This window comes from Falco rusticolus, chromosome 1, assembly GCF_015220075.1.
Source record: "Falco rusticolus isolate bFalRus1 chromosome 1, bFalRus1.pri, whole genome shotgun sequence".
In the NCBI taxonomy this organism is placed as follows: domain Eukaryota; kingdom Metazoa; phylum Chordata; class Aves; order Falconiformes; family Falconidae; genus Falco; species Falco rusticolus.
Window position 1 is genome coordinate 117,997,665 of NC_051187.1, and position 72,089 is coordinate 118,069,753.

A 72,089-nucleotide genomic window follows, 5' to 3' on the forward strand; every position below is an offset into this window, starting at 1 on the left:
CGAGCATCAAAGTGTCACATAATTTTAAATCCCAGTGCTATGGTGAGATGTGTACTAATGGTTATGCAACTTCATATGGGCCACTTCTGAAAGTTGCTTGCAATGTGATGTCACATTCTGTAATAATACTTTTGTTTATGTGCCCAATAGTTTTTAGAAATAGCATCTCAGCGCCTGGGTCTTTCTATGAGTAATGACTATTGTCCAATTCTTCTGGTCACTCGTGTTATTTTTACCAAATAACTATTTTTGATCTCCAAGACTGCCCATTTTGTTGTGAGGCTCTAGGAAGAAGCTTCTTCTCATTGGTGTTGATCAAGAAGATGTGGTAAAGAAGTAGCACCTAGCTTCATGTAACCTCATAACTTTATAATAACTTATAAAACTAATAAAGGCTTGATGCCTTTGCCTTTTTAATTCTAAAACTTTATGAGGACTAGGGTTTTTAATTTTAGTTTGTGAGTGCAGTTGGTGAGGTCTTCTGGGAGGATTATCGAGCTAGAGATCAAAAATGTATTCTGTCACTTAAAATGGGGCCATATGATGCTTCTGAAAGGCAATCAGACCTGCTTTATCTGGTGTCCTATGAAAGACAGAGGATCCCTTCAGAGCTGCGTCTCTTTAGAGAGAAAATGCATTCTCCCTAGCTCTTGCATGCTTTGTTCTAGCTTTTGTGATCTTTACTTTCTGTGTTCCCTGAAAAATATCACTGTTTCTGTGATTTATAGATCAAAATGCATTCTCTGATGTAGCTGGAGCTTGATCCCTTAACCGCTTTGAAAATTCGAATCAAGGCTTTCAGCTGGTGTAAGAACATGACCAGATGCCAGTGGAAGGTTTCAGCATAAGCTTCATGTTCCTACTAAACCCAGAGCCCTGGAAGAAGGAGGGCAGACACACAGGCACCATCAGGGGCTGTAAGTAATTTTGACTTTCAGATTTACCTATGAATTACAAAGATAGAGCATAGAAATGCATGCATCAGTGTAGCTATGCCTTCATCCAGGAGAAACACATTTCTAAAAAGGTATAGATGATGAAAGATTTTTTTGGAAAACTTTACAATTCAAAGTATAACTTTGCATCACTTTAGTAAGTGGCAGATTTTGCCGTTGCTGGAGGAAAAGGTGGCTATCTTTTTGAATAATTTCTTCTTCCTAGCATCATTTTGGTCCTTTCTCAGTTCTGTGTTAGTTGTTCTTTCCTTCATATGCAGCTAAGTGGTCTTCTGATTTCAAGAATGTTTAACGATTGCCTCATCTGAATATGAGTGGTATATATTAGCATGTTATTGGAACACTGCTGACAGCTAAACCAGTCTGTCTCATGTCCTTTTCTCTCCCACAGGTCCACAAAGAAGAAGGTGAATTATGGGACCCATGGAACAAAATCCTTCAGAAAGGAAGAAGACGTTTAGGGAAAGTGATACCAAGTGCATGTCAGTGGTTCCTGTGCTCCTGCCGCGTACATGTGAGCACTGGCAGTTTGCTATGACTCTGCAGGAGACAGGCATGACTGGTCCTGTTGTCGCCCTTGCACTGGCAGCAACTGGCTTCCATCTACAAGGACGAGGAAGAAGAGGAAGCATACAGGCAGCTGGCCAGAGAGCAGACGTACCAGCCACACCACATTGGCAACGCAGAGGCAGCAGACATGTCGGGCTAGGAGTAAGGAAGGTGGGTTTCTCTTGTCCATAGAGACAAGGTTTTTCTTCTAAGTGTACCTAAATTGCTGCAGTTCTTTGGTTTGGGTTGTACTCCAAGACCTTTGGAGTGCTTTTTAAAAAATTGGTGTTCCCACTTTTTACTAATTTTGTCCAGGAACAGGAGACTGGAGTGTAATGTAAGAGCAGTATATAACTTTCTGTTTTGAGGCTTCTGATTTTCTGTTTTGTTTTTTGATGGAAATTTTGCTATCCAAGATGTTCTGTCTAATCTACTGAAACAATGTTTCTATGTGTAAACACATGAAAACATTTGTTTGATTGTAACCCATGCAGTTGTGGTTAGATTTCATTAGCAGAACCTGCTTACTTCCAGAAAAAGAGCTTAATCTTTGGATTTTAATGTAAACTTGATATCGAGATATTATATCACATTTATTATATAAGTTACTTCAGTGCACAACAAAAATTCTTATACCTTAAAGTGCACTAAAATCAGTGCAGTTCAGCTTAATTTTGTTTCTCCCCTTCCCACCCCCAACTATAATTGAAAACTGGAAAGGGATAAAGTGGGACAATTGCATTTTGTAGAAAATTATCTAGCTGATTCCATATTTACAGCCTTTATTAACCTGACAGGGAGGAGTGGAATAACCATCAAATCAAGCACAGGGTTGAAAATGTCAAAGTTGTGGAGCATAGTACCGTAATTACCAAAGTACATCAGGTAATATTAGAATTTTGATAGTTCCCTCTTATGACAAGTATAGTAATGAGAACAGAAAATATACAAAATTAATTTATTTTCGTGACAAAAATAGTAATGAGGTGAGATGATTACATCCAATTCACAGTCTCAAAGTTGTCATTTCCCAGTGGACTGGACGAGTAATCTTGGTAGCTTAATTAAATCAGTAATAATCATTCCTCCTCCCTTCCCTCATCTGCTCAGATGAGGGAAAATTTAATGGAAAGGCAAGAGGATTTCCACAATAAAAGTTGCCTTCAGGTTTGCACTCAAAACAGTGATTAAGCATTTTATTATATGCTTTTATCTATGCTCTTGAACACTACTGTTTCAGAGCTTGTGAGTTAATCTTTGGAACAGACCAAGAATTGTTACTGCGCTTCCCTTGAAGATGCATCACTTACATTGCATGGGAAAATTTTAAAACCTTGGTGTTTCTATAAACACTATACTGGAGTTTTATTTTCCTAGAATAACAGTAGGACAGTTTTCCTGTGTGCTCATATTTGAGGATGTGATTTAATAATAATGTTTGGCCTTAACATCTATTTATATTGTGAACTTATTGGTGCAGCATAACTGAAGGGGTTTTAAAGTAACTAGCATCCAATTAAAAATCATACTCATCAGCACTACACATAACTCCAGAAATTAAGATTTTAGTTAATCAATTAGTAGCACCCATATTTAGTTACATTTCTACCCCAGAATGTCCAGTAAAACTGAAGTATCTATTTATTTTATGCCACCAATAGCCATTAATTACAAATTAGGCCATCTCAGTGCTTTAGGCTTGGTATTCAGTGGTACCTTCTTAAACAAGAAGGGCAAAGGACTCAGGGGAAATTGAAAGTTGATCCAGCTTTCTTATAAAATATTGTAAAATAGCTACAGCGAATTTGTCTGCCTTTCTTGATTCTTCCTTTATGTCTTTGCCACCTCTTCTCCTCTTTCTTAGGAGCAAGGGCTACAAGAGAAGCCAATTTAATTCTGTCTCTGATTTTCTGAAACTGGTATGAAGCTATGTTCCTTACAAGTTAATGCCGTTAGCATCATCCCATCTGATTCTTGCTAATCAATTTAATTTTTTTCCCACTAAGTTCCTCTTATTAACATCAGCTTTCAAGTATAAAAATAATTAGCAAAGTCTCCTAGGTTTTCTATTAGCCATTTAAATATCCTAATTATTAGATAGATTCTTACATCTGAGTTTTTTCTCTTAGATTCAGCACCTCTTAGAAGCTGGACACAGGGTTAATAGAAACAACCTTAAAAAGACTAAGGTGCTCAGTCACACTGCTAAAGTAGTAGGTATCATCATCTGCCATGGATGTTTCTAATGAGAATAGTTACCAGCTTGTTCCAGTGCTGTTAGACACATCAGCAAAAAATCTGGATGAAAATATATGGACTTATTACTGAGAAAATTTACAAATGACAGTTAAGTTCATTGAACAGTAAATAATTACAAAGATAGCTCATATATATATAGTCTAATTTTCTTTCTAAGGTGTTTCTTTGGAAAAAAATACTCATTTTTAAAAATGGCCAAATGCAAGATTGCAAAGTTGAAGACAAAGAATGTAGGACATGCTTGCAACGTGTGAGAGGATATCTTGGAAATACACCAGTCAGAGAGGGTCCTGGGGTCATGGCCATAATGATAGTCAATAGCGTGCAAGTTGCCAGTTGTGTTATAGCTATGGGAAGATGCGTGATCCTTGAGTAAGGAATATCAACTAAGGGCTGACATATCTACTACAAAATGTTGAGGACCTTTCCAGCCAAAATCATTAGAACATCAAAAGTTGGATCATGGCATGCAGCTGCCAAATCCACCCAGCAAAGCAAACAGCCAAATCAGATCCCTTGGAATTTCTAACCGGCTGTGCAGAGGCAGGCATCTACAGAACAAGGTCTCTCCAGCTATGTGTTACTTCCTTGAGTGTTGAGGGAGAAGGGAAAATGTTATCGGCGGGGGGTAGTTGCTGATGCTGTCCAGACTGGGACAGGTGCTGGCAGGGGATCCCAGGGCTAGGGAAAGGGCACAGCACACACACACACACACACACACCCAGTTGTCCTTGCCATGGGGCAGCTGTGGCTGCTGTGGTCTGTGGGGGACAAGGGGCTGGGGTGTTGCCCAACTTTGGCTGTGGCAGTCAGGGACCATGCACTGCACCTGCCACAGGATTTACATGCCATGATCTCTCTTTTCCCCACTGGTCCTAGCTTGCTACATCTGTGCCTGAGTTTGGTGTTCTAATAGGTACCTAGGTAATCTTGGCAATGTTTGGTATTGCTGACCCAGTGCCATTGGCTTTGCAAAACTTGACTCCCCAGGAAACCCCAGCGTTCCCCTCCGAGTGCCTGTGAAGTGTGGTCATTCCTGCTGTACCTCCTCCTTAACCACCTGCAAAATCCCTCATCCCTCACGGTGCTGTCCCTATACCTGTTCTGCTTCTCTCCTGTGGAGTGATTTCTCACGTCACATCCTGCAGTTTTCCATGTCTGTCCTGTTCATTAAACCTCAGGCCAGGGATAGTCACTGGCCTGCTCATCTGCCTGCAGCCCTAACAGGAAAAAATATCACTATTTTAGAAATACTGAAGTTATGTAAGTGCTGGCTGCCTTACCACTTTTTTCTCATTTATGTAAACTTGGGTGTGGGCAGTGCTGTCGTTTGTCCCTTTTAATTGCTGCTAAAGAGCCTCCTGTCACACTACATTTATTACACTAGAGATTTTCATATGACATGCTACTTTCTATTTGCAAAAGCTCTACAGTAATTTGTGAATATTAGATATTGTCTGAATCCCATTGTGAAATCCAGTGTTTGGGCTGAGCTCTACCTTTTAATTTTTTACAACTTCAGATGATGATATAAATAAATACAACACAGGCTGTGAGAGTACATCAGGATTTTAATGAAAAACCAAGTAGAGCTTTCACTTATCTATTAACTTTCTATTTTCCTGGAAGAAATTGTTTCTGTCAATATTTTATTATGACAGGGATGAATGGGAGAAGGAGGTGAAGTCTAATCTAAGCAGATGGTTGTCAAAAACTGTACAGAGAAACTGAGAATATAGAAAGAAATAAAAAAGTTACTCCCATTTTGTTTTTATATCATGAATAGTGAATAAAAGATACATTATAGACAAATGAGAACTAGTAAAACCTAAGTAAAGCAGAAAATGAAAAAGAAAAAAGGCAAAGTTGCTGAAAAGTATTTTACAGAAAAAAATGTGACCTTTACTAGTCAATGAATGTTGATAGAACTGAGAACAATAAAAACAATGAAAAAAAATTTATTTATGCATTGATAATCTCATCTTTGAGAGATTATAAGGAAAATTAATTTTAAAAAGAATTAAATAATGTCTTTCAGACTGTTCTTTGGTTACTGACAAATCAACTGTCTCTTGGAAAGAAGGACAAGCTAAGCAGACTTGTAGGACAGAGAAAACTGCTTTCAGTTTTAAATCTGTATGAAAATCTAAACATTAACACAAACTTTTCTTTCTAATTAGAGACTATGTTAGACAGTCTACATGCTGATTCTTGATTTTTGCTGGAAAATCATACAAGCATTTAAGTTGAAAAAGACCTTTATGATTATCAAGTCCAACTGTTAACCCAGGACTGCCAAGTCCACCATTGAACGATGTCCCTAAACACCACATCTACACGGTTTTAGAACACTTCTAGGGATGGCGACTTCACCACCTCCCTGGGAGCCTGTTCCAATGCTTCGCCACCCTTTTGTTGCAGAAATTTGCCCTAATATCCAATCTAAACCTCCCCTGGCACAACATGATGCTCTTTTCTCTTGTCCTGTTGCTTGTTGCCTGGGAGGAGAGACCTACCCCCACCTGTCTACAACACCCTTTCAGGCAGTTGTAGAGAGCAATAAGGTCCCACCCAAGCCACCTCCTCTCCAGACTAAACACCCCCAGTTCCCTCAGCCGCTCCTCACAAGACTTGTTCTCCAGACCCTTCGCCAGCCTCGTTGCCTGTCCCTGGACACTCTCCAGCACCTCAACGTACCTCCTGAAGTGAGGGGCCCAAAACTGAACACGGTATTTGAGGTGCAACCTCACCAGTGCCGAGTACAGGGGGATGATCACTGCCCTTCTCCTGCTGGCCGTGCTGTTTCAGATACAGGTCAGGATGCTGTTGGCCTCCTTGGCCACCTGGGCCCACTGCTGGCTCATGTTCAGCTGGCCGTCAGCCAGCACCCCATGTCCTTTCCCACCAGGCAGCTTTCCAGCTTCTCTTCCCCAAGCCTGTAGTGTTGCCTGGGGTTGCTGTGACCCAAGTGCAGGGCCCGTTGCTTCTCCTTGTTGAACCTCATATGGTTGGCATCACCCCATGGGTCCAGCCTGTCTAGACCCCTCTGCAGAGCCTTCCTGCCCTCCAGCAGATCAACACTCCCCCAGCTGGGGGTCACCTGCAAACTTACTGAGGGTGCACTCAATGCCCTCATCCAGATCATCAGTAAAGACATTAAACAGGACTGGCCCCAACACTGAGCCCTGGGGAACGCCATGTGTGACCGGCCACCAGCTGGATGCAACTCCATTCACCAACACTCTTTGGGTGGGTCCAGCCAGGTTTTAACCCAGCGTAGAGTGCACCCGTCCAAGCCATGAGCAGCCAGTTTCTCCAGGAGAATGCTGTGGGAGATGGTGTCAAAGGCTTTACTAAGGCCCAGGTAGACACCATCCACAGCCTTTCCCTCCTCCACTAGGCAGGTTGTCTTGTAGGAGACCAGGTTAGTGAAGCAGGACCTGCCTCTCATAACCCCGTGCTGGCTGGGCCTGATCCCCGGTTGCCCTGCACGTGCCGCGTGATGGTGCTCAGGATGATCTGCTCCGTAACCTTCCCCGGCACCGAGGTCAGGCTGACAGGCCTGCAGTTCCCCGGATCCTCCTTCCCGCCCTCCCTGTAGATGGGCATCGCACCGGCTGACCTCCAGCCTGCTGGGGCCTCCCTGGTTTGGCGGGACTGTTGGTAAATGATGGAGAGCGGCTCAGCGAGCTCCTGCGCCAGCTCCCTCAGTGCCCTCGGGTGGATCCCAGCCGGCCCCACAGACTTGTGCGTGTCTAAGCGGAGCAGCAGTCACTGGCCGTGTCCTCCTGGGCTGTGGGGACTCTGTTCTGCTCCTCGTCCCTCTCTTCCAGCTCGGGGGGCTGAGTGCCCTGAGGGAGCTGGTCTTGCTGTTGAAGCTGGAGGCAAAGGAGGCATCGAGTACCTCAGCCTTCCCCTCACCCTTTGTGTCAGTGTTCCCTGCCGCACCCAGTAAAGGGCGCAGATTCTCCCTGGCCCTCCTCTTGTTTCTCACGTACTTGTAAAACCAGGTTTCGTTATCTTTTACAGCAGTGCCCAGCCTGAGCTCCAGCTGGGCTTTCGCCTCTCTAACCCCTGCACAGCCCCGCGACACCCTCACAGCCCTCCAGAGCTGCCTGCCCTTCCTCCAGAGGCGGTGACCTCTCCTTCCCTCCCCCAGCCCCAGCCCAGCTCTCTGCTCAGCCAGGCCGGTCTCCCCCGCCGGCTGGTCTGTGGGCACACGGGGACGGGCTGCTCCCGCACCTTCCACGTTTCCTTCCTGAAGAAGGTGCAGCCTGCCGGGAGCCCTCGGCCCCTCGGGACTGGCTCCCAAGGGACGCCGCCGGCCGGTCTCCTAAACAGGCCAACCTCAGCCCCTCCGGCAGCCCAAGGCAGCGGTTCTGCTGACCCCCCTCCTCACTTCTCTGAGAACAGAAAGTTCTAGCGTCTCATGGTGGCTGTGCCCAAGTTGTCCTGTGCCCACCACATCGCCCCCCAGCCCTTCCCTGTCTGTAACCATTCGGCCCAGTGGGGCATCTCCCCGTGCTGGCTCCCTGACCAGCTGTGCCAGTATCTTCCACACACTCCAGGCACCTCCCAGACTGTTCCCTCTCCACTGTGCTGTATTTCCAGCAGACACCTGGTAAATTGAAGTCCCCACGGAGAACAACGGGCTATTCATGATGAAACTTCTCCCAGCTGTTTGCAGAATGTTCCATCTGCCTCTTCATCCCAGTTGGGTAGTCTGTATTACAGATACCCACCAGGATATCTACTTTGTTGCCACTTTGCATGATCCTTACCCATAAACAGTCAAGTAATCATAGATTGGAACTGTCTTTTTGTGTTTAAAAGAGTTTCTAGATAAGAGACCTGGACTAATTAATGGCTATGTAGTTGGAAAGCACACAGCTGAAATAGAAAAATGAACTAATGGAAAAGTATGTATCTACAAGTCTTTTTAAAACAGTGTTTGAATGTTTTGCAGTCTTCATCTGTGCAAATGTGTATATATTGTATTTCAGTGCTCATACATGTGAGACTAATTCCTTAATGGAATTTTTTATGAACAGATTAGGACTACATAAGTGACTTGTGGTGTCACTGCAGAACGTGTTTGTGTGTTTGGTTTACAGGGTTACTTAACCTCGCACTGCAGCAGAATTTATTTAACTGATTCACAGAATAAAGAGGGGCTGCAACATGCATTTCAGGTTAAGTGTGTGCCTTTGAACTATGCTAAATTAAGGGTCTTCACTGACTCTAATAAATCATTACATATAATATTCATAATATTATTGTGTTATATATGTAGTATATGTAAAATACACATAATTTAATACTATAGTAATCATGATAATGCCAAAGTATGAACATTCTTTAAAAACAAAGGAAACTGATTTTTTTATTCCCCAGGTAATTTGTATCTGAATTTCATTTTGAAGGGCAGAATTCTTTCCTGATTCCTTCTGCTCTTCTGGAACAAGGACATTAAATCCACAATCTGTTCCCAAGTAGTATTTCAATTACTAATGCCTCCTACTCAAAAAGTAAAGAGGCTTCACTTTTTATACAAAAGTATTCCTGTTCTGAAGTCAGAGGTTAATTTGATATTGAAAATGTGTACATTGCTTTGGCAGCTTAACAGGTACTTTGAGCCCTTGTAAACTAATTTGTACTAGCAAGGATAAAAATTACAAGGGTTACTAATCTTCATGCTGAAATCATTAAGATAATTACCACCAACTGTTTTATTACCCAAATATATCAAGGGAAATGTAGTAGCATCCTGGAGCAATGAGTAAAAACTGAGGAGGTATGTACCAATCTGTGCTTTAAATGGCATGTTGAAAAATGCATACTGAAAACGGTGCATGTGCCTTGTAGCATTACACAACTTTCTCACTGGTAAACTTAAAAAGTGTGTGTATTAAGTGAAATATTTTGTCTGCAAGAAGATCCATTATTTCTCACAATATAACATCAGAAGTCCTTTTCTGGTGTTTTTCACTCGTTACAGTCCTCCCTCTGATTTGGTTTGCATCTCTTCCTTGTGTTAGATAAGGGTGTTATGTGTGATTATTTTCTTAAAGTCAAAACCCCAATACTTTCAAAGTCTATTTGTAACACTTTTAAAAAATCATTTCTAATGTGCATCTTCTAAGGAAAATGAATGAATCTTAGAGGATTCTCTCTTTTAATCAGTGATGCAAGTAGGTTTTTGCTTTCCTTCCCTTTGTGTTCAACACTAAAAATATTTCCTGTTCTCCCAACAGGAAAATGTAAATGCCTCTATGAAGTCTTATTAGGCTCCTGTAAAATTCAGAAAAGATACACAAGTCATTCTGAAGGATGAGTCCTTACTGCTATCATTCTCACCAAATCTGTGCCACCACCTCTCCCAGCACAACTTGAGCAAATAGGTTTACAACCACATATAGTTTCTAGACCTTTTTCTTTTGTAATAAATGAGAAAACAAAGCAACCTTAACTTCCCAAAACATTCTTTTCTAATTTTCTAATTCTGGTATCAGGAAATCCTTTCATGAATAACATAAGAGTTTCTTTTGGTAATGGGGTACAAGTTTTAATAGGCAGCCAACTTTTATTTTTCAGTTGTATTATTTCAATATTTTTATATTAAAAATAAGGCGGGAAGAAATCTGTCAGGTTACTTTTGCTATTTTCTACTCTGAAAAGTCATCCGGAATCTATGTAATAGGTATAGGCCGCAACAACCAGACTAGAAAGTGAGCATCGTGAGGAAATAAATCAGAAAAAAAGAGGCTGTATACTATATAAACTATATATTTAAGAAGTGTCTGTTGGATGTCAGGCCCTTGCTATTAGGGCATACGTTCTGCATGGATGGTGATTAGAGGAAGGAGTTCAGTAGTGAAAACAAATAATAATAAAGATGACTTTAAACTGTTTAGAATAATTGGAAAAGGGCTATTTTACTTGCCTGTTAATGCTCTCTGCTTACAGAGAAATGCTTTCCAAACTGGAAGGATTTATTGCACAAATGATCAGTAAACTTCTGTTTTTACCTGGCCAGCAAAGGGAAAATATCATGTCTACTTTCAGGCCCACACCTTGGGTGCTTCATCCTCACCAACGAATCACAAGAATGAAAGGCAAGTGATCTGGAAGAAAACAATGAACCAAAAAAAAAAAAAAAAAAGACATAATTCCTAGAGGTTTTTCTTGGGTATGTGTGAGTCAAAGCCACACTTGCATATGAGAGCCGAATTTCCTTCCTTTATAGCCCACACTCAGGTAGCTATGATTGTGATTTCTTACCAGGGTGCTGTGTTATTGCTTTGCAACATGTGGGAGAGAACTTTTTAAAAAGTCTATGTGCTTGACTGAGATGCACAATTATTTTAATGGCTGTGAGTTGTGGCAAAATAGAAATACAAAACGTATCGAGACTACCACTGTGCATCTCTAACAGCTGAGGCAGTCCAAGTCAGCCAACCATGTACCTAGAAAGTGGAGGCATCCACCTATGAGTTATTATAAAGCAGAGGTTTTCAACACTGCTGTTACTATAACTGGACTTTTTAATGAGTTCCTCTCCTTTCTCCCATACGTTTCTTCTGTATCTGAGAAGACATTCATCTTATGGGAGGGCCCACTATCATATTAAAAGCTCCCTCACCCCATGGAGTTGTAAAAGCCAGGATGATTATGCCAGCAAACAAAATCTTCAGTCTAAACTGTCATACCCTTAACTGGTGTAAACTGACTTAATGTCATTGACTTTAATGACAGTATATTTGCAAAACATTTATGTCAACCGTGAATCTGAACCACTGTATTAAATTCATTACAATGTAAGCCAACTATCCGGGGACTATATTTATGCTTTAGATGATCCTGTGTAAATACACAAGGAAAACATTTCCAGGAAGGTCCCCATTTACCCTTTTAAAGAGGTCCAATTACTCTGTATTTCATTAAAGTTACCTACTCAAAGAATTAAGGAGAGGAAAATAAACAACCCTTAGGGCTCATGTTTGCGATGTGTCTGCCACAGAGAGTCACAAGAGAGAACTTGAGGTCCTGCCTCATTGTAAAGATGTTTTTGCCTTAGTGAACAGAGTTCAAGTTTCACTCGCACTGAAGAAAGAACATATGAAGGTCTCACAAATACATATAATATTATGAAGCTCAGAGAGTCAAAACGATGACTCCTTGGGGTTTTAGAGAGGAACAAGGGAAACAGAAGTGAGTTTTTTGGATGTGACACCTTTCTGGTTTTTATTGCAGCTTTTTGGTTGTAAGGGATGTATACAAGTCTAGTGCATTAGACCAATGTAGAGAAAGAACATGTGTAGTTATAGAAATGTCTGACAGATGGAACATGCTCAGGGGATCTGAGGTCAGAGGATAACTGATTGCTCATACATTATCCAGTCAAATAAACAAATAATTGATATTTTAGTCACTACAAAATCAGTGAAAAGCACATAGGTTGCCTGTGCTGAACAATATATCCCTGAACACAGCGGTTAAGACTTTAGAGATAGTATTGAATGGTATTTTTATTAACAAATAAGATATTGGATGCTACCTGATTTTAACTATTACATACAAGTTGGAAGTTATAAGAAAACAAAAGCAGTATGTTTTTTGGTTTTTTTTTTTTTTTTCATACAGTAATACATTAACTTTCTGGAAAAAAATTATGATCCTTTTGAATTACATGACAATTTGGAATTTTCCTAGTTCATACAGAATACCTATGAAACAGGCAAAAAAGAGCTTCACGGGGAAGCACTCTAGTGATACTGATAATGAAAGAAAACACATGCAAGCCAACGGCCATTTCAGGCCTTAAAAACAATTAAAAGCCATTATGTTAAAAGTAATCTCTTCAGTATTCTGGACAGTATGGAAAAACCTAAAGGTGTTGCAAGTCATACCCTACTTGCAAGAGCTGGGCTGTGACTTAGGGTTTCCAAAAACAGTTGACAGCCATCGGTGAAGAACAGTATCTTGACAGAAAGTCAAGCTGAATCAGATTGGAAGTTCAGACCTTTCTGTCTTTTCCTTTTCAGTTTTCTTTGGATTTTCTCCCGGATCTCTCTCTGAACATGGGTGACAAGACCTGCACGTGCAAGCACTGATGTCTGTGAGTAGAGGAGAAGAGAAAGGGGTGGGTTTCCCACCAGCACTTGGGTGGGGTTTTGTCACCCTTGTCAAAGGATGTTAAAAGGTAGTTCCCATTTGGTAGCAGCCGAAGAAAAGGTCTCTGACTGTTGCATATGAAAATAGCTGCTCCACACTTTTTAGTTGCAGCCCCAGCCTTTCCTTCAAAATCTGCTTGCTAGATCTCTGGTAATGCTAGCAACATTCATCAAATGAGGGTTTGGGGATGCAGTTTCTTGCATGGTAAAGCTGAAACATGTGGATTTCCTTCCTATCCCCCCCCACCCCTCACCCCCATATCTGACAGCCAAGAGTTCTGGGTTTGAGAGAATAAATTTGCCAGATTCCAGTACACCTATGAGTTGTTCAGCCAAGATTTCTGTAGCCTAGTGGGACTTGTAGGCACTCAACTGGATAGAACATTTAATGAAAAATATAGTTTCTGATTCCTTAAATGCTAACTGTCCTTATCATGTTGTATTGAATAGGCAAATAGGACAGAACCCAATTTTTTCAGTCCAAATCCTAACTGGGTTTCCAGTTAGGAATGTCGTAACATCCAGTGTCCTAACAGAAAGGACACTGCCTTCACACTGACCTGTGAGTTTATGCTCACAGCTTATTTTACACTGAGACACTGGTAATACTGAATATGTTACTGAATATGCTGACAACACCGCAAAGTAACTAATAGGGTTTGATTCTTGAAGACTTCAGTGTCAGAAATCTGTGGCTGTTTTTAGCTCAGATCTTGTAGGAAGCCACAGTGCTCACAATGCTGAAGCCATGCAGCTGCAGTGCACAGTCCGCATACAGTTCAGAGATGAAATATCATCTCTGCTTCCCTCCTGTGTCCAAAAATATTTTGCCCCAGAAACTCCTGCTGGGGTGACACATGTGTATCATAGAATACAAGAGTGGTTGGGTTGTTGTGCCCAGGTGGTTTTTTTTAAGTCATACGATTTTGTCCTTGAAATTTGTGGAAAGAAAAGATTGCTGACCCAGTTCAGATCATGCAAATGTCTAAATATCCTGTTGCCTATGATTCAGAAGCACACTTTTTACTGAAGTCACACTACTAGTAACTGCAGCTTATAATAATTTATGTGATTCTTGTGACTTATGGGAAAAACTGGATGATTAACAATTTAAGCATGTTGTCGATCAATTTCTTTATGTAGTTGCAATGTCAAATCACTGGGTAGTAACAGACCAGATTTTATAAAGAAGCTACTCTGCTCCATTTGAAAGTGTGGTGCTTTCACATGTAGTTTTTCCACAGATAGCTTAAAAAAAAAAAGTCGTATTCCTCTCCATTATAATTTGCACCTGTCCATTTTAAAGAAAACATAGGCTTCATGCATGCTAAGAAAAGATTTAACCTTAAAATCTTCAGGATATATTAATCTGAAATGCTTTCAAGATACTTTCGATTCTGTATGTTATAATTACCATACAGATATAATCCTAGAAAATACAATCGAAAAATTCCTACTAATTCCAGATGTGTCAATGTCAGCGTGACTTTTCATGTAAAAAGGTAAAACTAGATTTTCAGCCTTTCTTGGCCTTTTTTTGCGGAAGAAAATTAAATGAGTTGTTGATGAACATTCTGAAAAACTAAAATGTATTTCAAGGCTAAAATTTATTATGAACTGTATTTTGAGGCATTTTGGAGTTATTTTGACAGATGGCTGTTACAGCGTTGTCAATATGTAGATTGTAAAATTAAAAATGGAGAAAAAAAGAGGAAATTTAAATTTTCAATAGTTTGTGGTTCACAGTATCGGTTACAAAACCATGAGAATTTCATACAGCCTGTTTCACAAAATGAACAATTTTTTAAATAATTCTGTAAAGTAAGTGCAGTAAACTACATAAAGGCTGATTTCACATCAGCAACAAAATACTTCTGTTTCGTTAAAAGTATTACAAGGTGAAATTTACATTTCACCATATTTATATTTTAAAATCCAAGTTAAGAAGTTGATTCTGCTAAAGTTTCTTAAATAATGAAATGATCTCTGGGATTTTAAACTGTTTGTTTTCTTGACATTTTAAATACACCTTTAATTGCTAAGAATAACAAAGAGCAAAAGTTGCAGATAATATAGCTTATTCTGAGCAAGATCTAGCCTGAAGGTGGTTTTGTCTTTCAGGGAGGGGGAAGAAACAACAATTAAATGATGCTTTCACTTTACTAGGCTGATTAGAAGCAATTCAAGTGCCTCAAGTGATGTAAAGTTTTAAATCTATTGATTAAATTTGCATCTCTTAATTTAGAAAAGATCATCCATGTGGAGTGCAGCCTAAACAGCAGAATCTTTCACTACTTAAGTATTGATTTTTAATATGTCAAATTTACTAATTAAAATTGATATTTCTTAGATTGCATTTTAAATATTAATATTTGCTCAGATTTTAACCACTGACATCTATGATATTATTCAGAATTATATGAGTCATCACGTGTTACTCCAGTAGACAAAGCAAGCAGAAGCAGGTGTTTTCAGTACAGAAGAACTTGAAGACTGTGCCACAAAACACAGACATGCAGAAAAGATCCGAAAGGCTGTTTTAGCTGAATGCAAGATTTCTGCCACTGCACGGTACTGGCCGTACCCAGTCCTGATTAGTTCATTTCATACTAGAGAGCCGTGAATAATGGGTTGAATAAAATGGCTTCAGGCATTATGTCCCTTAGAGTTGCAGCCTGACAGAGTTTTTGTCTCACCTGTTTTTGTAGTGAGTTCATGCTCAGCAGCACCTGCTTGGAGGTTCTTCCTGGCAATCTTGGATGATTTCATCATTAGAGAATTATTCTACATCATTTAATCTTGGCGAATTAGATCTGTTTTCCTCAGGACAAAGACAGCACAGCAGAATTTGACTTGCGTTTTTACCTTCTTCACAGACCTTTCAAATGTTTCGGGATTTGCAATATAATTGCCTTTTGAAGTGCAATTTCACCCTCTCCTTGGAACCAGAGGGTTGGAGTTTTAGACTTCAAGATGCTAGAGCACATTTTGAGTAAAACGGTATTGTCCTCACCTAAAGAAGGAAGGCAGTACAATTATCCCAGTTTTACAGGGAATCAAACGTACTTAGCTGACAGATGAACCCAGCTCTCTCATATGAGTGAGCCCAGTATATGGAGGCAAACAGACTCTCAAAGAACTGTCTAAATGCCTACAGTAAGTCCTTAAAGTATAACTATCTTTTCTCACCTTTTACCCTGATTATAACTATCGCTTCCAGTCCTTTATCCTGATTTTCTATGCAGAAACAATAGACCCTTGAAATGTATTATATGGATGTAGCATGTTCCCTATAGACGAGGAAAATTTAAATGAATAAAATATAAATGAAAGCTGTATTGCCTGAGAAATTAAGAAACCTGTTGCTCACCATTACACAAAGGATGTATGAAGAATAGGTTCTATAAAAAGGCATATATCATTTCATGAAAATGAGAGTGGACATTGGCAGTGTTCATTCTTTACTAATATCATCCAAAGAATCTCATTGTTATTGAAAGATTCATATAATGGGCAGAGAATAAAGCCATAGGGGGATTATGTATTAGTGAACAAAGAATAATGTTACAAAGAAAAAGTCATAGCAATTTATGTAAAGAACAGGTAAATAGCAAAGCTTATTAGAAAATGAAATATGTCCTTTGCCTCACTGTCCTCTGAGCTGTTGGTGATTTGGCAGCAGTGATTCAGGTGTCCTAATGTATTGTAAGATGAATTAAGCTTACTTATTTCCATTGACTGTAAAGGGCATCCAGCCAACCAGTTTCAATGTACATGCCTATATTGCACAGGTCGATACTTGGCAGATGAAATTATCTCCTATAATCCAACCTAATTGAACACAGACCCAAGATCAATCACCAGTTTTGGTAGAGCTCAGAAATATGGAATAGAAGAAAAGTTGAGTTTCTGCTGCCACTTAGCGAAGGTCTCAGACTACAGTCATCTGCAAGGTGGGTGGACAGGTCCTGGGTGTAGCTGTCCATGCTCAGGCTCTGACTGGCTTTATGCTGGAGGATCTTGTAGTGACGTCAGCAATGGGCAGACACAGAAAAGGCATTTGTTCTTAAAAAGGTCTGCTATTGCACGTACTATGGGATTTCAGGAGACCCAAGGGAGGTTAGCCAGGGCTATTCTAAGAGCATTGGTGTGTCACCTTGCCTTGGATCCACTGGGGAGTCAGATGAGAGCTGAGCCAGATGCTATGCCTTTGACTTTTTGCAAACTTGGACTCTGTAAAATCGTATAAGCAAATGGTGGACATAATACTTTAAAGCTCTGCTTCTGTTGTATCTCCTTAAATAGAATTGCTGTCATCTCAAGTGGACTTTGCTGTGCATTTATGTTCTGTTTAAGCATGTTTTATATTCAAGCAAATGGCAATGCAGTTTTTATTGCTATCAGAAAGCATGAAATGGAGAATTCTACCTAAAAGAGACTCCGACTTCTTTTATATAGCCTTGAAATGAATCTTCTTTAATGAAAGGGTTTGGCTGAAGGCTTGAAGTACATATAAGTGATACATTTCTCCCAATCATAACATTCATTATTTTCAATTGGTAATATGCATATTTCATTTTAAAAAAATACATAAGATGCTCAAACTCCTTGATTACTAGGGAATTCTGTGCAAAGAATTTATGAGCTAATGTTTTCAGGCTTGTCAATAAAGCTTAAGCCCCTGCTGTGCTGAAGCTAATGTCACGTGCTGCATATGCTTTTCTATAATGAAACAGCAGAATACGATATTATGACCCAGCTTTACCTTCCTGTATTTAACACTTACCTAATGAATCATTTATCCTATACTACAAAGAACAAAAAGCGGTAATTGATAACATCATAATAAAACAGAGCCGCATTTAGAGCAAATAGCAATCTGAAAGTAATAGAATAGTCACACAGATCACAGGTGTGACTGCTGACTTGGGAGCAGCTTTTGGTTATATGGATGCTCTTGCAGTTATGTGATCAGAGGGAAACATTGTAAAATGCTAACAGCTGTATTTGCATTCTTGTTCAGTACCTTAAGACACACTTCTAATTTTCAGAAAAAAACAAAATCAAATGCATGTCAGCTGAGCAGAGGATTTAAGAAGCTGAGCATTTTCCCCCAAATTGAATTATGGATGATTAGCAGATAGAACCTGGCAACAGAATCACTGATGTGAAAAGGGAAATGTTTTCCAAGAAAGCAATGTATTTAGAAAAAGGGAAGAGATTTAGTAGACACAGTAAGGATTCTTTCATTTAAAGCCCACCACATATTTGCACGTTACGGGTGATATTCATCTAGTATATCTAATTTGTGATCAATATTTCAGCTGCTGTATGGAAACAGCTTTGGGGTCCTCGAGAAAAAAAAACCCAAACAACAGTACTTCTGCTTCGACAGTTCCAGCTCTCTCTAGTCTTATCACCCTGCCAGACAGCAGGAATTCAGAGATCTCCTAGGTTTTGTATACTGATAATTTTGCAGGGCAGGTTGAGTGATAAAAAAGCTAGCCTCAAATTACTTTAAAATACACCCAAAGCAGTCTCTTATATTGGCATTTTTTATATTCAATCCTTATTTTAAAATTGCAATACATGTGCTTTATATACTAGAGATTGAAAAGAGATATCATAGATGCAGTTTTGACTCGCCCTTGATGTGGGACTCTCATTTTGATAACAAGATGTCTTAGCCCTCAACTTTCTTTATCTCTCTTACTACTGTATCTTATTTACAGTCTCATTTTTTTAATCTGTGTTTGCATTCTCTTCTCTGTTTTCATTCTCTTCAATCACATGCAAATATTTGTGTTACCTCGAAGAAGGCAACGCTTCGATAATTCTGTCTGATAAAGATTTCCCCTTCACATTAGGCTTCTTCTAAAGTCTAACAAACAAGAATTACTGTCATTTAGTTAGCTACTAGGCCCAAATAAGTTTCAGTGCTTAAGCAAACACAGTTGGGAGCATGGTAATTGTGATGGAGAAAAAACAACTCTGATGTAAATTAAGTCACATTTCTTGCATCCATCTTGTTACCACATTTAAGCCAGTTACAAAATGACATATGTGGTCATAAAAAGCTTTTATTAATTTTACATTGTTTTAACAGTTTTCAGCTCAGACAACAAGAAAACCATGAAATTACTTAGAGTAGTTGCTTATGTAGACTTAATTCCAGATTATTGTTTTAGGCTGTCTAAACACCTGGAGCAAAATCTTGTTCTGAAGTTAGCAGAACTTGCTGCGGAGTTTAGTGGAAAGTGTGGATGTATTGAAAGTATTTAATAAAATGCACAACATGCTTTGAAATACCTGATATTGTTGAGAATTTGCTGACTTTTCAGAATTTCTACATTGATTCTGAAATGGGACTTTCAGTGGGTCCAAATTTAAAGCTCACTGTGAACAACAGAGTTGGAAAGTTACCTGAAACATAATTTATTCTGTAAATTAAGGGTGCTCCCCTTCTCACCCAAGCAAAGATGAGTGTGAATTGAATCCAGTTTTCTTCTTTTCAAAATACAAGAATTAAAAGCGACACAAGAACACTGGAGGAAAAAGTTATATAGGATACAAGTAAAAAGAATGAGGGTAATTCAATGTATCCAAAAAAAAAGTAAAAAATTATGAGTTGGAGATTTTCTATAAAGCAGTACACAGAAAGTGGGTGGAAAGTAGCAGGTGCCTAGAAAACGGTGTTATTTTTAATGATAGTACACTTTATTTTTGTTTTCCTTTCAAAGATGCTTTTCTATTCATTATCTGGTTTGTATTTGCAGATCTCCAAAAGTACAGTGATTTCTGTGCAGCCTAGGCTTCTCCCAAACTAGAAAAAGATCTTGAAATAATTTGTATTTATAAATTAAAGTCTCTACCTCACTTAAAGTTTGAGTCAGGTACTTGAGCTCCCATCACTGCATGGACACAAATGCTGTTTCCGAGCATGAGCATATGCAGGTCCATGTTCCATCATGTGAAAATCAGCCTCGGGTAAATTGACGATCTTTCCCTGCCAAGTTTCTTCAGTCTTTTTAAATGATCTTGATTCCCTGTTTACTCTGTGATTTCAGAAGAACAATTATTTTTTTCTTTTTTTGGGGGGAGGTCTGTTTCTTGCCTGTAGTGATGGGAGGGGGTGCGATACAACCCCAGCTTGAGCTGGGTGGGAAGACATGAGTTCCCCAAGACAACAGTTTTGCAGAGGGATTTCTTATTCCTTTCTTGGTCTTTTCCTCTCATTTATTCCTTGGGGTCCAAGAATTTGCTAAACTTTTTTCTAAAAGTGGAAGTTAGCAGTATACTTCACATCTTGACAGGGTCCTTACCCGTTGTGGCTGCTTTACCTTTGCAACAGTCTCATTAAGACTCTGTGATGCCCAGTGTGTTGATCACAAGGAGGCACTCTGTCCTCTGAAGACCAGCGCTCAGCTCCTCAAAAGTGTTTAGATGTTCCCACTGAAATGATGGGAAGTTAATTGCCTTAATCCATCTGGACTCATATGTTGTGCCGTGCTGTCCATGTTGAAAATAATAGGACCGCATTTTAACAGTATGGTTTTAGGCATGTGTGAAAACCATGGGCAGCTCTCCAGGTGCTCAGATACTACAGTGACAGAGGCTACATAACGCGCCTGCTTAGACAGGGAGTTGAACAGATTTCTAAAGCAAGGCCTCCAAAATGTGTCTTTTATAATGCATTGCTGCTTTTTAACAGCTTGTTGGTGATAGATTTTTAAACCTGAAGCATATGAATAATGCAAATAAGAAAATGTTGCAGAGTAATGTTGATTCAGTAACACTTTATATGCTCATTAGCTAGTGTGCATTATAATTGAACTCTTACATGTGACAGCCACATGAATGCCAAATGAACACATTATGATTAACGCTGTTACAATGAATACCAAATGATTTTTTAATGACTAAACACCATTTTCTCATTGATTCTGTGGCATGCAAAGTTACGATTCTTTTTAAAATCTGGATTTGAAGCAGTGATATGAATGGCTTATTGTATTGTAACATAGAACATGCTTAGCTAGTGCTTACTCATTATTCTCCAAGACTCCATGAAAATTTTGTTGACTGTTTAAAAAAAAGCAACAGGTAAAGACACTGTTTTCCTAGAAACTGATAACTAATGAAGGATAATTCACTTACACCTCTTATAAGTTTCACTCACCAGTGATCCATGGATGCTAACCAGACATCACAAGGGAAGTGGAGATGACTGCTAAAGCAATAAGTCATTTTTCGTTTTGCAAACCATGGCTCTGGAGTGGCGGAAAAATAGAATAAAAATGTTTTGTTGTCATGGTTGGATTAAATACTACTTGAATGAAGAAATAAAATGTTCACACTTTAAATACAAACTTCGTTCTTTATTCAAGTGAGCAATGCTTCCGCCAGTTTTCTTAGCCTTCAGGCACTATTTATCTGCAGGGAGCAGTTGTCATTAATGCTACCTTATTACCTTGTATGCATAGTAATTTCTTTTATAAATTGCCCTACAGAAATGAATGGAACTACTCTGGAAAGTGTTTACCGATGGCTGCGAGAGCTCTACAGCCAGGCCTGTGCTGAAATACCACCCCGTCTAACAAAAAAACCTTGGTGCAAAGGGTAAAACCTCTTCTCACACTCAGACCTTTTGTGTCTTGCAGAGATGCTATTACTACTAAACCCACATTTACTGTGCTTGCTTCGGGAGGATGGAAAGGGCCTGGAGGATACAAGGCGGGGCTGGGTTAACACTTGGAGATACTTATGTAGAGTCATTTTCACTCTGCTTTCGTGAGCTGCACTAAATGTCCTGTGAGCCATGTGTGCCTGTATAGTAGCTGATCTCTTCTGACCTAAGTTGTATGAACTTCAAGAAAAAGAACGTTTGCTCCTGAGTTCAGTAACACCAAGTTGTCACTCCTTGTCTTTTACTTTTCTTGGAATTCAATCTGTAAATTGGTATAAAAAGTTATAGAGTTTTTCTGTTTATGTTTAGTGAAAGAGACTGTAAAAAATAAAATATGAGCGAGAATGAGCAGTTTGCCAGCCAGGTACTCTGTGAGAAACTGCTGTAAATCAGGAAAAAAGTTGTGGTCCATAAATAACTGACTAACTGCAGAGAACAACAATGCTGCTCCTCGTGGCAGCATCAGAAATGTGTGGTGGTAATAAGAGAGGAAAGAACTACTGGGGTTCTCAGGCAGAATGAATGAAAGGTCAGACCTGGCTGCTCCTGTGCGTTCCCCTTTCCAGCCCTGCCTCCCTGCTTCGCCCCTGCAGAGTTGCTCAGGAATTGTTCTGTGGTACAAAATACTTAGGTGGGTGGGAACGAAGGCAACTTCTGCCTGTGTTTGCTTTAGACGCTGTGTGAATTTTAACTCCAAATGAAAGCCAAGTGCTTTTTGTTTCAGCCTATGAGGCTTTCAAAGTGTAACATTTCTAATATCTCTCTTTTTGCTCTCACTTCCCTCAATATGATACCTGAATTGCATCTCCAGTGTGATATGTTTGATAGTTTTTCTGCTTTTCTCATTCCCCTATCATATTAAATTCTCTCTGAGAGTTTTTCCATCATCCAAAATACTAATTTCCTGATGTTTTGTTTCCGTGGCCAGTACACTGTGTAAGACCTCAAATTAGGTTATATTCTTGAAGAAGTGAAATGATGATTTAGGATCCTTCAAATAAAGTTCATACAAACAGGAATGTTCATGACACAGATGGTTTAAAATGAGTCTGGTTCACAGGAATTAAATAAGTAGGCCCAAATCAGGAGCTACTCTTGCAATCCTGCTTACACAGAAGAAAATCACAGTCTCATTTTGACTCACTACAATAAATGTCTAGTTCCATCAGATAATGTATATTAACTGCAGATTGAGTCTTTTTGCATACAGCGTGCAAGAAATTGGTCTGAGGAAGCTGCAATCTGAACAGCAAGACAGAGAGACAGGCAAACCTGACAGAACTGTCTTACAAAGGCGAGGACTTGAGATGCAAACGCTTTGCACAAGGTCACAAAAACTGTCTGCTGCTGCACCAGATCTTGCCCTTCCCAGACCTTTTCCCATGCCTTGTGCATGAAATCACCACTCTCTTCTTATGCCAACTCCAGGCATTTTTCTAACACAGTTAAATTTAATCTTTACACTGCGGTGTTTTGGAGAACTGCAGTTATGGGTGGGCCCAAGGGTATGTGAAAGGTGCATACCCTGGGTAAATTTGGAAAGAGCAACTTTTATTTATACAGACCAGCAAGTGCTTGTAAACTTCCTCTGCAGAGTTATTTTGGTCTGCTAGCACAAATTTGTCAGCTGCTGAGAGATATTTCTGTGAGCTGAGGGGAGGATGCTTTTCTGGGCTGAAGCGACACCGGCGCAGACCAGTGGGCTTCCCGCTTGGGGGGCTCCTAGAGATGGGTGACCTCCCCCCTCACCTGGGCTCCTCTCCCAGGTCTGGATTTTGGGCTGCTGGTCAGCAGATGCTGGCAGCGCAGCCCGGAGGGAAGCACAGCAGGTCAAAGATCAGTATTTTATTTTCTGGTTTAGTTTTGTTTTTATAGAGGGGTGAAGAGATTAAAAGATCAGTGGAACTACCCTGAATTTTTGAGTTTTTATACTACGCTCACTTCTCCAGGCAGAGTGTCTATGCCTTTTCAGGGGCCTATAGACACTTAATGAATGTTCTTAGGATTGTCTTCCACTTTTCTTCTATGCCATGTGCTGTTATTGTGCTCTTTAACTTTCAAACATTATTTAAAGTACTATTGGTTTGAACATCTTCTTAGGTCTCCATTAGTAATATCTGTTTCATATTTCAGTTTTTTCTCTTAAAGTTGATGGTGTTTCACCCTGTGGTGAACTTGCGTGTCTCCTGGCAAACAAGAAGAGATCTCAGTAAACCAGCCAGACAAATCTAGGGCATCCTTTATTGCATCTAATGGTGATATTAGTTTGCTGATTTTTTATTTTTTTTTTTTTTTGAGAAAGGAGCTGGCTCTGCTATCATGGTTTGTCATATTGATTCAGAAATTAGCACCCCGTTAATCTTTAAGTTCCATACTATATTTTCTTCTGTTAGTTTATATAGAAGGAACTTAATATTAATTTTCACAACTTTCACCATGTTGTATAGAAATTATAAGATTTTAAGACAGAGTGTATAATGATATCTACTTAAACTTTCTACATCTTGTAGATCAATTTTTGTGAAAGCTTCTCTTCTGAGACTATTATTTCTCAACATTTTATTGTGTGGCAATTATTTCTTGGTTCCGTACATGGAAAAATACATAAGCTACTTTTGAGGAAGGGGTAGGAGTGAAATGTGCATTGCTCTTCATTAACAAATGACTGTGCCTTGCTATGTGCAAAATAAAGACCTTTTCTGCATTCCACTTTAAAAGTGTGGGGAGGAGTCAGTCACTCCTTTCTTCTTTTAAGCTTAGAAGTTATTATAGCTTTCTGTACACAGGGATGAGTGAGCTCTGGGGGACGAATAGGAACCCATTTTGTGCAGGGAAGTGGTAAGGATGGATGAAGATGAAGAATGAGCAGAAGCATAATTCACCAGCATACCTGATGGCATAATGACATTGATGTTTCTTGGCTCATATATCACCCCAGGTGCTTGTCACTTCATTTCTGTCCAGCACAATGGAGAGTCCGCGAGGGATATTATGGGTTTTTAAGTCACTATCTCTCAGCCAGGTTGCTTTGGGGGCAATGCAATTACATGCTTTTCCACCTACGGGCTTGATAGAAAACTGACACTCCCGCCCTCAGCTAGAGGAGTGATCAGCTAAGGATGACAGTGTTGCATAAACAGTTAAGTTTGTCCTGTATCTTGTCTGTCCTGTAGTGCTGTATCAGCTTCACCTCTGCCGAAGTGGAGCCTGTGAGCCCCTGTGGCTAACGCTACCTGTCTCAAATGGCTGTGATGCAGATGTCAAATACCTAGTACCTCCTACAAGGTGTAAATCTGGATTTCCCCCTCTGTATCACAAATATGCAGATCTAGTCTGTTCGTTCCAAACGCGGCAGACGAAAATCTTGTCTAGATACTAAACATGAAGCTGTTGACAAGTACGAAAGGCAGGCTGAATTTCAGATAGTCTTAGAAGATCTTAAATGCTCCCTAGGGGTCTGACCTTGTGTTCTTTACCCGTGTAAATATTTTTGGGTTTTTTTCCTTGTAACGGACCCATGTGGAACTATGCCTGGGGCCAATGCACATGACTGAGAGTTGCAGGACCAAGACTGTATTTTTTGTGACACAATGTAATGTTGCCAGTAGGCCACATCAACACATATAAGAAATGGAAAATCCTGATGGATATTGAGCATTGAATTTTCACAGTAAATCAACAAATCTAAGTAAAGTCAGATCTCAATTACCCGCACAAGATGCACTCGTGTTGATGTTATTCAGAACATGCATTTTATTGCCTTGCAAACATCTAAAAGGAATACAGTTTTCAACAACTTTGGGCTTTGGTATGGTATAATGGCTTAGTTTTGTAGCAGCAAGCTGAAACATTGACTGTCATGGAATTGACTGTGAAATTGAACTTTGTGGGTTTTGTTTTGTTTACAGACTAAAACTGTCTTCTCATTTTCAGCTCTGCATACAATACCTGTGCTCTGAGAAATACATAGTTTGAAAACTGTGTACTGCAACATGAAAAAGACTGCTCCTATATACCGTGATTAAATGTAGGACTAAAAAGCCACAAGCACAAGCCACACAGGTCGGGACAGATTACCTGCAATATAAGGTGTTGCTTCTACTCTTCATGTCTGGACATAAAAAGAAAGTGGCACTGAAGTATAATTTTTAAATGATCTAAATATGTTGCAACAGACAACAACATTGTTTATGTGATTAAATTTGTTTAATTTTAAGCCTTTAATTTTGACCCTTTTAAATGTTTCAAGAATGTAGTCACACGGGCAGCTCTTGGAAACAAGGTAGAAGTGCTGTTTTTCCCTTGCAACTGCTGGAACATCTGTCACAATGTAATATATGAGTCTCAAAAAGTAAATGCAAAGCTGATGTGTCATGTAGTTGAACTTTTATTTATAGAAAGAATTAGAAAGCTAATGATGAAAGTACTTATATGTATATGAAAGGCCACTGATACAAATCAAAGTTTCGCTTGTTTTGAGGAACAACCACTGAATAAAATTTCATTCCTTCTTCCTGAAATGAGATTTAATTTGGTTTGCATTACATATTATTTCTACAGTTATGTTTCATTCAGATATGTGTCCAGCTTGATTGATAGCTCCTTATCAATAAGGAATATAAGAAAGAACACCCTTATAATTTTCAGTCTATAACAGTATATCAAATAAGATATGACTTTCATGTCCTTTGCTTCAGGAGGATATTTAAAAAACAAGCATCAGAAACAGGCATGATTTTTGACTGGTGTTTTAGCTGAGCATTTAACACCCATGTGCATCTTAAACATTAGAAATAAATGTATCTTTTTCACAGTCACTGACTGCACTGGTGTATCAAACAGCAGCATCTAGATAAGGGGCAGTGCCTATGGAGGAGGGCGACTTCTGTTATTTACTTCAGGTTTTGCCTGGGATCAACATTTTTTTTTTCTACAATACTGTCTGGCTTGATCTGTGTCATTACTAGGGATTACTAGGAAGAACATAAATAATTGTGCTCCAGCAAGCTGACAGGTCCCCGGCTCATGGTATTAATCATGGATGGTTCTCTAGCACTATACCATAATTTTCCAAAGCAGGTTTCTTGAGCAGATATAAACCAAAAAAAGATGCAGAAGCATATGTTGATCTTGTCAAATGCCTGTGCTTACAGTTACAGGGGGAAAGGCATTTTTAGAGGAGAGGATACTGAAAGGCAATGCTTTATTGCACATCATCAGCTTGAGCCATCTCAATTTTTCCACAGTAGGACATCTGATCTAGAGCATATGGTGAGTTCACATGCAAAAGCATGATAGACTTAAAATGGCAGTTCTTAATTAGCACCTTATTAGTGTTCAGGTGCTAGCCATGTTTAGCGACAGCATGAAATATCTGGCCTAGATTTTTGCATTCAGAATGGAATTACACCTGTTTAAACACATTTTGCTGCCTAAATTGGGATTGATTTTACTAATGACAGTAGAGGATAGTGTAGAGCTTTTACAATGCTAAATTACACTATACTTTTGAAATCCTTGAACAATCTTTTGGACTACTGGAAACTAAACCAAAAATATACATCAGAGTGCTACAAATGTTCCGCAGGCTGCACTTGCTTTTTCCACACATAATTTTTAGATAAAACATTTAAACTTGCCAGAAGATTGACAAAGATAATTGCAGCACTGTTGCTAATCATTCTCTGTAAGCATTCTGTACTCAGTTTACACACAGTTACAATAAGAGAGTAAAAAAGGAAAACGACTTCCTTCAGTTAGATGTTTGGAATAATTTTTTTCTAACATTGATTTAATTGAAACAAAGATTACGTTACTTACGATTTAGGCCTATCATTTGTACATCACAGACTAACAATTATAGAATAAGTAGGGATGGAAGAAACGTTATTACCTTAAAAAAAGAGGCCCTGAAATACCAAAAAAGTTGTATTGTTAATGACAAAAGAGTCTTGATTTGCCTGAATGGTTTACCTGCTAGGCATCTCTAGGCTGCTCATCTAGCCCATTTCACAAGGTACACTGTAGTTTTCCATTTGACATTAAGAAGAAGCAAATCACTGTTAACAAAATTGTGGTAAACAAAAGCAGCAGGAATCAATCTGTCCGGTGACAGATAACAAGTACCTAGGATTTACTGTGTAGTAACCACATTGGAAGACTAGTTCCATCAGAAAAGAGAAAATTGTATTCTTACTGAGTGAGTGTGTTATACACAAACTTCCAATACACTAACTGTTTTGAGGAGTTGATTGCTGTACTTGCCTGTCTATTTAAACCTAAAAACCTAAGGCATCTAGCAGTCTTCTGCTTAGCTAAAATTTCTTCAGCTGTTCATGATGGGTTTGGGTTGGACCTCTACCAAGCAATAACCATAGGGAAAAGTCAATAGTTGCAAACCCTGTGGAGGAGTCTTTAGGAAATAGAGGATGAAAAACCGGATAAAAAGAGGATAAAACACCTGGGCTACCTGAAAGCCAAGCCCACCTAATTCTTACAGGCCCTTTCTGCTGGACTACTGGCTGATCTGCATGAGACATGGAAGCTGATAGGAAGAGACACAAAAAAAAGGAAACACAAGTAAAAGCTATCAGAAATCGTAAGTTTTTCTTTGACTGAATAATAGCAGGTTTGCACCGATTCGCATGTGGTAAAATACTCGATAGAGGGAAAACAAAACCAACCAAACAGAAGGCATGCTTTTTGTTAGTAGCAATGCGAGGTAGGATGTTTTCAGTTTGCCTAGAGCTAGTCCCTAACTGAATTTTTGGAAGCATGTAGCATAAGGTAAGGTTCATGTTCAAATCAATACTAATAGCCTCTCTAACTTGTTTAATGCCTGGAACAGAGTAAAAACAAAGCTGAAAAAAGCTCTCCTGTGATAAATGGTGTGTCTGGCTATTGCTTTTTCTTTCTGTGGTCAAATTCACATGAAGAAATCCTACCTGTTTTTTCTTGGAGGGGAATGTTAATCGATATTGGCAATTTTTTTTAATTCTATGGGTGGCTATAAATAGTCATGTTTAGGTTTGAAATTTCTGGTTTGTTTTTTTCTGTTTGTTTTGGTGTGTTTTTCGTGACAATACCACTCACACACTATCATTTAAGTTACTTAAATGACTACATTTAGGGAATGTGTACACTTCTAGTATAAGCTGTTGCCTAAAATGGTAGCTTGAGCAGGCAAAGAGAGTGTTATAGAGATAACTGATTTTTTTTTTTTTAAAAAGGCGTTGTTACATTTAGAGGTTTGAATATTCACCACAAATGAATACAGAGGTTGCATGTTTTTTTCATTAGTTTCACCAGAAAGTAGTGTGCCTAAGCAAATTAGTTAAAGCTGTTTAGAGTACTAAATATGACTGTGGGTGGATAATTTTAGTGTCTAATCTCATACTGTCATGGCAAGCTAATTTTATTCTCTCTTTTCCCTTTTTAAATCAAGGCACTTATATAAACCCAAGATAACTTACTTTCCCCCTTTATAAATATATATATAGGAAAAGTGGTATATAAATTGTATATGTGTATATTTAGAAATATTTATATAAACATCAACTATAATGCTAAAATCCAGTAAGATATCTAAAATATGCATATTGACTAGGGGGAGCAAAGAAAAACAAATGTCAATGTGAACTGTGGATTTCTTTCTTTTGGCTGTTGTGTATTTGGTAACACTTCAAACTTTCTACTAATATGTACCAATCTGTTCTAGCAAACTTAAAGAGTAAACCAAACGAGATCAGCTAGATGTTCTGACTCGGATCATCATACGATATGCATTGATACTTTCTCCATTTGGGTAACTCATGTGTTATTACTTGTGTGTTATGCCAGAAGGTAAAGCGTGTTTTGTTTTAAATTTCAAGGCCATGTTACTGTAAACTTTGCCTCTGTGATATGGGAGAAGTGAGGATAGTCTGCTCCCTGTGACTAGGAAAGAAAGGAACAGTAATGTTTTTTTGGCAGACATTCTCAGTTTTCAGACCCTGGCAATTATTAGAGGTGTGGTCTGAAAAGGCGAAGAAGATGTAAAGGATAGATTTTCTTAAAAATTATTTTTCTTATCATTCTTTCAGCTAACAGTAGCCAACTTCTCATTTGCTCGCTTCCCTGGAAGACTTATTAGAGTTCTCTCACCCCTCCAAAATAAGACTCATCACTTCTGGTATTGTTGTTAGAGTATAACAGTACAGGAACCATAAAGACAAAAATCTAAGGAGGTAGGGCTTAAATGATCATTAATTTCTTGTGAAATAGGGGGGTAAGTGACTCTGAACATAAGCGGCGGGATATGAGTATGCCGTACAGAAACAGGCCGTACAAAGGAAGAAACTAACAACAAGAAATCTCATTGCGGAGTATAGATTGTGCATTTTTATGGTTTGGTTTGGTTTTTTTTTTTTTTTTTTCCAATGAACCTATAGACAAAGGTTTTATTATTTAGTCATCTCTGTGAGAAACCATTGCTACTGTAAGAAGGTAAATGTTTCGTTAGACTGATGGGTGCACTGATAAGAAAAAGATGGTATTGCAGCTTTACTGCTAATAGTGATATCCTCTTATTTACTTAATATTGGTTTATATAGAAAAAAGCTTTTTCTCTCTCTCTGTGTTATCAAGAGTTGTAATTCTCAGAAAGCGAGTATAGAGCCTTATGGACATCTAGCTACGAAGACCGGCTGCTATACAACATTTAATCAGAGTAGCAGCAAAACTGTATGTGAGGCTGTAAGTGAACTTGCAATATCCACAGACACAGCAAAACAAGTGAAGGACAAAAGAAGGTCTGATCAAGTTCAGCTTCTCCCTCTGCTCTTGATTTCTCTTTCTGTTGTTGAAGGAAGTCAAATGCAGTGGGGCTTTTTGACTGTTTTGCTTACATTGTGTACATTTAAGTTGTAACAGTTAACATAATCATCTCTTTACAAAATCAAGAGGTTTTTTTTTTGTTGTTTGTATGTACCTGAAGTAGGTGTGTGTGCACATAAATATGAGTGTGGACTTGCAAGTCTGTATGACCGCGTAAAACAAGGACAGAGACCATAGCCATCGCCTCTCTGTGATGCAGTGCATACATAGGGTATAGTCTGCATGTCTCTCCCTGCAGCCTGTGATCACCTCTCCTCTTTTCCCCGTGCTGTGTTTCATGGTCTGGCTCCCCATGGGGCTGCACAAATGGTGACGGGGTGGCCGTGAGGGTTCAACCAAATGACAAAACTTACTCTTCTAGTGGCGGTGCAATGTGCTTGCTTAAAACCATCTTGGGACTGCAGCTTTCAAAGCACAGGAGAGGCCTTTCATTCTTTCTTTGGTGAGAGGTTTGGATCGCATCAGCTCAGCCCTAATGGCTTATTATAATATTGAGTGATGGTATTAAGAATCTGGTTTCTAAAGTTTAAGTAGATGTTTGTGACGGAAAAAATTCAGTCACAGCATGCAGATGCTGTCCTTAAACTGTTCCTGGTTTATGTCCTTGAAGAGTTTGCAGGGGAGGTTAAACTTAATTAAACGTAAATTAGAATGGAAATGTGTGAGAAATCTTCTGAATTACTTTTCTACCTGCAAAGCTGTATTTTCATCTGAAGCAACTCTTTGCGTTAGGTGTACATGCATCCTAGCAGTAGAGTCGGTAAGGTAAAGATGGTGGTTGCTCCTGGAACAAGCAGGCAGTAGAGGGAAGAGAGTAACAGCCCTCAGCACAACATGAGGAAAATAATCAGGCTCTAGTGATGGGTGATTTCAATTTCCCAGTATGAACTGGGGAAACTGAAAAACATGGCACAATGAAAAATAAAATTATAGAAGAAATAAAGAGTTATTGACCTGGGGTGTCAGAATCCTAATAGGACTTGTCCCCTACAATCTCAGCAAAAATGTGCAGTTAGTAGATTAGAAACAGCAGAGCTACTTGGTTCAAGTGACCCCATGATTAAATTCAATATAACTTAGAACACTAAGCCAAATATATCAAAACCACAATATGAATTCTCAAAGGTCTACTTTAAAGGTATATGGAAAAAAACCTGTGAAAAATGGGTAAAGACACAACAATGGAAGATATTTCTGGTGATGAATAAAGGTTTTTCTAACATTGCCAAGATGCAGTTTTTGGTGGAAAGGAAGATAATGATGAGATTGTGTGGAATTAATCCCTGCAGTGTGGCTGTTGTAGTTGTTTTAAACACTTAATTTAATAAATGTGTTCCATTACTAAATTCCTGCTAAAATTATTGTGAGAGCCATAGCTATAGCCATACATGGGAGAGTGGGGACAGCAGTCATTGTCCATTCCATTTGATAAACACAGGAGGGTTGCTTGGGAGGCAGGTATACCTCTATTACGTGTTTTAACCTCAGACCTTGCCTACAGCAGGGGACAGCCTTTGTGAAGGTTTCTGTTTTATTGTTCTAGCATTGCAGGAAAAAAAGGTAAATATTTAGGATTCAAACATGAGAGGAATTGGCACTTCTAGATGTGGTTATGCAGCTGTGGTATTAATGCATTTGCACTATGTCTCTGCTACAATGAAATAGTTATCGGTGTAGACACTTAGAATAATAGGATGATTTAGGTTGGAAAAGACCTTTGAGATCAAGTCCAACTGTTAACCCAGGACTGCCAAGTCCACCATTGAACGATGTCCCTAAACACCACATCTACACGGTTTTAGAACACTTCTAGGGATGGCGACTTCACCACCTCCCTGGGAGCCTGTTCCAATGCTTCGCCACCCTTTTGTGGCAGAAATTTGCCCTAATATCCAATCTAAACCTCCCCGGGCACAACATGATGCTCTTTTCTCTTGTCCTGTTGCTTGTTGCCTGGGAGGAGAGACCTACCCTCACCTGTCTACAACACCCTTTCAGGCAGTTGTAGAGAGCAATAAGGTCCCACCCAAGCCACCTCCTCTCCAGACTAAACACCCCCAGTTCCCTCAGCCGCTCCTCACAAGACTTGTTCTCCAGACCCTTCGCCAGCCTCGTTGCCTGTCCCTGGACACTCTCCAGCACCTCAACGTACCTCCTGAAGTGAGGGGCCCAAAACTGAACATGGTATTTGAGGTGCAACCTCACCAGTGCCGAGTACAGGGGGATGATCACTGCCCTTCTCCTGCTGGCCGTGCTGTTTCAGATACAGGTCAGGATGCTGTTGGCCTCCTTGGCCACCTGGGCCCACTGCTGGCTCATGTTCAGCTGGCCGTCAGCCAGCACCCCATGTCCTTTCCCACCAGGCAGCTTTCCAGCTTGCTCTTCCCCAAGCCTGTAGTGTTGCCTGGGGTTGCTGTGACCCAAGTGCAGGGCCCGTTGCTTCTCCTTGTTGAACCTCATATGGTTGGCATCACCCCATGGGTCCAGCCTGTCTAGATCGCTCTGCGGAGCCTTCCTGGCATCCACTGTGACTTGAACCATCTCTGGTTAGGTTTTAAAATTTAGTACACTGTATGTTATGTGAATTTGCCTTAAAACTAGAGATGTGGTTGTACTTTTTCAAATAATTTGAATTTTCTTGGTTTTCTTTGGCCCTGTAATTCAAACACATAATTGGACCAAGTATTCCAACAACGATTTAAAATAAAAGGAGACTTTTGTGTGAATTTTATGGGAAGAATAATTGCAGTGGCACACTGTATCACTGTAGTTGATATTACAGGATATTGTGACAGGAGAAGCTGTGTGCAGGAGCATAGCATGGCAGTTCTGTGGTGCCTGAACTGCAGTTGTACGCCCTTTGCTGGACTGGCTGTATTTGTCTGTGGTTGCTGAAGCTTCAATCTGCACACCTGGATGCAGTGATAATAATTAATTTAATCTCGAGTCTGTGTTTTTGTTGGGGTTTTTTTTGAGTGATATACAATGCAATACACTTGCACCATCTCTCTTAATTTTTACACTTGTATGATCATTTGTGTAAGTATGAAATAACATGGAGATTTATGAATAATTACAAAACCCACACCCAAACACTCACAAAATAGTGTATTTTTAGCACTTACAGTCTTTGTTAAATTTACCTTTTATTCATGAATAAGAACTTCTTATTCTCAAAAAATATATTCAGGGTATCAGTGCTTTAAGTGTTAATGTAAGGAAAATAGTTTAATTAAAAATAGTTACTCTGCTGTTTCAAAACCATTTTGAGGTCACCAGTTGAGGTGGAGAAAAAAGACAAAACTCTGTAGTTTAGATGACCAATTGAGCGATTAAAGAAAAGCAAGTTACAATAGCATCTTTGCCAGGGATTATTAACAAAGCCAGTTTAACTTATTTAAACTGGTTTAGTTATATTGATTTCTCTAGAATATTTATTTGTACTAGGTAAACACCTGACCCAGAATTAATAGCTACAAGTAGAGTAATGGCTGAAATATTTATCATCTAACTTTTGTAGTAACGAAAAAAAAAATGCACCTTAATTCCCCCCTTCCCCCTCTGAGCTACAGTAGAAAACTGGTTGGGGGTGGGTGGGTGGGGTAATGGTCAGAATGCTTAAGATTCAGATAAAACCATCTCGACCTTTTTTCAAATTAACATACTGTTATGTCATGTAGAAAAACTAAAACTAGTCATAACTTCCTGTAAGTGGGAAGAATTGCAGAATGAGTGTAAGGGTATGAACAGGTGTCTCCTGATTCTTGGTAAATGCTTTGCTGGGAAGGCTATTGCCCAGGCTGGATTGGCTTTCATTGTGCAGTGACTGTCTCACTGACCAAAAACACTGTCCTGCAGCTGAGAAAAGTAGTGGCTCAAAAGCATTGAGGACTGCTTTGTGTTAAATTTATTTTTCGTACCAGGATTTTCAACCATTTTTTGAGACCAGAGTAATTCTAGTGCATGCCTAAAACTTACGGGTTTTTTAATGTCAAGATAAATATCTGGATTTTAAAAGAAGGGTCTGACTCAGACACTGTTTTTTGGGATCCTGGCAAGCATTCATAAGGACGTACATGACAGAGCATTTATTCTGTGGCTCACAGGCATAATGGGTTGAGAGGTTCTCCACTTGTTCAATTTGTGGATTAACATCTAGATCAGCTAAAGGACAGCATTCTCTGAGTGTTACATTTGTAGTTCACACTAAACATATGTAATGCCATATGGTCAGCGAAGGGTTATGGGAGTTTTTTATTAGGAAAACTACCAAAGCTAATGTTAGGTATGAAGTAGTAGATGCTGTGCAATCTTATGCCACCAAAATAGAAAAGAAACAAAGCAAAATTCTGAAAATAAGTTGAAAAAAACCAACAAAAAAAAGCATTTGTTTATTGCTGTCTGTGTATAGAAGTGTGCAATGGCTATAATGAATCCAGTGGAGACAGTCAGATTAGACCTGTAAAACATACAGCTGTAATCTGTATATACTGGCAACTACAAAATGAAATCCTCATGGTCTTCCTCTGCATAGCAAATTGAAGTGCTGATTTCCAGGTATTTGTCCTTGATAGCTCTTTGGGCAGCGTAGGGAAGAAGATGGGCAGTAATGCGCCGCCAGAGGACAAGTGGGCTGTTTGCAGAGTGTAACTTAACGAGCATTGTCTGGGCATCTCTTAATTGCAGAATATCTCACATTATCTGTTGCTATTTGTGTACTGTAGATACTTAGTACACATTCATATATAACTCAGTGTGAATAAGCTTTTAAGTATACAATGATGAAAAAAGAATGCTAATTTTCATAACAAATTCCATCTTAGGGAGAAATGTTCATGGAACTATGCATTGTATGGTATAGGCTTTGTACTTCTGCGCGATGTCAGCCTTACACCATCTTATCACGTGTTAAGAACAGGACAGAATAATTTGAATCATAAAATGCAGTCCTCAGGTACACCTGTACAATGACTATTTAAGGCTTAAATTTATCCTGAAGGAATTAAACACCCAGGTATATTTGGGTAGCCCTCGAATTTGCAAGTAAGCCTTTTATGTGCAATTCGGTGTGCCTAGGCAGTGCACCAATATCTCCTGCTAGCAAATGGGTAAAGCTGGCAGCAATTGTCCCATCTTTAATGAGCTTCTTGTTTTACATCTATTGTGTCCAGCTGCAGTCCTGTTTTTCAAGAAAGTGATTTCTCCATTCCACTTCCTCCTCCCCCCTCATCCTGCCTCCCTCCCCTTTACACTACAGTCTCTCTTGAGCAATCCTCATGCCCTCAGCTAGAACCATGGACATCCTACGTACCCCTCAAGTCAGGGAAAGAGTTTAGTGATGCTGTTACCTCACCAGCCCCATCACCCTTAGCCAGAGCAGTCCCAACACGTGTGACCCTACCTGCCAGCATGTTAGAAAGCATCATAAGGCAGCACCAGTAACTGCATGTTTTATGAGCAATTAATATAAACAATGAGCTTTAGGCTTTAGTTCCTTTTAAAGGCCAGCATGTATTCCAACATTATTGGGCACCTTTTTTGGTAGATCTTGGCCACAGTACCCACCCGAACCACTACAATACAGGATGTGATCCTGGTGGCTGCTGTGGTCTCAGGTGCTGCTGCAGGGCTTGACCCATTACAGGTATCTGCTCTGACCCTGAGGCTGGTACCAGACCAAAACAGCCTCTCAAAGTTTCCCAGTAAAGGACTTAAAATTCTCCTCTTTTCCTGCTTCAAACCTGTCTCTCTTTCAGAAAGTGCCACAGAATGTAACAGCCACCCCTGCCACCAGACCCAGCAGAGCCTGACTTACCCCTTGTAATGTTGGGCCCTTCTGTGCTGAAATATCTTTTCTTTCTGTTGTGGTGGTGGCGTTGTGGTTTTTTGTTTGGTGTTTTTTTGTTTGTGGGGGTTTTGGGGTTTCATTTTTTTGTTTGTTTGGTTGGTTGGTTGGTTGCTTGGTTGTTTTTTTAAATCTGAACAGAAACCTGTGTGAATTCTCTCTTACTAACAAACTCTATTACCCATGGGCAGGTAGGAGGATGCTTAAGTTGCGTAACTATAGGTGCCTACAGGTAGTAAATTTGGGTGATGGTAGGATGTCTCTCTCTTTCATAAACACCTCAAGTCAGTTCTCTGCCAACGTTAGAATGGTAAATCTGACCATAAATTCAATACAATTCACTGTGCACATCTACTCCAGAACACTGACCAGGATACTGTAACAAGCTTGAGACTTTTAATTTGGAAGAAAAAACTATGCGGCAAGAAACCAAAATCATTTCTAGAATCTTAGATTTCTGAAAACACTTTCTAAGATAGGACTCAGGGCTGCTGATTTGTTGGGTTTTTTTGAATCTTGAGGTTATTCAGCAAAGGTTTTCCTGTATTTAAAATACTCTAGGGGAATTAGCAGCATTCAAAGATCTTTACATCTACAGTGGCAGACACAGGTTGTAATTAAAAAATAATTGTAGCTGTTAGTTTATGCCTAACTACAGGTAGCTTCTCATTAAAACAGTGCTTCACCATTTATCTGATTTACTGGTTTTCAATTTCTGCGATTTTTTGCATAGTAACGAAAAAGTAATGCATTCTTTGTTTCTGAAAATCTTGAGTTATCACAAAAAGAAACATATGTTCAGCCAATGGAACTTATATGTATACAAATTAGGACTGAACTTAGAACTCATTTACTAAAAAAACAAAACAAACACACAGATAAATATGAAAACATAGCAACTTTATTCAATATGGTTGAATGTTTGTGTTGTATTGACTAATTGCTCCCAAATGTTTTTCTTTAGCAAGAATTAGTTGTTTTGAGAAACCTGAGACTGATCGCGGTTTGGGGTGAGGCTTTTTTGTTTTGTTTTTTTAACAAAATAATGGAGACAAAAATTAGAATTTCCCTCCAGTGGGAAACTCCAGTATTCCAACATAAGTTTTTTTCCCAAATCTGATCCAACTTGAAATACTGAAATTTCACACAATTTTGTTAACAAGAACTCAGGGAAAAGTATTCAATAAGGAAACAGTGTGAAATGTATTTTCTGAGTGATTTCAATATTAAATTGCACTTTCTCTGATACTGGTTAGCCCTGCTGAGTTGAATTTAAAATTCTCATGGACTCATTCACCTTCCTTCACTCCCTGAACTGACTGCATCTCCCTAGGTGCAACCTGTGTGTACTAGTGTAGAGAATTCTCTACAGGGAAACTTTGATCGACAAGGCCATAGGGGACAGAACGCAATAAAAAAGGAAAGGAGTTTTCTTCAGGACAAGGGTGGGAGAACAACTTGGAGTGATTTGCTGTTTAATGAAATAACAGTGGAGGAAGCAAACATCATTTCAACGTCAAACAGTAGAATTTGCTGGAAAAAAATCCCCAACTTGTATCTGCAAGTGGTACAGCTTAAAAATAAAGGTAGAGTATTGGAAAGCACTAGATCAATCAGCTAGTGGAAACTGTGCTGACTATATTAAGATTTTTAGCTGTGCATGCAGAAAAGAATTGAATCCCAGAGGCTATGCCTGCATTGCACCTAGGACTTCTGGCTTGCACATGGGCTTCCCTTCCACCATCAAGAGAGATGGCAGTGGAGGCTGTGAGCCCTGACACAGGGCTGTGGGGTGGCCACAGCATCCAGGTTAGGAGCTGGTGTAGCAGCACAGTAGGGTAGAATGATGGCATTGCAGTGGTTTGTCTTTGCTTCCTATTTCTGTTTGTTCTGGTCACTATGATACCTTGGCACATCAGTTTGGAATGTGTTTGTACTAGATGATATGGATGTTTTGACTGATCAGCTATGAGGTTAGATTTTTCTGACTTCAGCAAGTTTAATAAGATATTTATAAAATCACTGCAACTCTAATGGTGTTATTAATGTAGGCATGATATACGCAGAAGTGAATTATAGTCTAATAAATAGAATAAAATGCACTGTAAAACAAATGCTTTATAGCTTTAAATTAATATATGAAATACATGGATTGGTTTATGAAATGACAGGCTTTAAAATATGTCCTTCAGTTCTTTCCCTGATACACTGGTTTCAGCATCAGTTAATATCATGACCTGCCAGGCCAAAGAGATTGTGAAGATGAAAAGTCTGGCTTTTGCTTTGGGTCAGGAAGAGGCAGTAGCTCTTTTACAGTGACTGCTGTTTGGATTTTTGGTGGGGTTTTTTTGTTTTGTTTTGGTTTGGTTTTTTTCTCTTCTTCAGGAAACAGTAGTTTCCTAGTAGGCACAGCTATCAAGAGTGAAGTCTCAGCTGAGCTTGGGCATGGAGGCAGGCAGCCCTCAGCCTTTCCTAGCCAGGAGGCAGCCACGGTGGCTTCAGGACACACTAATTAGCTCCAGCCGGTTGCTGGATCTCTGGTCTCAGTTCAGGTTTTACTTTTGGTTTTAATTCAGAAGATGGTATTAAGTACCTAAGGAAAATTTGTCCTTTAAACTATTCAGTGGGCAAAAGGGATATTCAGCAGCTTTGGTTTGTTTGTTTCCAAAACCTGTTATAATATTTCATAGGAAAGTATTCATGTGTCTCTTTGTTAGCTCATTTGTCAAGCCTCACTTTTTTTAAGCAAAATGAATTCGAAGTCCTGTAGGGTTTTGTGTATGCCAACAAATACTTATTTAAACACACAAAAATCAGGAGATCGCTTATATGCCTAAAATCACACTCATCCTTACATACCATACTTGTTGGACACGTGAGAAGTTCCAGGAATCAAGTGCCTGTGCTCTGACTATACTGAAATATTTTATTTCAGAACTAGTGGCTTGCCCGTCTCTCCTTTGTTATTAACATACGTTAATAAATAAATAGCAATATAAAGAAAGTGCAGCGAACAGTTAATCCCCAGCTAGTTATGGATGCTTTGTGGATGGTGGCAGGCCCGTGCTGCAGCTGCAAAGCCCCTCACCGTGGCCAGGGAGCCAGGCGCAGCAGCACCAGATGGCCCTGCAGGCAGCCAGCAGTGAGCCAGCAGAAGCTCAGCGACAGCCCCGCGAGCCAGGGCTGGTTCCATCCTGTGGTTTCCACTCTACACAGCTCAGTGCTCGGTCCCTGGGAAGGCTTATTAGCTCTGCCACCATGGGCGTCCAGAGCTTCGGCTTGGGACCATCGCTGTACTCGGGCTACTGAGAGCCTACCAGAGCGCAGTGCAGAGGTGATGCGGTGGCTGTACAAGGAACCAGCCTGGGTCAGGGATGGATCTGAACTGCAGCTTAGTAACCCTGTTTGATTCCAGCTGAGTCCATAGAGCCATGTAGATCCCTGTAATACGGCTATAATCTCAGATTTATTACTTTTATTGCCCAAAGTATTCCAGATCCCTATTATGCCAGGTAACAGGGAGTTGGCTGTAGCTGGCAGGGCTGGACTACTTGTAAATACTTGAACCGTCTGTACTTGAACTGTCTGGCTGTCTTTGGGGATTTTTTGGTTTTGTTTTGGTGGTGGTGTTTGGGTTTTTTTTTGTTGTTGTTTTATTTTGTTTTGTTTTGGTTTTTTTTTTCTTTGAGTTATTTGTCTTGCCTTTTTGCACTTGACAAATTTTGCATTCCTGCTAGCTGTTGCATTTAATATTCTATTTGTGTTTTTAATTCTGCTGCTACCAATATATGCACCTTCACCAACATTGCTGCTAATGACTTTCTCGTCTTTTCATCAATAAAACACATATTCTCTGGATTGACAGTAAGATCATCTGTGAGAAACCACATTACTGATAATAAGACAATACAAAGAAAAAAACGAAAAATTATTTCAGCCCAGCAGCTGTAGCATCACTTTAGTACTGGTGCTTGTGTGCGTGTTGGGGGAGTAGGCTTTCTTCTTCCTTCCATTTTTGGGATGGGTTTGTGGGTCAGTTGCTAGAACTGTATTACCATAAGTCTTAAGAGGTTAATTTTTTCTGTCATATCTATGTACCAAATGAGTCAAAACCAGAGATACCAGATAATACAAGTATTTTGATAGACAGCATGAAATATGGGCTGTGGGATGGCACGCCTTATCCCTCTGGTAGCTGATTTTATGGGCATCTGTCTACCCAGAATATCAGTCTCTATCTCTACCATGGAACAGAATCGTTATTTATAATAAAAGTTTCTTCATGTGCAAGGATCACTGACAGAAGTCTGTGTGAGCTGAAAACTGGGTAAGCAGTAATGCTAGTCTGGTTGTACGTGCGTATCTGACCGTGCAGGTACCTCAAAGGCCAGCCTTCGCCACCGAGGGGTGGGATTACATCCCAAGTATATAAACATACAGGATTTTGTGGGGTATGAATGATAAGTTAGCCTTTGACAACTAATCAGACTCTTTAAAGTAAAAATGAAAAATTCTGGTGCCTTTTGTTTTGTGTGTACTTTGTGGTAAATGATACATTAGCCTGTAATCTTTTCGATGGTCAAAAATGCTACCATGCTTGTCTATGGGCATCATAACCTGAGCAAAACAATCTATTGTTTGTGTTCCCTCTTTTGGAAAATAAAAAAGACCACAGGATTGTTCATTAGTCATATAAATCCCCGGTTTCTACAAAGCCAGTTTAATCATATGCATTCACTAATTTACATTCATGAGAAAGCAAGTGGTCTAATGATTAGGCAACATACACTGGGCTGTGTAGGGGACACCACCTGTGCAGTGCAGGATGGAGCCTTGAGAAAATATTCACAACTGGGGTAGTGTGTTGGTTCAGGTTAATTGTAAGCCCCCTCCTTCTGCACTAGCTCTGCTTTTTCCTGCTCTCTGCAGCAGCAGATGACTGTGCCCATGGCTGGGTGTAAACACAGAAATGAGCTTTTGTCAAGCTGATGAGTTGCAAGCAGCTTGAATTTTCAGTCTTTTTCCTAGGAAAACTGGATATTTTTTTGGTGTAAAGTCATTCTCTTTATAAAGTTATAGCTGCAGTCTGCACGAGCAGAAACCCTTGGGTATGTGCGGGGTGGGGGGGCGGTACTGCAAGGTAATGTACAGCTGGACAGCCGCTGATTTTTTATTTTTTATTTTTATTAAAAAAAAATTAAAAAAAACCCAACAAAACAAAATTGGCCAGTCAGGGCTCTGGCTGGAGCATTTTGGTAGGCTGCGGGTCCTCAATGGATGCCTGCTGCCAAGGCTCTTTGGTGTCTATGATTCCTGACCCTGGCCATTTTTGGTTCTGTTAATTTCTTCCTACAAGAGGACCACTGGTACGTTAAGACATTTTAAAGTAATAATGATTAATGTGCCTAAAGTGGTTCGTACATAGTGGAGAATAAACACCGCTGGGCATTTTTTTGTGTCAATAGAAATAAAGAAAATGGATCTTTTCAACTCTGATGATGACTGGAGACAACGTTCATGATGACTTTTACCACAGATATCCTCAGTAGAAAAACATATGTAGCAAAAGACAAATAACTGCCATACGCCTACAACACCTTAAAAAGAGAAAGCATTGCAACAAGCCTCTGAATCTGCAGACAGAACAAGATAGATCCCTAAAACTGCAAAGAAATACAACAATGCATAAAACAGTATGAAAAGACAAGATTAAAAAGCTTATTTGCATACATTCATAAGATTAAGAAATGGAGTAAATCAACATGGTATGTTTTAGTTTTATGTAAGGATTTCAATAATTGATTTATATCCAGCTTGTCTAAAAAGAGCATCATTTTGTTTAAGTATGTACTTTCAAACATTAATATAAGCACTTGCCATATGTTCTGAAATGATAATTATAAAAAGGGCCCTTTTAATGGCTGAGATTTTGCCTAGAAATTATGCCAGCAAAGATTCCTATAATAGTTCAAGCATGTGTCTTCTGCTCCTGGGGCATTAAGTTTCAATCCTGCTGGGTTTTGTTGTATAAAATTCCTATTCATAGAGTAATCTAATTAATTCCTGACCCTCCCAAAAGGAATTCCCTCTTGTCCAAAATATTTCCAAGGTAAAAGAAATGTCTTTTAAAAGCACAGTTATAACCCTTTGAAGCTGCAGTAGCTCTAAAGGTATTTTCAGATGTGTACTAAAATATATACAATCAATTGGCTTTCAGAATGTGGCCGACCTAGAGAACGATCCCACAAGCTAAGTGCTTGTAGGAACACTAAAACTGGTTGTATATTCACTTATCCTACTCAAGAGATATTACTCATAAAAGTTAGAATCAACATAAAATATTGAAAATGCTTATGCTACAAATTTTACATTCTCAGCCCATCAATCTGTGCCCTCCCTTCAGTAGGATAGACATGAATACAGTCTTCCCTGGGCTCTGGATCACAACTATAAACAAACAAGCTTTTAACAGCACAGTTTTCTTGTCTCAGTTGTTAACTATGCAAGAGGAAACAAGTTTGAGGAGGAAGACTTTCCATGGGATGTGCCTAGGAAGAATTGCAATAATCACTTGTACTGCTTACGCCTTTTAATTAGTGGCTTTTATCTCAATTTTGCTTTGTCCTTCAATCTTTAAGAGGTTTGCTTAAACGTATGTGTGTGTGTCTATATATATACACACGCACACTTATGTCTGTGATGTGCGATGAACTATTCCTATCCAAGTAGAGAAAGGCTCTGAGGGGTGTAAGAGTGTACATGAGCAACGCTTGTAGAAATCCTACTATTAAAATGCATGTCAGAGCTCTTCATTTCTGAGAGTGCTTCTAGGTTTGCAGTGCAGATTTATTTATTTATTTATTTATTTATTTTTACCTTGTTGATTTGGATACAGACTCCTTAGCTACAGTCAGGATTTGCTCTTTCAGAGTACATCCAAGTACTATGTGGTTAATTCCTAGGGTTTTTTAGGCTAGTCATAGGCATTAGTCTAAGGTTTTCAGCAAATGGTAGGGAGAGGGAGGGAAGGTCTTTTGGTGAGTTCCTGTGCAGACAGGAAAAATTTGGCCTTAGATACATGGTGAGTGAGTACATATAAATGGCTTACTTTTAATTTAAGACAGTATTTGCTGTCAATAGGATGAGTAGTTAGCTTTAGGTTTTGGGTCTGTTAAATGCACTTCCAAGTTATTTCAAACTTGCCCATGAAGCTGGTTTAAATCTGTATGTTTGGTGTTTATTATACTTTAAAGAATTATTTAAGTAGAAAGTGGCATGCTACCAATGGAATAGGCTATGCAAAAAATTATGCTATTTGCACATGCTAATGAAATAGTATAGAGCCATTAACAGTACGCCTCAGGTTTCAGTTAAAGATGATCATTCCCTATAGAAGAAATGTCTACTGTGTTACTGTTAGTTATCTTACCGCTGCTAACTCTACAGGATTGTGAGTACGGCAACAAGCTGTAATTTCTGTCATAGAATTTTATATGTGCTGGTTGTTTTCCTGTTTAGCAAGCATACAGTATTTCCTATAACAATTTATGCATAACTGCTTATGAGGATAAACCTAATTAAATAAAGGTATTTAACTGGCCCTTCTTTATCTTTACTTCACAGTCTACAGTTTGCTTCTAAACTCTTAGGTGTTAGGTTTGTTTTTTAATCACCACAGAAGTCTGGTATGTGTTACTGTGTCTTCTGGCTTATATTTTAGCTAGACGTTAATAAGAACCTCCACTTGTCTTTAAACTTTCTTTTGCATAGCTCCAGTGAATCCATCAAATATTTTGTTACAATGGGTTCTTACTGTTCTGCTTCCTCTTGACACAAGCTGTCAGATTCATAGTAAAAGCTAGAAGAAGTCTTTAATAACTGGGTATCATTTTTCTTACCAATGCAGAAGTACGACTGCCCTCGTAACCTACTCTAAACGTTTCCCATGAGTGCTCAAGAGCAACAGCCCAACAGAATTTGATAGGCGTGGTATGTACATCCACATATGTTACATTTATAGGTCTTGTAAAGTCCTCTTTTTCTAACAACTCCTTTGATATCATTATTCCTGGGAGTCCAATTGATCAATAAAAACCTACTACATGCTACTTCACTGCGAAGGTGAGGTGTGGGCACCGATCATTTCTTAGATCATGTACTTACCCAGAAATAAGGACAAAACATGGAGCATGTGCTTCATTATTATTTGGGATTGTGACTGCATCTTGAACTGACAAATGTGAATGTTAAAGCTTACAGAATGAATACATAGTTTTGATATATGAGTATATAGACATACATATGAACATCGAGAGGCATCCATGACACGTTAGTGAAATTATCTTTCTGTGTGCAACATTCTCCTTTGGCTGACTTTCAGCATTGTTTATGAAAGAACTGAAGGAGGAATAAAGCATTTTGGAGTATGAATAGACCTTTAGGGTTAGTGGATTTCACTTTCATGTTACAAATTATGGCTTATTTTGCTCAGTCCTTGAGTGGGAGGAAGATCTTTCATCCTACATGCTGAATAGAAATGGAGGACACCACAGAAAAATGTATGTCTGCCCTAGCTAAAAAAATATTGGGCAAAAATAATTGCCAGGCAAATCTTAATGAGGAGTAGTGATAGCCAAAGGAAGTGGTTGAATAATCTGTAATCTTCAGAGTTATGATTTATCCTGTGTCCGTTTCTGAGAACAATTATGACTTTGTGTTCCCTGCCCTGTAAACCTATCAACTCTAACAGTGGTGGTCGGAGCAGCAGAGCTGCTGGTGACATCCAGTGCCCAGCTGCTGAAATAGTTCAAACACTTCCTTGATTGCAGAAGTTTATTCCTTCAGGCAGGAGCAGGGAATGATTGAGGAGGAGACCAAGAGAACTAAACAAAAGGAATCATAGAATGGTTTGGGTTGGAAAGGACCTCGAAGATAACAGAGTTCCACGCCCCCCGCCCCCCTGCCATAGGCAAGGGCACCTTCCACTAGAGCAGGTTGCTCAAAGCCCTGTCCAGCCTGGTCTTTGGTGGGGAGTGTGTATTAACTGAAACCCGCTGTATACTCCTCATTGAAGCCTTGTTGTTAACCAGAATAATTTTGCTTTTGCTCGCAAAAGAACCGTCAGAAGGTGTTCCAAACGGGTGATATTGTGCTGCTGTAGTAGTTGTACAAGACCAGGGTGAGGCAGGACTCATTTGAGATTGCTGGGCTCCAAGTGGCTACTGAACAGCAAAATGCTTATAAGTCATTGGAACAATCAGTGAAGAGACATTATATCTTCGAAAAAGCCCATTTTAATGAATGAATTTTCATATTTTTAATGCTGCAGTTACATTAAGATTTATTTGTGGCTGAGTTATGCCTGCTGTGGGAAACAGCTTTAAAATTTCTTGGCGTTTATGTATTTAAATTCTTAACCGTAATATTACATTAATGTAGTTGCACTGAATATTAAATTGATTTAAAGGTATTAATACAGTATACAATATACACTCCTTAGCATGTAAATATCATAATGCAGTAACAAGATGCAAATTGGAAAATATTTTTCATGTTCTTGGTACAAATATTAGCTTTTTGCATTAATTCCTGATGGCTTATAATCATTATAGCCAGACGACTTGAATGAAATACTTTGATTTATAAAAGTGTAAATGAGCTTTGAATCCATTCCTGGATCTTGTAGTGTTACAGCACATCTCTGTCCTATACCTTTTTCAAATGGAGTGAAGGAACTCTTATAAAATAGTCAAAACACCACAAAATAGCTACCCTGGCAATGTGTTTGGTTTGAAATCATGGTTGTTTCGGAAAACATGTGTTCTTGTGAGTTAGGATAAATAAAGCCCAAACCTTAACCTTTGTTTATATGGTGAAAAAATAGGCACAGGTCTATCATAAATAGATATTTATAAGAGTTGTTGCATTTGAATGGTCCCTATGAGCATAAATGAATTTAAGGCATTCCCTGTTGGCTGTGGGTAAATTTGTAACACTTGTGCTCAGATTCCTAAAAGGCCAGGGGACTACGCTATGGCTATTGCCAGTACCAGTGGAAAACAAACCAAGGAGATAATGAGGCAGTTGTCACCTCGGGTGTCTCATGCAGGAAAAGAAAAGTTTAGTCCCTCAGTCAAAAACTATGTACACCAAATATCCTATGGGGTTCTGCTAGACCTTCATTGGAACTATGGAGATCTGGCTTCTCTTCCTTGCTGTGTAAGGATGTGGGTATGATCTTAAATAAAGCATATAACTTCTGAGACTCCATTCCTCCCTTTCCCCATGCACCCACCCTTCCCCCTTTTTCCTTTTTTACTTAAAAAGGGTGAAACCCTTCAGGGAAGAAGCTTTCTTCTTTGTGTTTGTGTACTGCCTTGCCCTGATCTGGGTTGAGCCTCTGGGGTCTACTGTGATGCACGCCACACTCTTAATACAGCATCTGTACCATCAGAAGCTCTTCTGAGAGAAAATAATGCATTTACAGCAATTATAAATAATATTTCACTTATCTAAACCAACTATTCACCTACCACCAATATAGTACGTGCTTATGCAAAGAATACAGTAAGTAAATGTTGTCAAAAATAGGTTATAATTTTTGTTGAAATTTTCAATGCTAATGCACCTTTTATGCAAAACAATCACTAGATTAATCTTTCTTTTTTTCTTTTTTTTTTTTTCTGAATATGCTTCCCTTATGCAGAGACTGTTAATGGAAACATTCTATACTGAAAATTGTTTACTGTTTGATTTTAAAAACAGCTTCTATAACACAGATCTCTTTAATGGAAATGTATTGTAAACACAAATGTTTATGATATACTATAAAGTATTTTTATGCTGCAGCACTCTTTAATGGAAAAGTACTGTATATACTGCACTGATTATTTTCTATTAAAACACATTAAACAAAGCCTGTTTTAAACCAGTATCTAGTTCATAATTTACATGAACAATTTTAGCTAAGCATTCTAAACACAATCAACGTTATATGGTATTTCTTGTTGACTAACTGTACAGTGATTTCTCATTTTCAACAGAAAAAGTGGGGAGATAAGAGTAATACCGGTTAGTCTGAAGGCAGTCACATTAAAATATGCTCACTTTCAGGTAGGTAAAAGCATTCTCAAACTAAGTTATATTGAACTGCATCTGCGAGCCTACTCTTGGGTTAGGAGACTTCATTACTATTGCTCTTTTAGCCAGAAAGGACTTACATTTTTACAGATTCACGTACTAAAGGTCAACAACAGCGAAAATAATTCCATTAAATAATAGCCCCAGTTCTTCGGTGACCCCTCAAGAAAGATTTTGGCTGGAAAGAGGTGCGTTCTTGCGGGAGAAGGGGGGTTAATCCGCAGCCTTGCTTTCTCAGAGGAGTATTCCCCAAAGCGGCTGTGTGGCTTACACCTGCAGCTGCTCTGCTGTGGGTGATAGGAACCCCGTAGACGTGGCCCCGTGCTGTGTCGCCGTAATCCCTGCTACGTAAGGATGTTCCCATCCTCCTCTTCATTACCATGCCCAAGCCTGCTGCCAGGCTGCCATGCCTGGGTCTCCCTGGCTGAGCCCCAGCTTACAGAGGGACTGTCTTAGCTGAGTAGGGGGGTTGTACTGAAGAGGGGGAAATATAAAAAGGAGCCTCTCAAAACAAGTCCTGGAGGGTTGGAGGTTTGAGATTCTTGGGTCCTTAGATGCTGCCTCTGCAAAGGAAAGAGCTTAGTCACCAAGACAAGGAACATTTATTTTCATGGCCAAGCCTTGTCCTGTTATAGGACTGGGAACTGATAACAAAGTGGTTGCCGAGCCCTGCTGTCCCCGCTGTTTTTGCAAGAAGTAGTGGCCCGTAAGGGCAGGTTACCTGGTTTCCCCCCCCTTACAACTCAGTTGCCCAGGGTTTACATCTAAGTGGATGCTTTATTTCTCCAGTTTCCCCTGTGCAACCAAATAAACCTGTGAGTCTCTCCCAGGCCTGTACAAGGTGACAGCTTGAGATACTTGCCTTAGAGTTCCATGAGATGGTATGCTGAGAGTCACCATGCAATATAAAGGGCAAAAGGTGTGTTTTATAGTCTCTGCTCATTAGCTTTTGAATGCACTGGTTACAGTCTAGGAAGGATCAATTCTCCTCTTAAAGATTAAGTATTACCATTGACCTAATTTAAGGATCACTGTTCTTTAACACATTTGGGTTTTTATAGTTCCAGCACAACAAATAATTTGGTAATACTCATTGGTGATGAGAATTTTGGATGTGCAAAATGGTGCACTGGAAACACACAGGGATAATATGTGCCAAAGCACTGATGTTGTGACTCGCTCTTTGATTTTCAGTGCCTGAAGTTCCTGCTGCCTTACAGAGCAGAGAGTATTGGAAGTGCTGCATTCTATCTAAGCCTATTGCAGAAGTTTCCAGGCTTTTGCATCACATCAGACAGATATATTTTAAAATTCTTTAAGTGACTTTAAATGGACTCTTACAATATGTGAAGTTATCACTTCAATTTCACAGTGTTCTACAATAGGAAGTACTTAGAGAGGCAGTTACATTTAAAATCCTAGCATTTTCTTATAGCTACCTTGTTTCAAGGGTTATAACTGGCTTGAAGCAAATTACCTATTGTCCTCACTCAGGCTGTACATGACAGGCTGTCCATCTCATTCTGATCAATGTTAATTTTTTTTCTTTCTCTGAAAATTCCAGCAAAAAAAGAAAACAACCTCAACACTTGAATAGCCTGCGTAATGTTGATAGCATGCATCTTTCACCCTTAGTAATAACGGCAGCATAAAGCCAGTATTTAGAAAGGACAGATGCTGAAATACTGCTCCAGCTTCTGTGCTGGGTAGTTGCTCAAGATTCTTCTCCACAAATAAAAGGACAAATATTTAAATATGCCTTTTGTTTCAGTGTAACTTTACAATAGATAAACATTTAATAACAGTCAGCTATGACATTTACAAAGAGGAAAACATTTGAACACAGAGGCTTAGCAAATTCTCAGGGTTCTCAAGAGCAAATCTAAAATATTGCATCTTACTGTCCTCAGCTGAGTTCTATGGACATTCACTAAGAAAAACTACTTTCTGTTTGCTGTAAAACAGATTTCTGAATGTGTCCATTTTCCTCGGCAATTTTACCCATGCTGAATTTGGTTCCTGCTCTGAATTTTGGTCTCTTTCGAGTTATTACATGGTCTTGGGGAAACCAGAAGTTGGCTAAGTTTTGGTGCTGAGAAAGCCATTGTATTTTAAAGTTCTGCTTGAAACCTTTGAACTTTGGTGTAAAAATATTACCTAGATATGGGACTGAGGGATTGAGCTTTGCAAAAAGAAGCAGTATCTATTGTTCTCTGTGGACTTTAAGGAAGGTAAAGTAGTTTATAGTGTCCCTTTATTCTTACTGCCTGGAACAGCTGGGCAGAGAGAGAGGAAATGGCTTTCTCCCAGTACTTCTCAAATAATGGATCTGCAAATCATCCCTCCAAGGGACAAGGTAGACAATGACAGTATGTTCATAAATCAAGGGTAAAGTTGCAGTACTGTGGCCAAAATTCAGAAAGAAAGGATTAAAATAATGTTTTACGGCATTGAAATTTGACTAACAAAAATTTAATTAATGATTTTAGTAATAATCTACCTGGAGTACCAGATCAGGAATAATTAAATGCAGCCTGTATTATGTTATTATCAAACCAGAACAAGTTATATATATTCAAGTTACAAGTCCATGTATTTCACACAAGTAATGCTCTGCAAATGAGCACGTGCCCAATATTTCCAGGTGTTTTCTGTCCAAGGCAGTCTGATTCAACAGCCTGTTAAGATACCAAGAAAGCAGGAGGAAGTTCTTGCAACAAACAGAAATTTCACTTTTGCAAGCTATGTTTTCTTCAGTATCATGCAAAAGCTACTCATTATACACTGACATAGTCTTTGACTGGAAATAACTAATTTCTGGAACTTGCAGTTGCTTGGTTGAATGAATTTAACACAATGTGTTACAGTACAGAAAAACTGGTTATTCAATTGTTTTCGGTTGTACAGTAAAGAAACAGAGCACAGCCTGAGAAAATATTTAAGTATTTATAAGCTGAAACATATTTCAGTAACATCTGATTAGAAGTTAGTATCTTAGGCGATCTATCATTATCAGTATTAAATGTATTATCCTAACTGAAATAATAAATTTCATTTTACTTGTGTTTAATAGCAAACATGAATCAGAAAATGTTTTCTGAATTTTATTAAAATCCTGTTATAGCTCATTTATAACTGAGGACAATGAGGTACTTACAGAATGCAGAATGGTATAATCACTGAAAAGATAAAGAGCTCCAAGCTACCTGTTCTATATTGTTAGCATAAATGGAAAATAAGATTGGATCAAGATAAGAGTTTTGCAGGACTGCCTTGGTTTTATTCTCAACATTTTTTTTTCTCCTATCTGATTTGACATGCAGTTTATTCTGAATAAGAGCCTAATCTTGAAGTCTTCACCCAGACAATGAACGCAGGGGCTACGCGTGGCCTCAGCCCTACATGTTTGTGGCTGGTAGGACTAGGCACAGTTAAGGCAGCTCAGTAAAATGAGGTCTTGAGGACTTCACTATGAGCCCACAGCTCTTCAGAAGTAGCTGACAGAATCCCCCATTGCCTCTTCTCTGATCTGTATGTAGTAGAAACTGCGTAGTCTACAGAAATGGAGTGATCAAATGGCATCACTGGGTTCCTGCAGTAAAAATTACATAACGTGCTTTTCAATTCAGCTGTACTTAGAAAATTTGCAACATTGTTTTTTGGGGGCAACTAAGTGTATGTTTGGTAAAATGCATATTCTGCTGAAATTGTTTCCAGAGTAAACCCAATTGTCTTAACAGACAAAAAAAAATGGCATTGCAATTTCTTTTTCTTGGGTGTTGCAATACACCAGTCTTTAGGAGTGACTATTATGCTTTGAATTTACTTTGACTTTCTTGAGAAGTGTGTGTGTGTTCATGTGTGTGTATATGTAAAACATATATTTGTATACATATTCTAATTCTGAAGTGCTCAGGATAGAGAACAGTGATGCTATGCAAAGATTTATCAAATACCTTTGTGTGGGTTTTTTTGTCCAATATGCTATCATAACATTTTGACCTACCTATAAAATAATATAGAGCTCTATTTTTCACAGCCACTGCAGTGTTGACTTTGGCAGAGTAAAGGAGACCAGGTGTTTGTCACCTGCAGCAGTATTTTTAGTTTGGAACAAACAGCGTTTAGTACTGGCCAGGATGGTGTTTTTAGACCTCTAGGTGAAGAATGTAAAACTGCATCTGGAATTGCTTGTTACTGGAACTCTTTGGCTATAAGAAGCTCTTGTCTTTTTCTTGTGGCTTTCTACTTTTGAGTATTACTTTTTCACTGAAAGTGAGTGCTGTTACAAACATTAAGCGTGGAAAAGTGAAGCAGTAAGAGCTGTAATATATACTATTTGAACTGTTAAGCCATTTTGTAAAGCCTTAAAGGTTGGAAATGTAAGGAATAAGAGACACTTGTGAGGTCTAGAAAGTGCTGTCGGAGACAGTATTGCTTATAGTTCATTAATTCACTTTTTCCTCAATGTAATGTTACCTGTCTTCCTTTTATTTCTGTATTTGTGTACTTAAGCATAAATGTGCATGTGAATTTATGGTGTATCAGGTCCTGTCCTGGTTTTGGCTGAGATAGTTTTCTTCCTAGTAGCTGGTACAGTGCTATGTTCTGGATTTAGTATGAGAATGATGTTGATAATACACTGATGTTTTGGTTGTTGCTAAGAAATTCTTACCCTAAGTGAAAGACTTCTCAGGTTTCCCATGCTCTGCCAGTGAGGAGGGGCACAAGAAGCCAGAGGGGAGCAGAGCCAGGACAACCCAAACTAGCCAAAGGGGTATTGCATACCATAGAACAGCAAGCCCAGTATATAAACTGGAGGGAGTTGGCCAGGAGGGGGGCTGATCGTTGCTCAGGGACTGGCTGGACACCAGTCAGTGGGGGGTAAGCAAAATTGTATTGTGCGTCACTTGTCTGTCTTGGGTTTTACTTCTCTTTTTTTGCCATCTCCCTTTTCATTACAGTTATTAGTGTTAGTAGTAGTAGTATACTTCACTCTATTTCAATTATTGAACTCTTCATATCTGAAACCATGGGTTTCACCTTTTTTTCCAATTCTCCTCCCCACCCCACTGGGGACAGGGTAGGGGGGAGTGAGCGAGCAGCTGGGTGGTATTTAATTGCTGGCTGGGGTCAAACAGTGACAGATCAGTAGTTAGAGATCTGTGTAATGTAAACTGCATATGTACAGTGGGTTTTGTTGGTTTTTTTTCTCACCTATTTCCATGTCCTGAAATTGAGTGAGATATCTTTATTTTCCTGTGGTATCTTGTAATTTACATAATTCCTCAGTATTCAGTAAATAAATTGCTTGGTCTTAGAGCCAAATGATTTTTCCTCCCAGTTTTTAAGGACTATCTATAAAGTTAATTTGTCTGCAGAATCCTTATTTAGAATTTTCAGTGACCAATGCAGGTGTATAACTCCTCAAGAACTCAATAGTTGAACTTTGGCAGAAAACGAGTTATGTCACCCTAATACTGAGAGGCCCCTCTTGGAAACTCTCAAAGAAAGAACTTTTACTATTGCCTTCCTTGAACAGTTTTGAAATGCCATACTGACAAATGGAGAGCAGCAGTGCTGCTGTCTCCATCTGGGTGAATTCTTTCTTTTTTTCTTTCATATAACCCTAGCTAATTTTTACACAGAAGATCCTTATCCTTCTCTCATTCCTTTTGCTTTGTTTCACAATTAGTTCAGGTGCTGGTCAGTTGGGAGGTGTGAGCAATGCACTGGGCCAGGTGACCTCCAGAGGTTCCTCCCAACCTGAATTATCTGTTTGTCTGTGTACATCCATGCTTGCAGCTTCTTCAGGTGTGCAAGGAGCTATTTAGTCCAGATATATCTGTAGTGTCTTACATCTCTGGTAGTTTAGCAGATACCTCTTGTACTTAGCCAACAGTGACTGCCAGCTGACTGAAAATGTCTAGTGTACATTCACTATACATTAACCAAAATAAGCACTTTCTTCTCCAGCAAAGTATACTTATTCTTTCTCAGCTCTCATCCCAGAGTGAATTAGAAAATATTTTGTTGTCATAACCATATAGCAAGAGATGTACATCTGTAAATGCAAACTAAGCGGTGAGCAGATTAAAATGTCCTCTTTCTATCAGCAGAACAAGTGGACAAACACGTTCTTTCCATGAGTTCCTGAATATAAATGGAACAGTTGCACATAGGTGTTGTTTGTAATTATGGTCCAAATGTATTTTTATTATTCTAGGAAAACTTTTTTTAAAAAAAACAAACCAAAAACAAACAAAAAACATCCAGGACCAGAACAATCTCAAATCTGTTCTCATCTGAAAACAAAATGTACACACACGTATACATAAATATATATACATATATGTATTAAAAAACACTTTTCTTCCTTATTGTAGACCTTGGATTATTTGTGGAGCTGAACTAAGATTGGTTCCAAGTTTAGCATCCAAGTTAGTGGTTTGGATTTTTCTAGGTGTCTGTTGTTACAGACCAGTGTCATAACACAGCAAAAATATTAACTGTTAGTGGGAACTTCACATTTAAAATCCTTCTGCACCTTTCGATTCTCACTATAAATATCTTTACAGTAATCATTTTAATAAAATCTTCTAAGAAAGATAGAGGAAGGATTGGTAAAGAGCTGCTAGAGTAAAGAAACACACAGTTTAGAGATGTCCAGCATTAATTTCTCTTCTTGGTAATTTGCTTATGATTGCTAGACGATTGGATGATTACTGTGGATGATTACTGGCTTCTTGCATGACTTCCCGCACAGCAATGGTCTATTTGTTAATGTCTCAGATCCCAATACAGTTCTTGAATTCACACTTATAAATTCTATTCTTTAAACAGAATTGAGTGCAAGTTAGCTCCCTTATTATGAAAAATGATTATTCTTTTTCTAGGAATTAAAGAAGAATACTATCAGATCAATTTAATGGGCATAAATACAGATTATTTTTTTTCTCATTACAGAAGCAATCCTACCTCTTAGAAATATACCAAAAAGAACCAGAAAATTAATTAAACAGTTTATTCAATTAGGATATACAGGAATCTTCTTCCAGGAATCCACAGAGATCTCTGCACATTTGCAGCAGATAAAAAACCAACTGCAGCCGGCGTGCCTAATTTAATGTTATTTTGCAGCTCTGGTCAGCTCAGCAGAGGTCAGTAATGGGCTTCTCCAAGGTACTGATCCCTCAGCAGGTGTGTGCACCTTGAGGAAGAGCTTGGAGAAAGACAAAAACTTCCCATGGCCGAAAGAATGATTGTTGAAACACATATTGTATCTGTCTATGGACACGTGACTGTTATGAACAATAATTAATAACTATGCAAGATCAAAACACCTACTTCAGTGACAAACCCATCAAACACAGAAACCTGATTCACACGTATGGACCCTCACCTGGCTTTTTAAACTGCAGCTTTTATCACATCATGCACCTATTCAGATGGTCCATAGTAAAGGCTGTCATATCCACCACGCAGGGCAATTTGTTTCTAAGCCTGTTTCACAAGTACTTTGAGAGAACATCTTACTTGGTCCGTTTTAGCTTCATGTGAGAATTGAGTAGTTTTGCCTCAAATCCCTTCTGCCTATGCATTTTATGTGTACCTTGATTTCCAAAATTTCAGTTGTGTTTTGTGAAAGAAAACCTCACGTAACATAGCGACTACTCAAATTGTTCAAGGCAACTGTAGAAAGGCTGAGATCTCCACCTGGCATGGGAATTTTGATCCAGAACCTTTCCACATGAAAGAGGAGAACAGGCATAATTCTGACGACTTGTTAGCTCTGATATAAGTCAGGAATAGCTGCTCTGAAGTTAACAGAGTTATACTAGTCTAACAAGGCTGTGGGAAGATCAGGCTACAGATACATGACTAATATAAATATGAAGTTTATGTGTGTGTATGCATAGTTATCAAGGCATTTTTAATTTCAGAAGTATCTTTGTTAGTAGTAGAATTTCTGTCTCAAAAAGGAAAACAGGTGTATAGCCTAAAATATTTGTTCCTGTTTTTTTTCTTTTTAACGTGTTGTACAAGGTAAAATGCCACAAATAGTCTTTTTCTCCACTGTCATTTGGACTTCAGTACTTCTATTTTAGATCAAATTATACTTGTCTATCCTAAGACCACATGAACGAAAAATTTGACAGACCTGTTACCAGAGTAAATTCAGACTAGAATTACATTTTCAAACACTGTTAATTGGTGTGTATCTAAGATCAATTGTATTATGCAAATTTATTGAAATTGAAGATCTGGATCCTAGAGATTGTTTTCAAATACGCATTAATCAAAAAAGGTGAGAATACTGTTGATAGATAATAATTCAGAAGATTCTCTAGGAGCAATTGTACCACAGCAAGTTAATGGTTCTGGCTTGGCTTAGCTATGGAATAAAAAGCTGTTATGTCTATGTACTTCACCAAGTGGTTCTGATAAGTCTGAAAAAAATAAATAGTTGTATAAGGGACATAGTTTTACAGAAAATCAAAGTGAATTTTATTGACTTAATACAGTTATGTCATGTGTAGGAATCTCTTCACACATGTCTATTTCTTTTTTCCTGTTTTTTAAAACTTAAACTCATATAGACATAATCTAGACATGACTTGATATAAATCATGACAATGGGATTTGAGTGCGTGGAGTTGGGATAAAAGTGGATATAATTTGGAGCCAACTGTGCCACTACCTGTTGTGATGGAAATGGAATTATGATTGCTACATGTTCATTTTGTTGCTGAGATGTTTAGTAAATGAATGTTGTTTTGGATTAATATATGCCTGTATGGAAAAATCAGCAGGATGGAAACAGAGTAGATCAAGGTAAGCCAGTGTTTCACAGATATTCAGAGAATCTTAAAAGGTATTGGCAATGTGTAATACCTCTGCAATTTACATTCAAAAACACTTTAGTAATCAAAAGGTGGTGGTGGTGGTGGTGGTGGTGGTGGAGCAAAAATCAAGGAGTTGTTTTGGGAGAACATCTAAGTTGCAGGATCGCACTGATCTCTGCAGTATCCCTGCCTGCTCTCTCAGGAGGGTGGTTTAGAGAAAAGAGCTTTGTTAACTGCATAGTACATAAAGTGGGGCTTTGCCGTTATTGTTACTGAGTCTCATTCTCATTGACAAAACTGATAATAATAATTTGCAAGAGAGCTACCAGAAGTAGCTCAGTAATGCAGAGACGTGGCAAAGGGAACTTGGGTGAGGTTTTCCCCGAGGTGAGGAGAAGGAACGTGTTTCCTAGTGGGCGGCCAAGGCCATAGGGGCACCGGCACCCCCTGCAACACCCCCCAGCCTCTCCCACACTGGAGGGGAGGCACTTACTCATCCCTCAGTTTTCTTCCCTTCTTTGGGGAAAGAAGCAAGAGAAAAAGTGTTGTTTACAATATCTGGGCCTTGAAAGCTTGAGAAATGTGTTTCACGCAGTGTTATGCCTCACTCCCTGCTGAAGCAGGAGGCCAAGCTATGCAAGTACCACTGTTATGTAAATATTTACATTTGTAAAAAAATATACTGTCTCATAATAATTATGTCTACTGAATGCATACTATCGTCGCTTAACATCAAACGTTAAAACAAGATACTTACAAAGAGGAACCCTTGTCATTTGGCAAAAAGAACTGCAATAATCCTCTGCTACTTGCTCCCCCCTCCATTTTAATTGTTAATATCTTTTCAGCATGCGGGAGAAGTAATCTCCTACCACGCTAAAGCAGTCAGCCTAATTGAAAAGAAATACAAGTCATCTAGTGCACAGCTGAAAAATTCAGCTAAAATGCAATCTGTCATTATCTTTCCAATGCCAATTTTAAATAGGTATTAAAGTAAATGGGGGAAACATCTTCTCATTTCTCTTGCGGTATCATTTCGGTTTTACAGAAATCCCTAATCCTCAAATGAAGATTCTGCCCGATACCCAACAAAACACTCAAGACTCAGCCTCAAGTGTTGGAACCCAGATCCAAAAATAGAGGAATAATTTCCCTATCATGAATTAATCTCATTTGAAAATGATTTTAAAAATACAGTTTATGCAATGCAAATCCTTGCTCCCAGAATAACCTGTATTTGTGGTTGTTATGCCACAGTCAAGAGATAAATTACTGCTCAGTGAGCTGTTTCAGCATGGCAACGTGAACTGCAGCTAGGATTAAGGAAACTGATGAAGCATAACATACCATGAAAGAAATGAAAACATTTTATAGGACACATGGGTATTATTGACAGGTTTCTACTTTTTAGATACAATGAACTCCTTCAGCAGGAGATCGTATTTGAAAAGTATCTTGCATTAGAAAATTATATGCCACATTTAAAAGTATTCACACTTTTAGTCCCCAAATTATTATGCGCTATATAACACATTTCAATTTAATTGGAGAAATGTTGTATTGTGATGCTGAACACTTGTTTAATGGAGATAATATTTCAGCTTGGTAGGGAAAGTTGGATTCATTTGAAGCTGAGACATCCTCAGACTTATAATTACCAATGCATGCTTCTGAGTAGGTAAAAGTATATTGAAAATATGTCAGATGGGGCCTTATAGAAAATCCATCAAGTCCTTAACAGGTCAAGCCCAAACAAAATCTTACTAAAGCTATTACCATCAAAGTTTATTTGGTTCTGGTCGCAGAAAGACAACTTTCTTCAGACTTCTTCACTGGCTGAAATGCCCACAGCTGCGGGAACCTCAGTATCTGCAACATATTGCATGTGCTCAGCAACTGTAAGGAAATGGCTGGTTAAAAAGATACCCTTACATGAAGCCTGTCAAATTGAAAAAGAGGGTTTTTAGCATTCTACTGTAAAACATGATAGCTAATTATTTTTCCTTCAGCAGTCTTGCTTTCTCATTCCTTCCCTGAAGTAGTAAAAGATTCAGCTAGATTGAACAAAGACTATGCTCTCAGGAGTAATCATCTGCCGGTGGAAAATGATGTGACATTTCTGCTGTTACTCTTCCTGGTGTTCACAAATTGGAAAAATCTTGTAAAAATGTGACCAAGATACTGCCTCTGTTGTTAACTATAGATGTAGTGGTAGAGAAGAGGCAAACAAGAAAACAGAGTTAGGAAAAATCCCTTCCTAACATGCACTTTCTACTCAAGCCTTTCATTCCAATCAATAGCAATTAGTATTTTAGAGGGGTGCAATTTGGTCATTTTCAAGGCTCTTTCAGTGGGTAGTATATCTTAAGTCTCCTTTCTCTCAGTGTCCATAAAGTCCTAAATTCATGGAGCACAGAGCAAGATGTCTTTACAGGGTGCTCCTATAAACTGTTTTTGGTCAGGCTGCATTCTGCAGTGGCTTGCCCATAAGCACGGTTAGTGACAAGGTTTATTGTCTCACTGATGAGACCCCGCGCTGGCTTAAATGGCCTGGCTGGGCTGGAAGGTTTCTGCAGTTATTTTTTTGTCTAGCAGCATGGCAACTTTACTTTTGGAAAAGTCTGAGCAGTGAAGACATAGGACCAAATTGGTCCTGCTGTAGTCAGTGATGCTGTTGCAATGAGGATCACTGAGAGGCAGAGCCTACTGGTAGGTGCTGTCATCCTCCTTCACCTTGCTGAGCAGTTGGTACTTAGACGTGACAGTGACCTCTTCTCTTTTCCCACTGCTTGTAACGGCATCGATATTGTCATCTGAAATCCTGCCACCTAACTGCAAATTGAAAAGCAGTTTATTCTTGGACCACGTTTGAAGAACACAAAGCTTTCTATATAAGTAACCAAATTTTATAAATGTAAGAGATAAAGGTTAACAGATATTTCAAGGGGGGAAAAAAGGCACTTCTTGTTTGACTTATACCTGTTTTGGTGCTATTGTTTAAGTCAAAGCTGGAAAGCTGATAAATTTATGGTGGGACACACACAGGGAAATATGAAGATGGAGGAAGATAAAACAATACTGAGGAGAATCTGGCTGAAAACCAGTTGGAATACGAACTGCGTCATGTTAGATAAGCTGCACTATTCTTTACTGCAGACCAAAATCTAGAAAATATGACTTTTCTGCTCTCTGTATTTCATTTGGAATCTGGGGAGAAGGAACAAAGAGATGACAATAATAATAAAAGTATATTAATAATAATCTCTTGTGGGGCCAGAGAAAAAATAAGGAATTTAGGTGATATATGTAGTGAGACTGCATGTGGAATGCAGATTAGTATGAATTAGGTGAAAGAAAATGTTTGTGCAAAACACTGCCTGTCTGAATACAGATTTCATAATCAACACAAGGAGACATTGAAAACAGAGAATGATATTTTTATGTTCTACAAAATGTCATTGTCTTCAGAAGTTATGTTGTGTTCTATGCATCATATTATTCAGCTCAAGGTCTAGATGAGAAAATCAAGCCAGTAAACTCAAAACACCTAACATGTCTGTGTTTCAAAAACTGGTACACTGGTAAACTTAAAGAGAGATCAAAGGCAGAGGAACGATATTTTATCAGTATTTGGTAGTGATGAGATGTCCATGGTTGTAACTGTGGCGTATGGAATTTTTTCATTAAACCCTAACCCTTCAAATCTGTACGGGCTACTGGTTGAAACTACCTGTTCCTATTTTTTGTTCTACACCACGCATTTAAAAAAAAAAAAAAAAATTGATGACCTTAAATTATACTTCTGTGTATATGATATAGGAGAAGAGCTAACATGCAATTTTCAAAACAGAATGTGGTTTCTAAATATTAATCGTGTTCTACTCTGCTAGTGGTTAAAAGGTGGTCAGGGTCTGATGAGGAGAAAGAATATAAGCAGAACAGGTTATGCTAGAACTCTGGTTAAATATTTACAGGTTATACTCACCACAGAATTTTCTTATTGATATTGAAAAGTCAATTACCATCCTGCAGGTGGTTAAATGTTAAAAGACTATTTAAATTTCCAGTAGGATGCTTGTGCTTTGTTTTTTTTTTCTCCCTAGTGTCTAGGGAACTACCCTTAATGTTATATATAGACTGAAAGAGTGACGAGTATTTTCTGTCTTCATCCATCTCTTCCAAATATGTTCTACAATTTTTTTTTCAGTTGAACTTCGTATCGTAGCTTATTTTGTACTTAATGATTGAAACTCAATCAGATCCATGCCCAGGTTGAGCACAGTAATAAATACAAGCTAGTCCTACTGAATGTATATTTTGGGGGGGTGGAGGCTGATACGAAATAAAAATGATGCAAAAGTAAAAAAAGAATCTGCATTTTAAAAATCACTGATAAAAAGTATTTCCTGTTTCTTTGCTAAAGTTATCTGCCACAGAAACTGCCCCCAATGTCCTCATCACCAACTGCAGGACAAGTCCCAGCTGGAACCATTTATTGGCTTAGTCAAGTGCTCCACTACTTTGTTCTAAATATGTCAACTTTGATTCATCCTTGGGCTTAGTTGCTGTCAAACACTGTTAAATGGAGCTGGAATCAGCATTGCACCTAGGCTTCTGCTAAGCCAAAACCTTAATCACTTCTGTAGAAATGTTAGTATTCTGTGGCACTGACGAGTCACTTTGATAAGGAGTGTGGCATTTCTGTGAGGGTATCTAGCATGAAAAAGGAAGTCTGGTCTCATCTTTGGCACCAGGTAGGGGTAAGAAGTTCATAACCTCAGCACTGAAAGCTCTGGAAACAAGCTCTGTACCTCAGAAGTGTCAAACCTCTTACTTATTTGCATGATTTACACTGTTGGGGCACACGCAGGAGTACATTATGAGACCAGAGTTAGGACTATCCCCACCAACTAAAGCACTGGCCACGCTGAGCTTAAGGTTTGATAGGAGTTTGGTGTTATAAGTGAAACTAAATGGAAAAATTGGATTGTTTTGAGAGGTGAATGCTAAAGCACAAAATATTTTATGGTGAACAAGGGGAACAATAGGTTTCATCTACAGGCTGAAAAGGCAATTAAAGAAATATACTCAGAATAGCATGTTCTCTATTTCTGCTCATATTGTGTAATGGTTTTGGGTAACATTTACATAGATTTCAGAGGGCGTTGTAAAGGAAAACAGCATCTGAAAGAAGTATGCACTTGGATGCTGTGTGAGACACAAAGAAGAAATCATGAATGATACCAATAATTGCTGATGTAGTGATTGATACTATGGTGAACACTAAAAATGGAAGGCGAGTTGGGTAAATGGGTATTCATATGATGTCTGAGCACACTGTGGCAGGTTTTGAGCAGTGTTGTCTTTGCTTTTTAGCAGGGGTCAAAATGTGAGAATGAACCACAGGGTCTCCAAAGGATGCACAGCTTTATGAATTTATGCAGCTGAGTCTTCGACCCTATGGTTTTCTTTACTGTGAAATGGAGGGTGAACGAGATGATCCTAGCAGATATTTTTAATAGTACATACAGGTACATTCTCAGTAATTTCTCTTAAATAGCAGCACATTTATTGCAAAGCGTTCAGTAAACCTTCTACATAAATGTACTCTTCCCTTCTTGTAATCCACTTTGGATGGTACGGTCACCTTCACCAATGACCATAGCTTCTCTTGAAATAGGCTCGTAACTGTTGCCCATTTCTCCTGTGAAACTCCAGTAATCTCTGCCTTTTTGAAAAAGTCAGAGTTCTTGGAGGAGGGAAGACAGATTACTGAGGAACCTTACAAAAGTAACTGAAGATTTCCATCCTCTCCCTCCATGATTTCTTCAAATAAACTACTCTGGGCATAGAAAATCTTTTGTTTGTATGAGCTCATGGCTAGGTAGGGTTTGAAGAAGAGGAATTACCAGATTCCAGCATGTTCAGCAATTCATGCTGTATTCACAGCATCGCTGGTTTGCTTTTTTTAGTGCCTGGAACTGTGTGTGTATGTGCACATATGTATCTATGCGCAGGGATAAACCACCAGTGAATAAGAATTCCTGACTCGGATACCCTAGCAACAATATTTTGATTTTTTTTTTTTTTTTTTGTGCTCTAGTGTAAATCGCTTTCCCAGGACAAAGCACAGGAAGAGTTAAGCCTTGTTTATTTTTCAGCCTGCCACAATATTTGCTTTTGTGTTCACAGTATTCAGTGCATCTGATTCAAGCAAAACTAAGAAATATTTCACCTTAAATCATTGACATAATGGAAGCCAAAACCTTGTAATAATTTTTTTCCACAGTATTTTAAGGAGAAATAACATGAAGGCTATATGGTATCAGTGGTTAATCTGCTAAAGGTCATTGTGAATGCAATTCTATTTTGAATTTAATTTCACAATTTTGAGGTAATAATTTAACTCCTTTTATGTTATGTGCATTCAATTTTACAGCAAACTGAATAGAATCCTGACAATTCCTTAACCACACATTAGACCAGAAACATCAACACTATTATATTTCATTAATGAAGAAAGCACTGTGCATAACTAATGGATTTTATTAAGGCTAATATACATAACAGCAGGAGCAGTTGGTAGACCAAGGATTTTTAGCAGGCGCTCTGTGGAACTGGAAGTCACTGAAAGGTAATATAATAAACCTGTCTGACACACTGAGGAGCTGGTGTAGCTTTGGTAGTCATAGGGTGAGGATACCGTGCTTGATAACTCTGGAGCTAGGAGGACCCTGAAGTAACAGTATTTGACATGGCTGGGACGTCTCATCAAAGGGAAAGGAAGAACCCTGACAAGAGAGGTACTAAAGAGGACTCCTTGTGGGAAAGCTGCTGCCATGCAGAAAACTATATTAGATAAAGATATCTGAGAAACTTACCCTCCCCCTCCCCTGGGGATGCAGCAACAGTTCTAATAATTGATGGAATATTATTAAGATATGTTGTTAATGATGCTTTTGGAGCAGTGTAAATAGCACAAAGTGAACATTAACAAAGTAATATTTCATTAATTTACTTAGGCTGTTTCTTAAGAAATTAGCCTTGAGCCTTTCATGGTCTATAGGCAGTCATATACTGGTATAATTAGCATACGTCGCAGGTGGGGTCACACTTCGTGAAGTTCTAGCCCCCTTTCACAGCGGTTTTTTTCTTTCACTGGATTTTTGCTTCAGCAGTGAACTAAGGCTCAGAGCCTAGGAAAGCAAAACATTGTCCATATTAATTTAAAACTAGCTACTTTGTAATAGCCATTTCAACAACTGATTCCTATGATGTTTCCTACTTACCTTTTGACAATCTTTAAGAAATTACATATTTATCAGAACAGTATCCCCTTTTAAGAAGATCAAAGACAAAACCAGATGATTACACATTAAATCAGCTCTTGTAAGTATAATAGCATTGCAATGCACTTATTTGCATAGACCTAATGTTCCAAACCCACTAAATATTTCACCACCTCTTCCCTGCAGTTCAGTGCTAAAAGGGAACAGCTTTGCTTATCTAATGTATAAAACTAACTTTCAATACAGCCTTAACTCTGCTGTCAGTAAGGAAAACCAGACTTTACTGGCTGGTGAGAAGGATGAGCGTAGCGCACAGCATGCCTATGTTTAGAAGAGGTTGGCAGGTCATTCAGCAGCAAATACAAGATGAGCACGCTAGAAAGGGGACTCTGTCCCTGGTGCGGAATTACTTCTGCAAGGCCACCTGGTCCAGAACTGCTTTATAAAACCCCAGAAGGTAGCACCTATCAGCTAAAGGGCAGGCTGCAAAGTAGTAGCCAATATGTAGGGGAACAGGTGTAGAATAAATAGAGAAATAAAATGTTGTAAAAAGAACCCATACATGCAAGAAAAGTTGTCCCTCTGCTGAAAGTTAGTGACCCAAAACCTGCTTTTTCCATCTGGCTGGTCTTAGTTTGAACTTAAGGTGTGATCAGATGATTTGAATATCACATCACCTTTTGTTCCAGGTCTTTAAAGTTCACTGACCACAGGAAAAACCAGAAAGTTACTTTTCTGCTTACAAAGATAGCTTATGTTATGATGTTTAAAACCTTTGTTCTTTTTTCCTGTAAAGGGCTAGAACTTTTCATGCAGAGTTCATCTGAGAGAGAATTATGCTGCTGCCAACCTGTGGTGTCTCGGGCAGTGCCTACAATCCAAAGGCAAAATATCAAAAAAGAAACAACTAAGTCTATTTTGTTCTACAAGCTCTGTGTTTTACAGGCAAACATGACTCTTGAGGAGGAATTAGTCAGTTCTTCAATACACAAGACATTCTAAACTTTGAGTTGTAGATTTTAAGTCCAGAGATGGACCATAACAGCCGTCACCATCTACACTTACTACATATATATCAATGACCTTTACCCTCCTTTAGCCTTCTAATTTAAAGAAGTTTATATATAATTGGAGCTCTAAAATTAAGTTTTGAAGAATTCACTTTGTTGTTGGTCAGTTGATTTGTAGCTCTGCAGTGCAGTACATTTGGAATTGCCATTGCTAGCAAGAAGCTATGGTCGTTGCATTAGCCCTGCAAAGCCCCAGAGCTGAGCCCCCCCCCCTCCCCCGGCTTGCTTTGGCTGCCCTTCCTTGGGCTTGCCTGGAGATATGTTTTCACTCGTTTGTCTAACAAGCAGTTGAATATTACCTAACTTGTTTAGGTTAGCTCTGTGCAATTGTGTGGTGCAGTGTTAAACCAGTTTTGTTGCACTGCTGTAAGTAATAGATAGTAATAATAATCTGTTATTCTGTGTAGAGTGAACTATCTCTGACCCCAAAATAATAATCTGGAGTGGAGGAGAATGGGCGAAGGATGGTGGCCTTGAATGCGCAGCCTGAGGGTGACAGCAGGGGCTATAAACAGTATTATAAAAAATTGCCAATGTTGCCAAGGAACGTAGCCTTGGAAATCATATAAAACCAGTTTCAGGGCAAAAACAAAGGAACAGCAAATACCTGGAATATGCAATACGTACTGTGCATAGCATAGTGTATGAGGATATAATGTAGGGTTGTAAACTAATGGAGATCAAGATATAGCATGTGTTCGAAATGATCAGAACCAATGTCGTGCAGACTTTAGAGTAGGGAGAAGGAAGAAAGCCACTGCTAGCACCATACTCCTCATGGTGAAGAAGGCAGGATGCTGACCTCTGATGCCAGCTCCCCCACCTTCTCCGCTTGTGAGCAGCTGTCACTGCTGACTTCAGGGTCTGGAGGAGCAGGGGAAGGGGGAGCACACCACCAGTGAGACAGGGTAGATACCCGAGGTGCGTGGATCACAATTTTAAATGTGCTATTAATGAGGCTTTTTCTGTAATAATATAATTTGGACAATAAGTAATAGCATTGTTGTAACTGGGTTAGTAAGTCTTTGAACAGACCTGTAGGAGTTCAGACTAGCAATGAATTCTTGGCTGCAAATATAAGATTTTTTTGTCTAGCTCACATAAACTGCACAAGATGCAGATTCTATTATTATTTAGCCTTAGAAATCTGCATTTTATGAACTGACTATATTTGTTTAGATTAACTTTTGCCTAACACATTGCCACCACCTCTGAATTTATCGTGACAGATTTCTGACATGTGAATCTTTGTCTGAGAGACTGCACATCCCTCTGTTATCAAATTAATATTCCACAGGCAAGTTATTTGGAAATCAAGTCAGTTTTTGACTTCCTCTTTGAACAGATGGAAAAAATAGACTCTGATTTGCCAGAGGTTTTTGATAACAAAATGTGACTTCTAATCTAATTGTAATGTTTCTTTACTTTTTCAGTGTTACAGAATCTTCTGAAATCAAATATAGCAGACCTAGACAGATTATGTCAGTACTGGTTATTCCAGTTGCAAACAAAACATTTTCCTTATTCCTACCTGGTGTCCCCTGCATGTGTAGTGCTTTATTTGCCTTTTGTGCCACAACTTGATGCTAGAAAATCATGTCTGGCTAATGATTTCATTAGCTGTCCTAAATGCAACCTTACCTACCAGGGTAAACAAGAAAATATTTTCTAACCATAACGTACACTAAAAAATCTGTTTCAAATTGGTTTTTGTTCTGCTGAATATTAGATCTCTCCTTGTTTTTGTTTCCCTTAGCATTTTTCTAAATTCCTTGTTTCTAATATATTTTTGTTGTCTGCTTTCCCCTTTCCTTTTTAGTGCCTCTGTTTAAGAATGCTGGGATTTTGTTTTACTTGTGAAACAGAATTTTAAGATGGGGACTGAAAGTTCACATGAATATCACAGCTGTGTTTTCCTGCTTACCTTATTTCTCTCATGATTTATCTGATAACGATTACCTCCTTGTGAGGATGTCTTCAGCCATGAGTTTCTTACTTTAACATCTTAAACCTGTAGGTCTTGCATATAAATACAGTTGAGCTGCAGTGATGGCATTTGAGCAAGCAGGCTTTAAAGTTATGATATACCTTGCTCTCTGTTGCCAGGATGAGATCTGCCACACAGTCCAACATGCTGGATCACTCACTTTAGGAAGTTGTCACCTATAGTTGTTAACAATTGTGTTAGAAACTCTCGGATTGTTTTTTATTATTGGAAGAATGATGCCTCTGTCATGAGTAGGTCATACTGAAATCACTCCTGATAATAAAGCTCTTCTTTTCTGTGAGATACAAAGCATAACAAATATCTTGCCATGACATTCGCTCATGCGAACTGTGGCTTGGTACAGAGTATATTCTACTTACTTTAATATCCATATTTCTAATATTTTTTTTCCTCTCTCCATTTCCCTTGTTGCTTCAGTAACCTTATTCTCAGCATAAATGATGTATAGTACACAAGTCAGCACTTGTTCTTCCCTTCATTCTTCCTGTTTACATCAATTATTATCATTCAGTTGACTCATCCCTGCCAGACCCAAGGTTCATTGAAGATAACAGAAAGACTCCTGATGAATTCACTGTCATTCGAATGAAACAGCTATTTCTGTATCTGGAATTTTATGTGATGTCAACCAAGTTGCATGAAGAAATGGTGCAAATACATAGCATGACTGAGAGCACAAAGTGCCTTGCGTTTCATACAGGGTTCATGGAAACATATTTTAAATGCTAACGTGAAAATGAAAAAAAAAATATTGACAACCTGTCTTTTTTGGCAGACATACACTGGGATTCATAGAGCAAAATGACTTACTAATTTTGGAAAAAACCCCACTTTTATAATTAGAAAACACTGAACTCTCAAAAAATATGTATTTGTAGGCATACCACTTATTTTTAAACTCCAGAATAGACTGGTTTCTATATATGCTGATTGTAAATGTGTTACAAATTTTTTCCTATTGGAAAGCCTTATGATTCATAGATAGTTTTGACTAAATATCTTTTAGCAAATATTGAGTAGTCATTTTGCCCATGACATGACAGCAAAGCCTCTCAAAGAGGTACTCTGTTGTCATATATCCCAGCAAGCTGTCTGGATTTTTCACTTTATCCACAAATATTATCACCTTTCTCTTGTCTGTGGTAATGGATTGACCTAACAGGTCGAACAATTAACATAATTGACCTTCGCACTTTTTTACTTTGCTGGCCTTGGTGCACCTTTGTCAGTGTGGGTCACATAGCTATCCAGTGGCAAGGATTACTAACAGAAGCATGGTAATAGTTTTACAGCATTGAAATGCTGCTCAGTAGAAATGTATTCTTTCCCATTTGGCAGAGACCTCTTAACTTTCCTTTCTTTCAGTAGCTGAGACCCCCTTAGGGGGGTAACATCCATGTTACTCGTGGATGACTCTTGGGTTTGCCCAAGCAGAAGCATCAGTCACTGGGAGCAACGAGCAGGAAAGGAGAGAGGCTGTCCTCCAGCCACTTGAGAGACAAAAGGCAATTCAGAGATTTGTGCAGTAAAGAAGACTTCAGAGGACTGTGTGTACTGCGTGATGTGCAGAGGGCATGTGCTTGTCAGGTGCCTTTATGATGAGTTTGAATGCTGCGTGGGGGGAGGCAGGGAAGTTGAGCCTGCTCAATAACCTGTGCATTTGTTAATCTGAGATTAGAAGCAGATTACAACAGAGGGTTCACGAGCACCTTCTCACTTGCAAGTTGTTAGATTGTCTTGAAAAATAATTTAGCTGTGTACTGGTTTCTTAAAGCTACCTTTTAAAAATCATCACTAACGGGAGATCTATTACATTAAATAATAAACTCACTAAACAGTTTATATGTATTATAAACAGAATTGTGCATTATCAGCTCGTACTATGCCATTGCTGTGACTCATCTTTGTAGGAACTATTCCTTAAGCTAACCTATTCATCTCTTTTTATATGGAGTTCTTTAGCATTTAACAGAAGAAGGTGGTGGTGGTAAAATGAAAAGCTACTTTGATGTCTCAGCAGTAATATAAACATGAGGGCACTACACTTGTTTTCAATACCATACGAATGTTAGAGGCATATTTATTTAAGAGAAACTCAGCTAACCACCCCATTTGTCTTTGTCACACACACACACAAAAAAAAAAAAAAAAAAAAAAAAAAAAAGCTTTACACAGAAAACAAAATGTGGAGGCTTTATTTATAGACAAAATAAAAGAATGTAGCTATGGCTCCATGCATTAAGCTATAAAATTCAGAATTCCTTCAGGAAAATGAATCTTGTAAAAATATAGGAATTTTACAAACAGCTAAATCTCTCATGCTCAGGCAGAGGAATTTTAAGCACCTTAAAATATTAGTCTTGCCATTTGCATGTTAGTTTTTCAAAAAAGCATGGGAAGCTTACATCTACACACCTCTATGGTGAGTGCTATGGGATCTTCCCCGCAGCCACCTGAGATAATTGCTGTAACACACAATATTCTTTAATACCTTGTATCTTTCGCTTTACCATAGCTATGAAATTATGTGTACATAGTATTCATAAATAAAATAACTAATTCCACTTCAGCTTCAAGCATGTAACCCAGTGACCCAGACCACAGAAGCAAACAGAAAAAGATTACACACTTGTTTTTTCAGAGGTTGGGCTTATCAACACCATTTCTCACAGGACATTGCTTAGGGAAGGAGCATGGGTAATATTCTTGTCTGCACACTCAAAGTCTGTTAATAAGGATTAATGTGAGGCTTAGTCATAGAATTTTAAATATTTACAATACACCTATTTACACAGTATCACTTTGAGGTTAAATACCCAGCTAAATACTTATGCCTACTCTTGGCTTCTTTTTACCAGACTATTTTAACAATTAGCAAATAAATGAAAAGAATAATGAATGTAATTTTGCATAAATACCTACTCGTAATACAGAGATTTTTCATATCCTTTAGTATCTGTGTATAAGAAATGTTTATAATAGAACCAGTTCTGTTTGACTGCTAAGTATTGGCTGGTGTCATCCAATCCTTTGAAAAGGACTTTTTCAATAGTGAATTTTATGTATGTTGTTGTACAGAAAAACCTTAGTCATATGTGCCTATATACTGTTAGAAAAACATCTAGCTGAGAGGGACCTCTAGAAATTAATTGGTCTTTCTTTCTCAAAGTGGGATCAGCTATATTAGTGCTGTTATTTGACAGAAGTTTGACCAACTTGATTGCTCACTGTTCTAACCACTTAAAAAGTGACTGCAGATGAGCAAATGAGGTGACCCATTAATTTTTCCATACCTGGCACAGACATGGTGAACAGATGATGCCCTTTCCTTTCAGTAAAGTACCTCACACACCTGACATGTAAGATTGCACCGTTTCCCCTGGTGCTCCTTTCTTCCCACCTTTCTCTAGAGGAAGAAACTCTGGTTGTTTCAGAAGCATCTTGCAGGTCTCCCTCTTGACACCCCTGATGCTCCTGTGTTCCCTCCCTTGGCGTTTGCCCCAGTGGTCTGTCCCGTTACCCGAGCAAAGTGCTGAAGGTTAGGCACAGCATCCTGCTGAGGTCTTGCCAGCACTTAGCAGAGCAGGAGGATTGCTTTATCTATTTTTCAGGATGGACTTCTATTTTTACATCCCACGGTGATGTCTGCCTGTCTCATGAAAGCATGACATTGCCAATTCCACTTGAGCATGTAATACCTCATCACCTCCAGGCCCTTTCCTGGAGGAATGCTGTCTGCTCCGTTGTTCCCTGCTTGGTACATCTGCAGCTGATTGTTCCTAAGTATAGCAACTTGTATTTCTCCCTCCTGAATCACTCCCAGACCATTTCTCTACTTTGTTGAGATCTCTTTGATTGCTAGTCCCAACCTTCAACATAGTCCTTCCCGTCTTCATGTTTTCTTTAATTTTACACAGAAGCCTACACTCTCTTCAATCTTTAATTAAAGATTGAACGGAGCTGTATGAAAGACAAGGCCCTGTGGGGAGTCATTTGATATTTGCTTCCATTTTGACAGAACAGTTGGCAAGTCCTCTGGGAGGTACTATCCAACCGCTATTGCACCCAGTTTATTGCAATTTAATCTAGACCATGTTCCCCTAGCTTAAAAGATTGTAATGTGAAATAATGTCATGTTTTAAAGACAAGATACATGATGCCTTTTGCTTCTCCCTAACCACATAGTTGGATACCCTGTTGCTGAAGGAAATGAGCCGATTTTAACATGATTTGTTATTTACAAATCTCTGTTGGCTCATCTTGCTTTTGCCTCCAAACTTTCAAATAATTTATAACCTCTTCATTTCACTAAGCAGGTCTCCTTGTCCCTTTTAAGAGTCCAATTAATTATATATTTGTAAAGGACTTGGTAGTCCAGCTTATTTTTATTATATCTGACAGTGATTTTCCTTAATACAGGTATAGCACATAGTTTAAGCATCATGGCTTCTACAGGAGGTAAGACACATCATTTACATTTAAGTTCCGATGGTTGTTTATGTTCATTTTATTGTTTAAGTATCTTTCATGAATATCCAGGTCTAAAATTAATTTTTTATAGTGTAACAAGTCTGAAACATGTCAAGCCTGAACACTTGGAGTTAGTCCTTTGTAATAGGAGAAGAAAACAGTGCAGGAAAAATGTCAGTGTTCTGTCTGTGCAATGCTATACTATGGATAGGCATTGTATGAATAGGTGTGCAAGGAGTAGTTCTGGATCAAGATGATCCAAGTTGTGATATGCTTTTGTTGCATTAGTTAAGAGGCTTATAAGTTTTTTGTCTCTTGAGGACTGAGGCTTCAGATGTGGGTCCAGTTTCTCATTTGCATATGATATTGCATTTCTCTCCTTTAGCCTAATAGTGGAACACACATAATTTATGTATCATCTCCAAAGCCACTAAACATTTTAGGTAAACAGGGCAGAAAATGAAATCCTGTATGACAGTGGAAAGCTGTGAAGCAGGAGAGAAGAAATGTTACACTTCTCCTATGCAGTGCTGTTTTCCATTGCTGCAGAAGAGACCTGAAAATACTTAAGAAGTCTCATTTTTATAGAATGAATTCCTTATATTTTCCTTTGGCATTTTTCTGCATGCAAAACTGAAAACTGGGGTCAGCCAGTGCTATAAAGATTAGAACTGGCTTAACATGACACATCGGCTATGCAGATTGGGAGAGGCTGAGAAGCTGAATAATCTCATCCATGATTTTGTTGTAAATGCCCGGCAGCAATCAACATGGTCCATGCAGAACATGGAAAGGAAGTCCATTCGCAAATATTGTTTGCTAAGCACCGGTTGCATGGCAGACTAGCAGCACCTTGTGAACATAATTTCTGGAAACACTATGGTACTTAGTGCTATGATGTGCTAATAATTGAAATAGATGAGCC